The following is a 72,089-nucleotide window of genomic DNA, read 5'->3' as shown; positions in this document are numbered from 1 at the left end:
AGTTTCTGGCAACCTCAATGAGATAGAACGAAACGCTGAGGAATTTTAAAGCATCATCCCACCGGTTATAGGCACTGCAGCGTGTGCAGCGTTCATATGTGTCGAGCCAGTCATCGACGTCTTCGCCGCGACGATCAGCGAACAGCGGCGGGTCACGTTGACGTGGGGCCAGAGTCGGGGGCGTCGGTGCAGCCGAGGTAGAGGGTCTGGCCTGGTCGGGATTGCTCACGGTGGACATGATTATGGTGGAAGTTGCCAAATGGCGACCGGAACGTAGCTCCAGCTAGAGGCAGGGCCCAAGGCAACAAGGGGATCGAATTTGACCTCCACCACTTGTGAAAGAAGGCTAGGTTGAGACGGCAAGGTCGTAACGGTAAGGCCAGCGATGCCTTGTCTAGCGTTTTAATCCGATGACAAAAACCCAGGCGCGTGCCGGAGCCGGCGCCAAGGGACGATGATGATGGTATGTACAAATGAAAGAGGAAGATCATGGAATGAACAATTAAAGAATATCCACGGAGGCTCACAATATATACACTATGGTACAGTATACAGTAGTTTGCTTGAGGCCCACCCGCAAATGTCTTAGGTCACTGAGCACTCGGCACATCGGGCGGGCCTCCGCTATAGCTCTGCGTCCAGGCAACTGTTCACAACGCACGCACTGGCACACTGTACAAAACACAGACGGCTGTCGTCGGCGATCGGCCGTTATTGTCGGAAATAGCACACGTGGAGCGTTCAGTCACAACGCGCACTATCTGGAGAGGTGTGAAATAGGCGGGTCATCAAGCCCGCCTGTTCGATGTACTCACACAGGCTCACGTGAGCTCGCTCGCGGACGCGCGCACTGCCCGGCGGCCACAGGAGCACAGCTACGCTGTCCGGGATTACCCACTGCGCTCTGTAAGCCACCAACAACCCACGTCGTGGTTCGGCTGGAGCGGTGCAGCAGGTAGAAGATTTTCGAGAGTTTCTATCGCGCTACAGCCGTCACACACGTCACTAGTGGCAAGTCCGTGGCGCATCCGTCGTTTCCCAGGCCACACACATCCAATGCGTGCGCGGAGGATCATTGCGCGTTGCAGCCGAGTCAGCGAGCGGCCCCTGACGGTGTCAATGCGCTCACCTCTTGCGATGCGTGGGTCGGGGTGCTGCGCCCGGAGGTGATCGTCGATTACCGCACGCATATCCTCTAAGCGAGTTGCTCGTCGCTAGGAGGGAGTTCATATGCTGCGGTCGCGAGCTCTGCGGCACGTTCGTTGCCCTCTATGCCGCAGTGCCCAGGGATCCACTGTGCCTGTATAGCGCAGCCAAGCTCCACCAAGAGCCTGAGATGCGCGCGAATCTGACACAGCAGCGGAGTTCCCCGGCCGGTGGTTCGAAGGAGGCTGAGGGCAGCGCGGGAGTCCCATAGCACGGCACACCTGGGTGGCGGCGGAGTCAGTTCAAGCAGTAGATCCAGACCTAGGCTTAGGCCCAGCAGCTCCGCCGTGGTAGAAGAACCCAGGGATTACAGGTTCAGCTCTCTGTGCAGTTGCAGGGTGGGGATGGTAGCCGCCGCTGCTAATGAGCAAATATCTCTGGCCACGGAGCCGTCGGTGTAAACGAGGAGGTGGTGTTGGAGCTCCTCGTAGATGACGGCTCTGGTCAGCAGCTGCACTGCACAGGGCGGTGTGGTGCGTTTCCCCGCGATTCCGACAATCTCTCGCTGAACCTCCGTAGCAGCGGGCCAGGGCGAGAAGAGGTCGTAGGGGGGCGTTGCATTGGTGAGCTACTCGTACTCGGGCAGCGCCGCTCCCATGCGCGAGTGGCGATGACGTCGCTACCGATGTAATAAAATAATAGTAATAATTGGTTCACAGGAAGAGAAACTCGCAGTATCTGTCACACGTGTGTCTGTCGACACCGGAACCGCGACGTAAGGGAAGCGAGGAAGGTGGGAGTTAAAGTGGAAAGAGCGAAAGAGGAGCCGTAGTGGAGGGTTACGGCATAATTTCGACCACCTGGGGATCTTTAACGTGCGCTGACATCGCACAGCACACGGACGCCTCTGTGCGATGTCAGCGCACGTTAAAGATCCCCAGGTGGTCGAGGGCCGCCGTCCTTTGCGCGCTGTATGCGATCGATGTGTCGGAGCGCCCGCCACGTGGCCTGAAGTTGTAAATGCCACGCACCTGCCTCGGCCAAAGTAGCTGCGCTCTGAGAGTTCTGAGGAAGGCCGAGGCAAATGCGAGGCGCCTTGCGATGCTCGACCTCTAGCTTTTTCCAACATGGTTTGCGCAGTGTGAAGAGCGGTAGCGCGTAGAGTATTGCCCCCAGAGCCGCGGAGTTGTACAGCCGTAACGCTGCTTGCTGGAAGATGCCCTGGCCTTGAGCAGTGAGCCTGTGAACGGCGGCGGTGGTTCTCTTCATCTGCAGGCAGGCCTTGATCGCCACGGGTCGGAAGGAAATGCGCTGGTCTATATCCAACCACAGGTACCGCACCAAACGTCGCCACGGCAATAGGGTCCCGTGCAGTGTGAGCGGCGGTGGTCGCTTGCGCGAGCTCAGAACACAGGCCATTGCGACGGATTTTTCCGTGCGGAGCGAGAGACCTAGGCCGTGCAAACAGTTGCTCACCGCCGTGAGAGCTGCCTGCAGGCACGCGCGCACCCGTGCTGTCTCGCCCGGCGGTCCCAGGCACCACAGAGCAATGTACACATGATGCCGGCAGCCTGCAGGCAGGCAGCCCGGCACCACCGACATCGCCACATTGAACAGAAAAGGTGACAAAACAGAGCCCTGCGGCACGCCTAGCCTGACCGGGGAGGCGCGAGAGAGCACCCCCCAAGCCAACGCGCATGGAGCGCGCCTGGAAAAAGCTCCGAACGTATTGTAGCAAGCGTCCGCCCACGCCAGCCCTGTCAAGCGTCGCGAGAATGGGAGCGCGGCAGACGTTATCAAACGCGCCCGACACGTCCAGCAGTAGAAGCAACGCAACCTGCCTCACTGCCTTCGCGTGCTCGAGCGCGCTGACAACATCGGAGATGGAATCCGCAGTGCACCGCATTCCGCGAAAGCCCGTCTGCCGCTCATCAAGCAAATCCGCCGCCGCAGCCTGCTCGCTAAGGTGATGTAAAGCCATGTGTTCCATGAGCTTATCAGCCGCAGATAGCGCCACTGGACGGTATCCCGTGAGCTGGGTTGGTGGGCGTCCTGGCTTGAGGGTAGGGCAGACGACTGCCGTGCGCCAGCCCTCCGGCAGGGTCCCGCGTTCCCACACTAGGTTGATCTGCTGCAGTAGAACCAGCCGTTGATCTGCGTCCAGATTGCGCAGCATCTGGTAAGTCACCCCATCCGGCCCTGGCGCCGAGCGACGGTGGCAGCGCCGTAGCGCATTGTTGAGCTCCGTCACTGTAAAGAGGGCATCACAAGGGTCACCAGGGGTAGCAGCGCTGGCTCTGTCTTCGGGACTCACAGGTGAAGTTTGGCTGCCTGCGTTCGCGGGGCTTTGCGGCGCAAAGCGGTCTGCAAACCGCTCAGCTAGCTCCTCGTAGCTAAGGCCGCTAGAGATGGCGAGAGCGGCCAGCGGCTGCGGGTTCGCTTGTGGCGTTGTGATGCATCGCAAAATGGCAAAGAGCCACCGCGAGCTACAGTCCTACTCCTCTTCCTGCAAAGCGATGCCCACTGTCGGCGGTAAAGTTTGTTGGAATGCCGCCTCGCTGCTGCGTCCAGGTGATTGTATACTGTCGAGTCAGTTGGTCGGTCCGTCCGCCGCGCTCGTCGCTCAGCTTTGTCGCGTTTTTGTCTCAGGTCGAGCAGGTTGTTGTTGGGCGTTAGTTGCCCTGCCCGAACCTCTACGCGCCGAGTGGCTGCGAACGCGCTACGGACGAGACTGGAGAAGAAATCCGCGCCGGACGTAGCTGCGGCTTGTACTTCACTGCGGAAGCCGGTCCAGGTGACGATGGAGTAAGTACGCGTGGCGCGAGCTTCCTTGGCAGTGGGCTCAATGAGGATGGAGAAGTGATCAGAGCCCCAAAGTGATGGTACACGGTTCCAGGTTGCCTCGATGCCACTGGACGCGAACGCAACGTCTATGCAGGATCCCGGTGTGCAGCGGCGCCGGAAGGTGGGATCGCCGGAGTTCGGCGGTGTGAGTCCCAGCTGTGTTGCCATGGCGTGTAGGTCGTCTCCTCGCGCGGTGTTTCGGGCACTTCCCCACGCACAATGATGGGCATTGAAATCTCCGAGGATGATTTGTCGGGTGACACAACACTGAGAGACACCACTGAACCACTGGGCATTCCACTGCACAGGTGGGCGCACGTAAACACTTGCCGCAGACTTGTCCACACCACGTATGCGGACTGTAACAACCACACACTCCTGCACATCACTCGTCGCCGCCGCCGAGTCAACGAGGACATGTTGGACATCACGCCGAACATAAACCGCACACCGAGATTTCCCTGGTTTGTGCTGGGGATCACTGCACGGCACTGCAGAACATGTAACATCCTCACAGGTTGTCGGGGAGTGGTATCCGACGTAGCCGGGCAGCCGCATTTGAGGGTCCCCCTCTTGTGCACGAACGTACGTCTCCTGAAGCGCTAAAACCTCAGGAGACTCGTTAGACACTCGTAAGCGCAGCTCTGAATAGCACGCGGCAAGAGAACGTACGTTCGACTGCAGGATGGAAGGAATTCGGGGAGGTGTCCGGCTACTAGCCATGATGGTGGACATCCTTTAAGGAGGCGCCTGCTGCTTCTAAGCAGACGCGCCTGTCGGGAGAGTCCTCCGGGATATACCGGGCGAGGACGCGAACTGCAGCCATCAGCTGCACGATCTTTTTGTCTCGCTCGTCCAGAGAGGTGGTGTGGATGTTTGTAGTGGTTATTTATTGTATGTACAAAAGGAAAGAAAAGATGTTTGCCAGCCCCGGTATCTGCTATCTTATATCTGAAGCACCTGAACTGGGGCGGCGGAAATAAAGGGATAGCGAGGAGAAGGTAGAGGAAATCAAAGAGGTGAGCGATAGGGAGAAAGAAAAGGGTAGGTAAAAATAAAAGAAATATATACACTATGGTACAGTATACAGTAGTTTTCTTGAGGCCCACCCGCAAATGTCTTAAGTCACTGAGCACTCGGCATATTGGGCGGGCCTCCGCAATAGCTCTGCGTCCGGGCAACTGTTCACAGCGCGCGCACTGGCCAACTGTACAAAGCACCGACGGCTGTCGTCGCGATCGGCCGTTATTGGTGGAAATAGCACACTTGGAGCGTTCAGTCCCAGCGCGCACTATCTGGCGAGGTGAAATAGGCGGGTCATCAAGCCCGCCTGTTCGATGTACTCACACAGGCTCACGTGAGCTCGCTCGCGGACGCGCGCACAGGCCGGCGGCCACAGGAGCATAATGCAATGGTCTTAGCAGGCTGATTATGATATCATCCTCATATGTGAAAGGAGAGGCGCGAGGTGGCAGCACCTGCCAAACGATAGTACCCAGTGATTGGTCGAGACCTCCATGACGTCCTCTTCATATCAGCCAGTCAGAGCGCCCCAGAAGCATAACACTTTTGCTGACGACAACGATGATGGTTAGTTGGATGGTTGGTTGGTTGGTTCATAGGAAGGGAAAGGCGCAGTATCTGTCACACTTGCTCTGTGGACACCTGAACCGCGCCGTAAGGGAAGGGATGAAGGTGGGAGCGAAAGTGGATAGAGAGAAAGGGGGGCCGTAGTGGAGGGCTACGGAGTAATTTCGACTACCTGGGGATCTTTAACGTGCGCTGACATCGCACAGCACACGGACGCCATTTCGTTTCGCCTCCATCGAAACGCAGCCGGGAACTCCGGCACAGTAGTCGGGCGTCTTACCACTGCACCACCCCGGCGGGGCGACAACGATGAGCCATGAAAGGTTTTCGCCCTAAATATACTTCGCCAATAATGGAGTGCAATGTGAAATTCATGGTTGAGCGCGCGCCACAGTAGGGTGGCTTTTATGAACGACTTGTAGGCTTGACCAATCAAACCTTGAAAAAGGTACTCGGAAGAGGCTATCTCATTTTTGACCAGCTCGCCACGACGCTAGCTGAAGTGGAAGCCATCTTAATTCGCGTCCACCGGCGCACGTGCACACAGAAGGGAACGAAACTCAACCTTTTTGACTGGCCTCGTTTCTCATCAGCAGAAGGCTAACCGCATTGCCACATGTTCCGCATGTCGAAGTGAATGCCATTTCTGGCGCGACGCTGCGGCAAATGTTCACGAACAAAGCACGAATCCTGCGCAGATTCTGGCGGCAATGAAAGAACAAGTATTTGAAACAACAGTTGCAAACCGCCCACGCCGCTGCATTAAACTAATCTCCGCCAGGAGTAAAACAGAAATCTGGGCGAATTGATATGTATACATACTGCTTTTTTTCTGTATATTTCTCTTACACTCCTTCAATAAGCCCAGTTGATAGCGCTTATTTCGTATTTGTCCCGCTTTTATTGCGCTGTTTCCCAGTATGACCCCACCACGAGATCCAGGCAGGCGATGTTGGGCTATTCAGAGTTGCAGCCTAGAGAGCTCAAGATGACGATTGTCAAGACGAGCGATTGTCGCGGCCCTTTCCTGACCGCGACGGGTGAATTCGGTCCTGTACCTTGTCGCTTCACGGAGTAACAACTCTGCGTTGTTCACTAAAAGTGCTAAACCCAAAAAGCTTTTGCAGTGAATGCATTTGTCAGTGAAACGCCTGTGCCATTTCAGGCGAAATGTTGTGTGAACGTTGTTCGTAAAAAAAGGTTCTACGTGCGACGAATGCTTAGACTACAGCCACCGCTGTTTCGGCCACTCGGGTGGTCTAATTTACGACCTCCTGGCCCCTTCGAGGAGGACGCCTTTCGATCCCCTGGATCGCGCCAGAGCTCGAGGTTGCTGGAAAGCCTCGCTCAACACTGGATCCTCGAGTTGAAAGAAAAATGTGGTCTTCGGGGCGAGGACACGGGGTGCGGGGAGAACTGAGTGGCAAGGAGTCGCTACCTGAATTTTGTGTGAAATAGACATGGGAAAGCGCTCGTTTTTTCGAGCCAATAAATTGAGTTGTTGATTCGATTGCTTTTCTTCCTTAACGACAACGTATTAGCGACGTGATTAGACAAAACAGTAGAACGGTAGGCCTAAAGGTTAATATGCAGGAGAATAAGGTAATGTTCACGAGCCTGGGAAAAGAAAGGCAGCTTAAAAACAGGAAATATAATAATAATAATTGGTTCACAAGAAAAGGAAGGCGCAGTATCTGTCACCTTTGTTCTGTGGACACCTGAACCACAGAATGGTAACCGCAAATCCAGACCACGAAATGAAACTAACTAGGGCAATATGCTTTAGATTGAGCGCATTTGGAAAGTACTTGCATATTATGAATAGCAGCTTAATGTGATCGCTCGAGAGGAAAGCTTATATCGATTGAAACCTACCAGTACCCACCTATGGAGCTGAAATATGGAGGCTAACGAATAGGGTTCTACTTAGGTTAAGGACACTGCAGAGGGCCATATACGAATAAAAATTGTAGGTGAAACGTTCAGAGATGAAAAGCGTTCAATGGTGTTTAGGGAAAATGTTGATCCCGCCTCGGTGGCCGCAAGGGGTACCGTGTGCTGTGCGATGTAAGTGCACGTTAAAGAGCCCCAGGTGGTTAAACTTTCCAGAGTCCTCCACTACGGCGTCTCTCATAGCCCGAGTCGCTTTGGGACATTAAACCCCGGAAACCAAACCAGAGAAATTGTTGAAAAACCCATACTATATCACATCACATGAGCCTGTTAAATGTATAGACGTGGTTCCCAAAATTCCAAACCCGAGTGCGGAGCGACCTCTGCAAAGGCCAGCAAGGTCTGGTACAGCGAGCTAAACGGGCAGCAGTATCCAGCGAAGCCCTGGTCTGAGGGCAACCGACCATTGTGTAGAGGTGGACGAGGTCGACTGAGAAGACTCTTGAGGATGCAACAAGCAGACATCTCGGAAGACGTCCCGAAAATCGCCAAAATAATATAGGGCTAAATAAAGGTTTTCCTTCCTTCCTTCCTTCCTTCCTTCCTTCCTTCCTTCCTTCCTTCCTTCCTTCTCTCTTTGTGTTAACCATCCACCTTTTCAGTTTTGGTCATTCGTCATCCCACATGTCAATGTATAGCGTGTAACAAGCACTTTTCTAAATACTCGAGTTAATGACATTCTAGTAGGAATCAAGAAGGCGTGGGCAGCACATATTGTTTAAATAGGGGATAATCATTGGTTTATAATTGTAACTATGTGGACACCTGTAATTATGAGGATGCAATTTGAAGTACATATGTTATCGGTTGAAATCCCTGTCGTAAACTGGCCTAGAAATTCACAGCAGATGGATTGTAACTAACGACCGAAATGGTATGGCCGACAATTTACACTGCACAAAAAAAACGGCTAAGTTAATATTTTTGACACAAAATCACGTGGCACATTTTATACAAAGCATGTAAAATGACATTTTTTACAACACTGAAAAGAAGTATCTGTCACATGACAATTTCCATGTCTGGAAAGCGGCGTCAAAAGAGGAAGAAAACGAAAACGAAAAAAAAAGTATTGAAATGCTTCTTTTCCCACTCGAGAACAGAGATCGAATAATTTCCGCAACGTAATAATAATATTAATAATATTTATCATTGGTTCACGGGAAGGGAAGGGCGCAGTATCTGTCTCACTTGCTCTGTGGACACCTGAACCGCGCGGTTAGGGAAGGAGGAAGGTGGAACTGAAAGTGGAATGAGAGAAAGGGGAGCCGTAGTGGAGGGCTACGGGCAAATTTCGACCACCTGGGGATCATTAACGTGCGCTGACATCGCACAGCACACGGACGCCACTTTGTTTCGCCTCCATCGAAACACAGCCACCTAGGTGGGGTTCGAACCCGGGAACTCCGGCACGCTGCACCACCGCGGTGGGGCGTAATGATTGAGAAGTAGACATTTAGCGCTGCTATTCGCTGTGTCCTTGTTTTCATAAATTACCCCAGTTTGGCGCTCGCACACTCTACAGGACAGGAAGCTTTTAAAAGCGCGCTATATAGCTTGCCCTAACAACATTTATCAAATTCGCCGCTAGGCCACGCGGCTCTGTAGCACTAAGGGATTTCAAAAGCGGCGCGTTGGCATCCAGGCACCCAATACAGCACTGGCTGCGAGATAGCTTCCTTGGCACAGGCACCAGAGCCCTATTATGTCTCCGAAGCCATGTTACTAAGAAGCCTACAAACGAAGGCCATTTTAGCCCGTACCGCATATGTCTATTTACAAACGGCGGTACGACCCTGCATGCGGCCACTGCGTTGATGGGACGCACGCCACCGAAGACCTTATACTATGGGCATGGCTACTCGACAATGCAGTAAAACGGCTGCCTGATACGACTCGCCACCGGTGATGGCCTAACTTCTAGTATGCGCCGCCGCGTTGGTCCTGGTGCTGGCTATCACTAAAGGAGTAGAGGCGCTGACAGGGCGGTGAGCGCTTCTGTGCCAAAGTTGTTGCCTGAAGATTCTCCAGTTTCCACGTAGCACTGCGGCTGTCAAAATGAATGCAGTGAATGAAATATTTGGTTAAATCCTGCCAGATGAATTCTGTCAGATGTCATTTACACTCGCACGACCCTATAGAGCGCGAGCGTGCGTCCAGCAGTACTCATATTTTCAATTTAAACGGTATGTTTCTTGACTCAATTATGGTATAATAATCTAGAGCCCAAAACAGGGCGGCTTGCTAAGATTTGGTGTTTTTAGAAGTGCAGATAAAACGAACATGATTATGTATGTGGACGCTGAGAAGTTCTTTTTAACAGCACACGTGGAGTTCTGCAAAACCATAATTGAGATACCGCTGGCGGCTGCGTTTCGATGGAGGTGAAACAAACTGGCGTCCGTGTACTGTGCGATGTCAGTGCACCTTGGGTTAAATTAAATTGGTTCACAGGAAGGGAAAGGCGCAGTAACTGTCACACTTGCTCTGTGGACACCCGAACCGCGCCGTAAGGGAAGGGAGGAAGGTGGGAGTGAAAGTGGAAAGAGAGAAAGAGGAGCCGTAGTGGAGGGCTACGGAGTAATTTCGACCACCTGGGGATCTTTAACGTGCGCTGACATCGCACAGCACACGACGCCTCTTCGTTTCGCCTCCATCGAAACGCAGCCGCCGTGGTCGGGTTCGAACCCGGGAACTCCGGCACAGTAGTCGGGCGTCTTACCACTGCACCACCCCGGCGGGGCAACACCTTGGGTGAATGGTGGCAGTTTTTGGCCCTACGGTGCTGGGACGTACGTAGGTCAACGCCACTTGCGGCGGGGGCTAGCCAGCCACCGATTTTTATCTGTTGTAGGCTGTCATTGCACCCGCCACTGAAGCGGTGGCGGATGACGGCTGTTGTGGCCGCGTCTTTCTCTCCCTCCAAACGGAGTGGCTTCTGTGTGGTTTGCGATGTAAGTGCGCGTTATACCCCAAGTGATCGAAATTTCCGGAGTCCTCTACTTCGGCTTCCCTCATAGCCTTAGTCGCTTTGGGACGTTAAACCCCACAAACCTAACCAAACCCTCTTCTCTTCCTTCTTTATTTTTTCTTCTGTCCGCACGAGGCAGCGGAAGTGGCTCAGCTACAGACCTAGTAGCAGGCTCGTGCATTTTCTTTTCCTTCTTCCTACAGCCACAACAATAACAACATGACTGTGCACGTTAAAGATCCCCAGGTAGTTGAAACTCCTCCGGAGCCCTCCACTATGGTACCCCTCCTCTCATTTTGCTTTCAGTCCCACTTACTCCTTTTTCTTACGGTGCTGTTTAGGTGTTCACGAAACAAGTGTGACAGATACTAAGCCTTTCCTTTCCATTGAACAATTTAATAATTTTTTTAGCCTGGCCACATAATGTTCTCACAACGTATGCGCAATTGATGATGTAGGGATCCGAGAGTAATTGTTTGCATTTTTCTTCGACGAAGGCGCGCATTCTGATAACTGGTGAAATTACTTCCCGACAATTTTAGACGTACGAAAAAGCCGAGTAGTTCTAGGGCTCTGAAAATATATTAAATGCAATGCAAATTGCGTGGGATGCTCAGTCTGCCGTGTAGCTTACGCAGTCGACCAAAACGTTTTCGGGCTCGCATTTTAATGCGGTCGTCGCTTTCTTTAGCTTCGTTGAAAAACCACGGTAAATGTGTGCTGTGCGGTGTCAGTGCACGTTAAAAAACTCCAGGTGGTCGAAATTTCCGGAGTCCTCCACTACGGCGTCTCTCATTGCCATAGTCGCTTTGGGACGTTAAACCCCACTAACCAACCGACCAAATGAAATGGCATCTTACATTCATCTTCTTTTAACTCCTTAATGTGAAATATTTCAATACCTAAGCAGAGTAAGAAGCACGGCATTCCGCCGCAATCGTTTAGATTCTCATATACATTCGCATTCACAATACTTAGATCTGAGGCCAACGTTTTTCTCCGCATTCAGTCCTTTCGTTGTACCTTCTAAATTACCGGCTATCTATGCGTGAGTTGCGTCAGATTACGCAAACCAAAAAAAAATCGCTTCCCATACTTTGAAATGACTGACTACTTGCGTTTGGATAAAACCGAAACTACATTCAAAATCCCATCCGCTTGTTTAGCTTCCACTTCTTGCCATCCCTATAACATTCCTGATAAAAATATTAGGAGCACGCTTCATCTCTAGCCTGCTGAGACCCGGTTTTGGGGAGTTGTCCATTGTAATGGACACCAAGTATTGAGACGGTACTATGTTACCAAGGCATTCATCCTAATAAAACCCCACTGTTTAATATACCGCACACATACTGGCGCCATCTATGCAGCGTTGATGAAAATACATTGTTCACATTTCCTTGATACACATGGTACCTCCACATGGTACCTCGCGGAGAACTAAGTGCTGCTTGACCTATTACTACCTACCTTTAGAGGAAGGAAGAAAAGGTTCCTCCGGAGTGGCGCAGTAGCTGCGTAGCGCAACTACTGTTCCCATGGGCGCGGAATCGAATCCCAGTCTCGGCGGCCGCTTTTCGATGGAGGCGAAACGTAAGGCGCCCATGTGCTGTGCGAATTCAGTGCACGTTAAACCACCCCAGGTGGTCGCAATTTCTGAAGTCCTTCACTACAGCGTCACTCATACCCTGCGTCGCTTTGGGACGTTAAACCTCATGAACCAAACCAAGGAAGGAAGGAAAAACTTTATTTTGCCCTATATTATTTTTTTCTGTTTTTGGGGCGTCTTCAGAGGTGTCTCCGTGCATCCCCAGGAGTGGGAATGGAAGAGGGCCGCTTTTCGCCACGGATTCCCAGTGTAGTTTGCAAACTGCAGGTAATCTAGTAACGTTGGTGTGGAAGGTGTGAAGGGATGCTTTGCACCCTTTATACATACAAAAGCAGTCATAAGGGTTACAAATTGTGGGAACAGCAATGCTGCACATTTAAGGGTGTAAATGTTTACAGTTTACCCAGATGCATTCTACAAAACTTCAATCCGCGCGATAATTCATAAACTTGCAACTTGCTTTCAAAATTTACGGTTCTCTCGGCCTCAATTCAGACAATTTCTCCGGCTATCTCGCCGCATTCATTACAATTTGGATTGTATTATGTTGGGCACATGTGTGCTAATTTAGACGGGCTAAAGAAGGCTCGCGTCTGGCGGCCAACACCAGTTACGTCTCGCCTCTTGTTATGTCACTTGCCTGGCGGAGGATATATGTGCTCCCTTCTAGCTTAAAGTGATCAGTATAGTTGTGAAATGATATGATTGCATCTCTCGAGAAATTTGAAGAATAAACCTGGCTCACTGCTCGTCCGACAACCTCCAGGTATAGTGTGAGCCAACTCATTTCTTCCCGAGTGTTCCGGCACTCATATTGTTACCTCTTTTTGGGTCCAGTCTTGATATCTTAAAATTAGCTCTGTCTCCTTGAAGATCATGACCTTCGCAAAATAGTTTATAGCGGCTTTGTGATCGCTAATTATGGTAACAGCTTTGATGCTCACCATTGAACCAGCAGTTAATATTTTACCCGAATCGTTCATGCCCACTGCCGCAAAAGCATTGCTTCATTCCTATTCCGCGGCATCTACATAAACAGTGTATTCAGAGCCTTTTAACTTGACCTCCACAGCCTTTGCTCCTGCGTTCTCCTCCGTTGATGAAAAGGAGGGTGCATATTCTTTTTTTTTTTTTTTGCAGCGGCTTATTAGCCAGGCCGTTCCTTACATCGGTCGGCAGTTTTATTTGTGCATTTCTGTCCGAGATTTTATCAGTAGTCCTAGATGACCCAAGATCTTCCATCCCGTGGATGTGGTGACGATCATTCTTGATAGTGCTGCTACATGTGAGTCGCATAGTTCCGTGGTGTTATTGTAGACCCCCAGTTTAAGCAGCCCTTTGTATAGGGGCCCAGTGGTGTAGCCCCTGTGCTTCTCTATGTATGGCTTATGATTACATCTATTTTGCTCTTTTCTGCCATCCCCAGCCTGAGGCAGGGCGTGGCGTACACAACTCTGCTTATCACAAAAGCCTGTACAATTCTGCACAAAACCCTCCCGTCTTTTGTTCGCTACTCGCTTTATTAACTTGGTTATCATGTTGATTGTTCACGTCAGTCTATTTATTTGTTTCTGTGTTCTTTATAATCAGTCCCAGGAGCCTAATTTTTTCCACTCTGGTTATCGGTGTGCTATTTATTTCTAGCAGAATGTTTTCTGGGTTGATATTTCGCGTTTTTTTTTGTCCCCCGGATTACCGTAAGTTCGGATTTGCTTGGAGATGAGTTTATAATGCGCATTCCGCGTATTCAACAATGTCGAGTGCCTGTTGCAGATTTTCTTCTCTTACCTCATTGTTGCCTGTCTTTGTCCATATTGTGACATCAACAGGTGTGACAATACCAGGTTGAAGAAGAAAGGAGAGAGCATTGAGCTCTGTTTTGCGCCCTTGTCTCTTAGCCTAATTATTTCCTACCTGATGTCTCCAAGGATTATTTCTGCTGCCCTTCAAGTTAGAATATCCCTAACGTAATTGCCAATCCTCCTGACAGGGCAATCTCTTCCAGTATATTTAGTATGGCTTCTTGTTTGACATTGTCAAAGCCATTTTGTAGATCAAGAGCGAGTACAGTCTTTGTACCCCCTTTATTGGGCTAGTCAATGATATCAGCTTTGTGTTGAATCATTACGTCCTGCATGAAAAACTTGCCCCTGCAACCTAGCATTGTTTCGCCAAATACCTCTCTATCCTCTACATACTCCTAAAGTCTGTTTAACAATACATACGCTGTCAACTTCCCCAGGCACGACGGTTTAGAATAAACCAAACAAGCGGGTTTTGTCCGGCTCCTTCTGCATTGCTAATGCTGCTGAATGGGGCATTTTGTTTATATTCTTTATACGCTTTAACCATAAAATAGGCGTCCAAGGTGATATATTTGCTACCATGAATACCGTTTCTCAACTTGCCATTTTGCCTTTGAAGGTTTCAATTTCGTTTGTTTAAAATTCATATGATGGCTTCCTCCGATTGTAAAAGAACATTTTTACGGCATAGCAACCAATCCACACCTTCTTCGCTGCCTGAAAACAATAAAGGTCATTATCCTTGGAATAAGTTCAGTGTTCCCATCCTGCGTGCGTTATGATTTGTTCTTTTAATTTCGGTGTTACGTATTTTACTTTCCTTTTCTCAGCAGTCATTTTGTTTGTTTACTTTTTAGCGACGTAATTATGCATCTTAAAACCAAATATCTCTGCACCCCAATTCTTGGCCGATCCCCTTGTGTGGGTATTTGCAATAATTTAGAGAACAACAACAGCAATAATAATCTTTGTACGTGGTCCAACCCTGGAGTCTTTCGAAGGTAAGGTACTGTCCTGCGGTCACCCATGAGAAACTTCGCCTTGTCTTCCGACTCGACCTATAGAGGAAATTCTAACACAAAAATAAAAAAAGCTCGTGTATCATAAAGTGTGGCTCGATACTGCAATTCGTCCCTTTCATTCAGAATCTCACAATATCAACTTGAATTTGAATGTCACGGAGAGCCTGAAGCGCTGTACTGCCGTCTGTGACTTTCTTGGTTGTCTTCTCAAACACTGCGACTTCGCTTCCACATAAATTTGGTCGTCTGGACAGCTAGATTTCTCCGACAGTGAATCTTCATAATGGCGACGCGCACAGAGTCTCAGAAAATTGTTCTGACCTCAAACTCCGGCAGAGTTTCCTAACATGGCGAGGGAAAGTTTCGCAAACACAAAAAAAGCGAGGAGTTCAGAAGGCAACCATTCCTTCCTTTTTAAGAATCCGAGTACAAGAGCACGGCACGTGGTTAATTATATGTGCGCGATAATTACTGATGGATGTGAAAGAATTGCCTCCAAGAGCCAACTGTTGTGCAAAGGAATTCTGGTAATATGTTTTGGGGACTAGTTCGTTCATACAAGTACTTATAAAAGCGCAACAAGACTACACTACGGACAAAACGTCTTGTCTATTGTGTCGTATTTTTTTTTTCACTCACGTAATTACGAGGGTCAAGAAACGAGCAACTCAAAGCATATTAGAGGTGAGAGGCGGTTAAGAGTGGAGGCATTCACAGAAATCGTGTTGCAGTAGCAAGTATCATATGTACGTGTTCCTTGGTGCACACCAATCTGTCTGCAGCACATTTGTGAGTAGCTTGTTTATACCTTCTTGCTGTGGTTTTTGCACTCCGCAACTGTGACTTCGGCTGCCCATATTACTGCCGCGTTCAGAGAACGGCAACCTATGGCCGCTGTGCAGAGAGCGTTGGTTTCACAATTCTTAAAATGCCTGCGTTTGCTGTCCGCCAGAATACCGACACATTTAGAATCATGACTTATTTACATTACGCATTCTTTCACAAACCATGTATAGCAACCGCCTAGAACGCATATCGCGGCCATGGTGAAGAGACCCTATACTTGAGCGCAACTTGTTGTCCCATCCAACTCCCCATGTCTTTCCCAGCGGATGAGAAGAGTTATCGAAGGATACGCCATAGTTTTGGAAGACTACAACGTTTCTACGTTGTAAATTTTTGCTCATCGCTTGAGGATTTGTTTCATTGATAAGCAAGCAACGGATGCTCGCATTGCTCGTTACAATTATTTTCTACCATCCTTGCTGACGCCAACTTGCTCGCAAGTTACGCGCGAATTACGCGCTACGAATTACCAAGTTACGCTTATGTTACGCGCAAGTTCCGGAAGCCCACACACGTGAGTTACGCGTTAGTGGGCTTTCCAGCACCGCACGGTATACGATCTGAAAATTCGTGCTTCACTTCATCCAGGTTTTGCTAGGACTCCTCGAAACCACCAGTGCCTATCATTCATCAATCGAGTCCTATGCCTGCGCGGTGACATCGGCAATGCCACCGGAGCGCATGCCTGATCACCCAACAGTTGCGCTGCATATGACATATCTACCACACGTGGAGCGTTGCGCAGTGAGGTACATTCCTTCGGCACTACAGCGACCCCGACAACATCATCGGAGCCACATAAAGGTCCTGTCCATCCTTCAACGCCTTCCAGTGGGCTTGGCAGCACCACCCGGTATACGATGCTAAACTTCGTGCTTTACTTCGTCCAGATTGGTAAATAACGACCTTGTCCTGACACGCTAAGAAACAATTGTGTTTGTCTGGTTGTGCAGCCAAGCACTGGCCTTATTGTTCAATGCGTGAGAGATTTGTTGCGAGGTACTTGTTTGCTGTTAAAGCTCAGTGGGGATGTAGAGGAAAACCCTGGTACAAATACCGACAAAATAGAAGAAAGTTTCTAACATTTGACATTTATAAAATCTTCCAAGGCTATCTACGAAACCAGTCTCCAAAGTGTACAAACCCAGCTTTTGAAAATTACAACAAGCCTTGCCTCACACCAGCTGTAAAATGAGAAGGTACACAAATGCCTGGAAACCTTGAGTGCTATGCACAAGCAGTTAGAATAAATGAACAGCAAACTTGATTTTGAAAACACAAGTCGCAGAAACAACATTATCATCTACGGCATAGAAGACGAAGGCGAGAGCACTGCGGATCTTGGAAAACAGGTCAAGGATAAAATATTTACAGGCACACAAGGCATTGAAGTTAGGTCTATAGAGCGTATACATCGTCTTGAAAAAGTAACCAAAATCGTGGACGACCGGTCTCACGTCCACGTCTCGAAAAAAAAATGCTTCAAACCTGTTTCAAACTAAGAGATAGCAAATTGTCGCCCTCTGAGGATTATTCTCTACCGGTTCCTGAAGTACGCAAGAAGCTTTGGCAATCATCCAAGAGAAATCGCGGCAACGGTGATAAGGTGGCTTCCATATTTATTAAACTGAAGATAACCGAATACCTGTACATCTGGAACAAAAGCGAAAACAAACGAATGTTGCTTAAACGTCCCGAGTGGGAGTCTGCCAAATGTGCCGTGAGAGGTAATGACTGATAAAAGGCTCCAGTACCACTTACATTGTTGTACTTCAATGCTAGAAGTATTTGAACAAAACCGAAAAATTTGAGGACATGCTGCTAACGTACTCACCAGATTTAGTTGTAATAACTGAAACCTGGCTGAATTCGGGTATCCATAACTCAGAAATAGTTCCAAACTCTTACGCTTTGAGCCGCTTAGATCGTTATGGGCGAGGTGGTGGTGTAGTCATTGCAATAAAACAATACTTTTCCTTTCCAGAAATAATGTGGTGTACTAAATCATGAAAGTGTGTAGTGCACTAATAAAGTTCAAGGCAACTTAGTACTATTGGGCGCTATATATAGACCACCGATTGCACCACTTGATAATCTTCTTGAGATACACGACTACCTGCATAGCACAGTTAACGCTCGCACAAAACTCATCCTAACAGGCGATTTCGACTTACCACGTATGGAATAGACAAACTAACAATTGGAAGTAACGAAATTTCAAAATGTGAAAAGATTCTGGGTACATTGTTTAGATTTTCGCTAACTCAGGTAGTAAATGAGCCAACGCACCTCCAAAGACAAGCTATTTCTGCACTGGATCTAACCTTTCTATCTAGTTTTCTCTGTCCTGATGTTAGCATGGAAGTCGGAAGTTCTGATCACAAATTTCTTTTTTTTTTACTTTTTCTCACCGGCGCCACAACGCTGACTGTAATGAGAGCAGCTCTTCAATCACTATAAAAGACTACAGCGGGTAGACAGATTACCTATAAGCAATTCTCGATAGTTTTTCTTTTACAGATTCCTGCAGTCTAAACAACCTGCGGCTATAGGTAAAACGCGCGATAACGATTCAAAAGCAGTCCCGCAAGCCTTAAAAGTTGCTCTTCGCCGTAGAGCTCATGAGCAACTCGTCGAAAAAATAAGACTTTATCGCTATGCCATAAATGGAGGACCTGACATCATCTACAACATGTCTTCCAGGACACAGCGGCATAGCGGGCATTCTGCGGGCGGATGAGATCGCGCGAACAGCCCACCAAGACGGCGATTGTGAGGTTCATCCCCTTTTACAGGGCTGACGCAGCGGGCAGGCTTCGCGCACTTCCGCAGGAACACACGCTTTCCTTGTGGAATTCTGGTCTGTTTGAAAACTGCGGCCTAAACTCCCTCCACCCTGATCTGCAGCTCCAGCAGTCCACCTGGCCTACCCTGACGTGAAGAAACTTTGCTGCGCCGCATGTGGGTTAGTGTAGCATTCATAAGCTCATTATTTTTTGAAAGGTGTGGCAAATACCTGCATGTGCAACCTGCCGGTGCGACGGGATTATAAGCCACATTATTTGTGAGTGCCCATATAGAGTGCGGACAGATAGCGTCTCTGCCGTCCGCTGGAGCGTCTAGATGGATGACCACCGCCTGAAATCAAGATTCTATGTCACTAGCCAACGGCGATCGTCGTCGGTGATGGCCGCCCAGGCACTGCTCCGCATCATGAAACCCACGACCCTGATCGATAGGCTGGGATTTTGCTGTTAAGTGACTTGATATGACTGCGACGTGATGGGGCGTGATATGGCTTTGATGTGACTATACTGGATTCACGCATCCCTCTATTGCCCACCACTTTTGTATCCACTCACTCCTTTTTCCCAGTGTAGGGTAACAATCCGGTTTCTCATACCGGTTAACCTCCCTGCCTTTCCTCCCCCTCATCTTTCTTCCTTCGTATTAGAATTGATAAGTTCAAAAAAGTTGTGTGGCACTTTGGACTACTAAAATGTGATGAGGCGAAAGTCTTTCAAACTTCGCTGATTCGTGGTTTTACTGCATCTGCTTTTATAGGCTTTGTGGTGCGGCATTCGAGGAGGCGTCATACGGACGCCTGAATCAGTATGACTAGATAGCGTAAGCTACCAGCCAACATATAAAGCCCCGCTTTAACGAAGCATAGGAGCGTGTCTGCATGGCCTAGGAGTAACGTCAATGCAAGGGTCTTGGCAGGCTGATTATGATATCATCCTCCTATGTGAAAGGAGAGGCGCGGGTTGGCAGCGCCAGCCAAAAGATAGTGCCCAGTGAATGGTCGAGACCTCCATTACGTCCTCTCCACATCAGCCAATCAAAGCACCGCAGAAGCATGACACTTTTGCTGACAACAACGGTGAGCCGTTAAAGGTTTTCGCCCTAAATCATCATCATCATCATCATCAGCCTGATTATACCCACTGCAGGGCGAAGACCTCTTCCATATTTCTCCACTTAACCCGGTTCTGTGCTAGCTGCATCCACTTGACCCCTGCGAACTTCTTAATCTCATCCGCCCACCTAACTTTCTGCCGCCCCCTGCTACGCTTTCCTTCCCTTGGAATCCAGTTTGTTACCCTCAGCGACCATCGGTTATCCTCTCTTCGCACTACATGTCCTGCCCATGTCCATTTCTTCTTCTTAATTTCTACTAGAATGTCGGTAACTTGAGTTATTTCTCTGACCCACTCTGCACGCTTTCTATCTCTTAATGTTACCCCTACCATTTTTCGTTCCATAGCCCTCTGGGTTGTCCTCAACTTAAGTAGAACTCTCTTGGCTAGCCTCCACGTTTCAGCCCCATAGGCGAGTACAGGCAAGATGCAACTGTTGTATACTTTCCTCTTGAGCGATACCGGTAAGCTGCTAGTCATAATCTGCGAGTGCTTGCCAAATGCGCTCTATCCCAATCGTATTCTTCTCGTTATTTCCTTTTCGTGGTCCGGGTCTGCGGTTACTACCTGTCCTAAGTAGACATATTCGCCTACTACTTCCAGTATTTCGCTACCTAATGTAAACTGCTGTTCCTTCCCGTGGCTGTTGAACATTACTTTAGTCTTCTGCATATTGATTTTCATGCCTACCTTTCTACTTTTCCTGTCTAGGCCATCAATCATTATTTGCAGTTCATCCCCCGAGTTGCTTAGCAAGGCAATGTCATCAGCAAATCGCAGATTACTGAGGTATTCTCCATCTACCCTTATCCCTAACTGCTCCCATTCCAAGTCTCTGAATACTTCCTCTAAACAAGCTGTGAATAGTACTGGGGAGATTTTGTCTCCTTGCCTAACACCTCTCTTTATGGGAATTTTGTTACTTTCTTTATGCAGAACTACGGTTTCTGTGCAGCCGCTATATATATCTTCCAGCACTTTCACGTATGGCTCGTCTACCCCCTGATTTCGCAATGCCTGCATCACCGAAGAGGTTTCAACTGAGTCAAATGCTTTTTCGTAATGAATGAATGCTATGTATAAGGGCTGGTTATATTCCGAGCATTTTTCTAACACCTGATTGATTGTATGGATATGATCGATAGTAGAGTACCGTTTCCGAAACCCTGCTTGATCCTTTGCTGGATTGCAGTCTAAGGTTGTCCTGATTCTATTAGCGATTACCTTAGTAAATACCTTATACGTAACAGACAGTAAGCTGATTAGTCTGTAATTTTTAAGGTCCTTAGAGTACCCTTTCTTGTGAATGAGGATAATGTTTGCATTCTTCCATGGTTCTGGTACCGTCGATGACACCAGGCACTGCGTATACAGGGTGGCCAGGTTTTCTAGCACGATATCCCCCCCCCGTCCTTCAGCAAATCTGTAGTTATCTGATCCTCTCCAGCTGATTTCCCCCTTTTCATAGTTTCTAGGGCTTCCTCGTCCTTCGTCACTGGTGGAACGCCTGACTGTTTTTCCCTACCGCCAATCTCATCACGGTCCTGACTACTTTGGCTACTGTAGAGATCTGTATAGAACTCCTCGGCTACTTTGACTATCTTTTCCATATTATTGATGACGTTGCCCGCCTTGTCCCTTATCGCATACATCTGGTTTTTGCCTATGCCCAATTTCTTCTTTACCGCTTTAAGGCTTCCCCCGTTTTTTACAGCATGCTCAATTTTCTCCATGTTATACTTCCTAATATCAGCCACCTTGCGCTTATTGATTAGCTTTGATATCTCGGCCAATTCGATCTGGTCTGTTGGATTGGAAGCTTTCATACTCTGGCGTTTCTTAATCAAATCTTTCGTCTCCTTAGACAGCTTACCGGTTTCCTCTCTAACTATCCTACGGCCTACTTCTACCGCGCTCTCAGTAATGATATCTCTGAAATTATTGTTCCTTGCCTCTAGGGTAATGTCGCCATCCTCAGTTAGAGCTGAAAACCTATTCTGTAGCGAGATCCGGAACTCTTCTGCCCTCCCCCTCACCGCTAATTCGTTGATGGGTTTCTTTCTTACTAATCTGTTGCGTTCCTTCTTCAGATTTAGGCTAATTCGGGACCTCACCATCCTGTGGTCACTGCGTCGCACTTTCCCGATTACCTCTACATCTTGCATAATGGCGGGGGTTGAACACATTATGAAGTCGATTTCATTTTTAGTCTCTCCGTTAGGACTGTTCCATGTCCATTTCCGGTTCTTCCGTTTGCTGAAGAAGGTATTCATGATTCGTAAGTTATTGCGCTCTACAAACTCAACTAGTAACTCCCCCCTGCGATTCCTAGAACCAATGCCATAGTCACCTACTACCTTGTCTCCTGCCTGTTTTTTCCCTACCTTGGCATTGAAATCGCCCATTAGTACAGTATACCGCGTCTTTACTTTTCGCATTGCCGATTCTACATCTTCGTAGAACCTTTCAACTGCCTGGTCATCATAACTACATGTAGGTGCATAGGCCTGTACAACCTTCAGTTTATACCGCTTATTAAGCCGAATTACGATGCCTGCAACCCTCTCATTAATACTATGGAATTCATCTATATTACCCGCTATATACTTATTGACAAGGAAACCTACTCCTAGTTGTCGCCCCTCTGGTAAGCCTCGATAACACAGTACATGCCCATCTTTCAGTACAGTATATGCCTCATTCGGCCTCCTAACCTCACTAAGCCCTATGACATCCCATTTCATGCCCTCTAGTTCCTCTAGTTCCTCTAACATCACTGCTAGGCTAGCTTCACTAGCTAGGGTTCTAGCATTAAGCGTTGCCAGGGTCAGTTTCCAATGGCGGCCTGTCCAGCGGAGCCAGACTTTCTTAGCACCCCCTGCTGCGTCACAGGTCTGACCGCCGCCGTGGTCAGTTGTTCCGCAGCCGCTGGTGACTGAGGGCCGGGGTTTTATGGAGCTTATCAGAGGAGGTTGCGGCCAATTACTGCACAAGGGTGACCAACTCCTGTTCTGGTGAGGGAGTGCGTTGCCGGAGGTGTTCACCGGCATCAGGTCGCACCCCAAACCTGTTTATGCAATTCCATCAACACACGGATTTTTTTTTCTTTCATCTGGTGGAGAATTGCGCGGCACCGGGATTTGAACCCCGGTCCTCTTGCATGCGAGGCGGATGTTCTACCGCTACGCTACCGCTGCACCTAAATATACGCCATAAATATACTTCGCCAATAATCGAGTGCAATGTGACATTCATAGGGGAGCGTGCCCCGCAGTAGGGTGGCTTTTACGAACGACTTGTCGGCTTGACCAAGCAAACCTTGAAAAAGGTGATGGAGGTGGTTGTAAACTTTATTTAAAGAAGAGGTCGTAGGCACGGGGTGGGTTGACGTTCCCGTCCCCGCGGTGGGCTCCTCTTCTAGGGCGGACGCCAGGTGGGCGACCGACGATGTCGTTCGGCGACCTCTTCAGCCCGCTCCGTGACTCGGAGTTGAACCTCCGGGTCGGAGCTGAGCAGCGTGGCCTCCCACTGGGATTGGGTAGAGAGCTGCAGACTCTGTGCTTGTCTTGATTACATGAGTATAGGATGTGTGGTGTGTCTGCCTTTTGATGTCCACAGAGAGAACAGACAGGGCTGAACTGCTCTGGGAACCATATGGAGCACATGTACGGATTAAAGAAAGTGTCTGTTTGAAGCTGCCGCGAGGTGACTTGTTGTGTTTTACTTAGAGATCGATGTGGTTCTGGGAAGATTTGTCTTTCTTTCTTGAAGTGGGTAGTAATTTCTTTGTAGGTTGTCATCCGCTCCCTGGCCGACCTGAGCTCAGGGCAGCGCACCTCCCGGTTAACTACGAATCCTCGGGCAAATTGGTGCGCTGCCTCGTTCCCAGGATGGTCCGAATGGGCAGGGACCCAGATCAATGTGATAAGGCGGGTATGGGAGATTTTTTGTAAGATTTTGATGGCTGCGGAGTGGGCCCTTCCTTTTGCAAAATTTCGAATTGCGGTTTTAGAGTCGCTAAGGATGTATTTGGCAGTGGTGGAGGTAATGGCTAAAGCTATGGCAGCCTCTTCGGCCTCCTCCGGAAATTTTGTTTTATTGATTGTCGCCGATGCGAGGGGAGAACCTCGATGATCGACAACTGCCAGGGAAAAGGCATCTCTGTCCGCATGTTCTGCCACGTCCAGGTGCGCCGTGTCTTTCTGTACTGAAAATCCTTCGTGTAATTTTTGTGCCCTAGCCCTTCTTCTGTCCGTATCGTATTCTGTATGCATGTTTTTAGGCAGAGGACGGACTATTAATTGCTCGCGCACATGTCTTGGAATCCGCAAAGTGTTGGCCCGGGTGCCTTCATATTGTATTCCTGCTTTTTTGAGGATGAAACGTCCCGTTTCAGTGCTTGATAATCGTTCGTATTGTGCGGTGAGGTGTGCTTCCATCATTTCCGCTAAGGTGTTATGAATTCCTAACTTTAGTAGTGTTTCATTTAGGGTAGGACGAGGGAGGTTAAGCGCAATTTTATAGGACTGCCTAATTAGTGAATCCAGGTCGTCTCTTTCTCTAACTGTGAGGGTGACGTAAGGTGTAGAGTAGATAACTCTGCTAAGAACGAAGGCTTCTACTAGTTTCCTGGTCTCAGCTTCTTTAACTGCTCCACGCCTATTCGCGATTCGTCTGAGGAGGAGGGAAATTAGGTTGACAGTGTTTTTCAGTTTCTTAAATAGTGTCGTTTTTTTGGTTTGACTGTATCAGCATTCCCAATATTCTTAGTGTTTCCACTTCTTGGATGGCTGCACCTTCCGCGTAGATTTTGATCGCAGGCGCTTTATTCTTTTTTTGACGCTTTGGGTGTAGAATGAGTAATTCAGATTTCTGCGGGGAACACGCGAGTCCCGCGGCTTGCGCCTCCTCTACGACTACGTCTACCGCTTGTTGTAGCGTATCTTGTATCGTGCCAATACTCCCCTTGGTAGTCCAAAGGGTGATATCATCCGCGTACAAAGAGTGTTCTAGGTATCGGATTCTTGTGAGTTGGTGTGCCATTTTGATTAGGGTTATATTGAATAAAAAGGGGGAGAGGGCCGATCCTTGCGAAGTTCCTCTATCTCCTAAAGTGAAGGTGTCGGATTTGATCGTGCCAATTTGAATTTTAGCCGTCCTATCGGAGAGGAAGTCCTTGATGTAGTTAAACGTTCTTGCGCCTACATTCAGCAGTGAAAGAGATTCTAGGATTGCTTTGTGTCTAACATTATCAAAGGCTTTGGTTAAATCTAGGGCTAGGATTGCCCTGGTACTTCTTTCTTGCTCATGAGATAGGACTTCGTTTGCTAGTCTTAGCATCGTATCTTGTGTTGATAAATGTGGTCTAAAGCCGACCATAGTGTTTGGATATAGATTATCTTTTTGCATGTGGGACTGGAGTCTGTCTAGTATGACGTGCTCTATCAGTTTTCCTATGCAAGAAGTAAGCGAAATAGGTCTGAGGTTTTCGAGCGCGAGCTTTTTGCCAGGTTTTGGGATGAATTTAACGATGGCATGTTTCCAAGACGCTGGGAGTTTTCCCTCCTTCCAACACTCGTTCGCAAAGTCCGCGAGGGCTGTGATAGAAGCGTCGTCTAGATTTCTGAGTGTCTTATTGTTAATGCCGTCCTCTCTTGGGGCGGATGTCCTACGTACCTTAAAGAGGGCTGCTCTTATTTCCGCCATTGGTATGTCAGCATCCAGGATGGAGTTAGGCTCTCCTTTAAAATCGGGCAGGGACTTCCTCTCACGGGTTGTGCAGAAGTATTTCTGCTGTAGCGTGTCTATAATATCTTGATCCGTGCCTGGGTCTATGTTTAAAATTTTTGTGATTTCCTTTTGAGTGGTAGCTTTGTTGGATTCCGGATCAAGGAGATGCCGCAGAAGATTCCACGTCTCCCTCGTGCCTTGATTGCCATTCACATTTTCACAGATATGGTTCCACTGCTGTCTCGCTAGTTCTGCGGTGTGGTGTTGAATTTCTTTCGTGAGTGTGACGATCCTTTTTCTAAGCTTTTTGTTATATTTTTGGTTAAGCCATCTTTTTTCTAGGCTCTGCCTTGCCTCCCACATGTGCGTAAGTTGGCTGTCAACCGTATTTACGCCTAAGTCATGTACTAGTTCCTTAGTGGCCTTTTCCACATCCGATAGGAGGGTCTGTGTCCAGTGTTCTAAGTCGATGATTGGTTCGTTATTTTGGTCGCGGATAGTCCTAAGTTTGTCCCAGTCGGTGATTTTGTTTTTTTTGGGTTGGGGTTTGAAATTGGCAAAGGTGATTTTAGACATTATGATATAATGGTCCCTTCCCAGATTTTGTCTGGTGTTGCTCCAGCTTAAGTCTGGGAGATTTTTGCCCATCGTTAGGTCCGGGCACGTGTCTCTGGTCACGCTGTTGCCTATCCCAGTAGGTTGCATGGGGTCAGTGTATTGGGTGAGCCCTCTTTGCTGGATAAAATCCATTAGGGCCGTTCCTTTCCTGGATATGGTTGCGTGTCCCCATTGCACGTGTTGAGCGTTGAAGTCGCCCACAATTAGGGTTGGGTTTTGGCCTGCGATTAGGAGGGTTTTGAGTATAGCGGCTTTCGCTGGTCCGGCCAGTGCCCTGTGGTGGCTGTATGCGTTTAGTACGAACAGAGAAGAGGAGTTTCTTCTGCTAGGCAGAATTTCAATTAATATACAATCGAGCTCTACGTTTTCAATCTCGTGGTTAACCACGGTAAGATTTCTATGTACCACCGTAGTGGTTAAAGGCTGTTCTTTGATGTGACATGGCAGAACCGCCCGGTACCCGGGCAGTTTTAGTCGAGACATTATGGGTTCTTGAATCGCTATAACGTCAGGTTTTTCGGATTGCGATTGACCGTGTAACTGCAGATTTGTTTTTTTTTGTTGCGGATAGACCTGCAGTTCCACTGCCAAATTGTTACAGTTTTAGGATTGGCCATTTTGCTGGGATAGATCGATTGGCGCCCCTTGAGCTGAAGGGGGAAGCCGGTGTAGAATTTCCTGTAAAACGGTGTCAATTACTCCGAACTTGTGATTTACATCCTGTATGTGTTGTTCGAGTCTTTGTGTTAAATTTTCAACTCTTTGGGTTAGACTATGGAGTTTCTGGGCTAGCTCATCCACTTTTTGTTCTAGTTTTGGGACTCTATCCTCCACTAAGGTATTTCTTACGTCAGCTGCTACTGCTCGTTTTTTGCGAGGTGTTTGTTTCTTGCTAACTACGCTTACTGGGGTTTCGACTGAGGCGGTCACAGCAGTTTCCATTTCTGTGACTTCCGGCAATGGGAGTGGTTTCGGAGGTGGGTCCTTAGATATGGCGGGTGCTTTTAGTTTACTATTTTGCTCCTCCAAGTGTCTGATTCGATCCGTGAGAATTTGAATGTGGTGGAGTGCCTGATCTAGTTTAGACTTTAATGTCTGCAGCTCCATCCCCTTCCCATGAGAGGCCACTCCTGCCCAGCTCACCTGTTTCGACCCGGGGCTCTGAGTCCGGCTGCTGGTGCTGGCGCCTCCTCCATTGCTGCTGCTTCCGTTGCGTCCGCCGCTGCTGCTCCGTCCGCTACGGCTGCTGCTGCGTCCACTGTCCAAGGACGGCAAGGAGCTTGAGCGGTCCTTCCTTTCGGTAGACGTTGGGTCGTCACATGTCCGTGATTTGGGTCTTGATTGGTGCTCCGACGTTTTGGTGTCGTTGAAATTGCTTCTTGCAGCTGTTATCGCCTGTGCGGTGCCCTCCTCCGCAGATAATGCAGACCGGGTCGCAGACTTCTTTCAAGTGTTGGTTGCCGCAGTACGGGCACCGTTGTTGCGGTGGCTCCGGACATACGTCTCTTCTGTGGCCGACTCTTCTGCAGTTTGTGCACGCCTATACTTTAGGAATGAAGGGGTCAACTGGGTACAGGACTCCGAAGTAGACGATGCTATCTGGGAGTTCGTCCGCATCGAAGTGAAGCAGGAGGGACTTTGATGTTCTTCCCATGGTGCGTGCTTGAACGATGGCAGGGTTTCTTTTTCGGAATTCGGTCATCATTTCTTGGTGCGTTTCGCCATCGTAAGCCCTATAGATAATGCCCTGCAGGACCCTGTCCGGGGTGGGGCGATGTACGACGTCTTAACAATGTCTTTGCCTTCAATTTTGATTTGCTTGACTGCGATGTAGCGTAGTGCGTTTGCCTGCACCGGCGTCGATATGGTGATCACATTTTTCGCAGAGTTGGTTCTAGATTGGTCGTTTTCGGCCTCGGACGCGGTGACGCCGCTCGCTGTTGCGATCGCTTGTCTGATAGATTTTTTGGTGTAGCGCGTGATGTCTACGCCCCCCGTTGGTCTGTAGATGATTTTATAGTCCTTCCCTACTGAAAAATCTGTAAGGGGCAATAACCTCACATTTTCTCACACAATCTCACTCAATTCACATAAGAAATCACGTACAAGTCGCATATAATTGCATAAGTTGTCATAGTTTCTTGTACATTATCATAAATTATGTACGATATTTTATGATAATGATATGCCCTTTATGAGACTCTATATGCGAGTAAATGAGATTTTATGAGGTTATTGCCCCGTAGAACTTTTGGTTTTTCAGTAGGGTTCTCCGGGAGTCGGGGTAGCGGTTTCTTGGGATGTAGCGGAGGGAGAGGTTTCGCCTTCGGTTTCTCGGACTGCTCATTTTTCTTCTGAGGTGTTAATGACTCAGCTTTGGGGTTCTTGGTACGGTAAGAAACAATTGTCTTCCAATCTGGTGTTTCGAATTCGGCTGGGGAGGCGTTCGTCCCAACTACGGCGTAATCCATTACTGCCGCCGTGGCGTTCGCGCCGCACTAAGCCTGGCGTTCGGGTAAGCAAGGGCTCCGGAGCGACGCTGGATTTAAAAAGTCGGAGCTCGGTCTCCCGAGCTCCGATTTCCGTACATAAGGTCTTGAAAGATGCCTCGTACACTCGCGATTCTTGTCCGTGTGTCGCAGTCGACGTATCCGGGTGTTTTCCCTTGTAGCAGGTGCTCGAAACGCGGAGCCCACACGAAGCACATGCACTTCCGTTGGCCCCCTAGCGGATAAATCCCGAAAAAGGTGATCGGAAGAAGCTGTCTCAATTTTGAACAGCTCGTCACGACCCTAGCTTAAGTGGAAGCCATCTTAGTTCGCGTCCACTGACGCACGTGCACACCGAAGTGAACGAACCTCATCCTCTTTGCCTGGCCTCGTTTCTCATCGGCAGAAGGCTAACCGCACTGCGACATGTTCCGCTTGTCGAAGTGAATGCCATTTCTGGCGCGACGCTGCGGCAAATGTTCACGAACAAAGCACGAATCCGGCGCATATTCTGGCGGCAATGGATGAACGAGTATTTGAAACAGTTGCAACTACCCACGCCGCTGCATTAAACTAAACTCCACCAAGAGTAAAGCAGAAATCTGGGCGAATTCATATGTATACATAGTGCTTTCTTTTTCTGTATATTTCGCTTACACTCCTTTTGTAAGCCCAGTTGTTAGCGCTTATTTCGTATTTGTCCCGCTTTTGTTACGCTGCTTCCCAGTGTGACCCCCCCCCCCCCCCCAGGAGATCTAGGCAGGCGATGTTGGGCTATTCAAAGAGATACAGCCAAGACAGCTCTAGAAGATGATTGTCAAGACGACCTTACCTGGCCACGATGGGTTAATTCGGTCGTGTACATTGTGCCTTCACGGAGTAACAACTTTGCGTCGTTCACTAAAAGTGCTAAACCCAAAAAAGCTTTTGCAGTGAATGCGTGTCAGTGAAACGCTTGTGCTTTTACAGGCGAAATGTGGTGTGAACGTTGTTCGTAAAAAAAAGGTTCTACGTGAGGGGAATGCTTTTACTACAGCCTCCGCTATTTCGGACACTCGGGTGGTCTAATTTATGACTGCCTGGCCCCTTCCGGGAGAACGCCGTCAGATCCCCTGGACCACGACAGCCCCTCGAGGTTGCTGGAAAGCCTCGTTCAACACCGGAGCCTCGAGTTGAGAGAAAAAAGGGGTCTTCGGGGCGAGGACACGGGGTGCGTGGAGAACGAAGAAGGCGTCAGTGGGACTGAGTGACAAGGAGTCGCTACCTGAATTTTGGATGAAATATAGGTAGGAAAGCGCTCCTTTTTTCAAAACCAATAAATTCAGTTGTTAATTCGGTTGCTTTTCTTCCTTAACGACAACGTATTGACGACAAGATTAGACATAACAGAAGAACGGTAGGCCTAAAGGTTAGTTAATATGCAGGAGATTAAGATAATGTTCAAGAGCCTGGGAAAAGAAAAGCAGCTTAAAAATAGGAAATATATTTATAACAATTTGTTCACAAGAAAGGGAAGGCGCAGTATCTATCACCCTTGTTCTGTGGACACCTGACCCAGAATGATAACCGCAAATCCGGGCCACGAAAGGAAAATACCTCGGACAATAAGCTTGGGATTGAGCGCATTTCGAAAGCACTTGCATGTTATGACTAGCAGCTTAATGGAATCGCTCGAGAGGAAAGCGTATATCGATTGAAACCTACCAGTAGCCACCTACAGAGCTGAAATATGGAGGCTAACGAAAAGGGTTCTACTTAGGTAAAGGACACCGCAGAAAGCTATATGCGAAAACAAAAACGTTGAGGGTTGAAAACCGTTCGTTGTTCAGCGAAATTGGCGGTCGCTTTTCGATGCAGACGATAAGCAAGGCGCCGGTTAAAGAACCCCAGGTGGTAGAAATTTCCGGAGTCCTCTACTACGGCGCCTCATAGCCACAGTCGCTCTGATACGTTAAACCCTACAAACCAAACCAAACCCGAGAAAGTGTTGAAAAACCCACACTATATCACATCACATGGGCCTGTTAAATGAATACACGTGGTTCCCAAAATTCGAAACTCGAGTGCGGAGTAATGGGAGACCTGCCCAGCGACATCTGCGAAGGCCAGCAAGGTCTGGTACAGCGAGCCAAACGGGCGGCAGTATCCAGCGAAGCCCTGGACTATGGTCAACCGACCATTGTGTAGAGCTGAACGAGGTCGGCTCAGAAGACACTTGGGGGTGCAACAAGCAGACATCTCGGAAGACGTCCCAAAAATCGCCAAAATATTATAGGGGTAAATAAAGTTTTTCCTTCCTTCCATCCTTCCTTCCTTCCTTCCATCTCTTCCTGTGTTAACCGTCTACCTTTTCAGTTTTGGTCATTCGTCATCCCACATGTCAATGTATAGTGTCTAATAAAATATTTTCTAAATACTCGTGTTAATGACATTCTAGTAGGAATCAAGAAGGCATGAATGGGCAGCCCATATTGTGCAAATAGAGGATAATCATTGCTTTTTAATTGTAACTACTTGGACACCTGAAGTTACGAGGATGCAATTTGAAGTACATATTTTATCGGTTGAAATCCCTGTCGTAAACTGGCCTCGAAATTCACAGCAGAGGGATTGTAAATAAAAATGAAATGGTATGGCCGACTATTTACGCTCCACAAAAAAAAAAGCGGCTTCATTAATATTTTTGACACAAAATCACGGGCACGTTTTGTACAAATCATGTAAAATTACATTTTTTACAACACTGAAAAGATGAAGTACCTGTCACATGACTCTTTCTGTGTCTGGAAGGCGGCGTAAAAAAAAACAAAGAAACCGAAAAAGAAAAAAACGTATTCAAATGCTTCTTTTCCCACTAGAGAACAGAGATCAATAATTTCCGCAACGTAATAATAATAACACGGGAAGGGAAAGGCACAGTATCTGTCACACTTGCTCTGTGGACACTTGAACCGCGCCGTAAGGGAACGGAGGAAGGTGGGAGTGAAAGTGGAGAGAGGGAAAGGGAGCCGTAGTGGAGAGCTACCTGGAAATTTCGACCATCTGGGGATCTTTAACGTGCGCTGACTTCGCACAGCACACGGCCGCCACTTCGTTTCGCCTCCATGGAAACGCAGCCGCCGAGGTCAGGTTCCAACCCGGGAACTGAGGCAAAGTAGTCAGGCGTCTTACCGCTGCACCCCCTCGGCGGGGCGTAACGATTGAGTAGACAAGTAGCGCTGCTATTTGTTGTGTCCTTGTTTTCATAAATTACACCAATTTGGCGCTGGCACTCTCTACAGAACAGGCAGGTTTTAAAAGCGTGCTATATAGCTTGCCCTGGCAACATTTATTCAGTTCGCAGCAAGGTCACGCTGCTATGTAGCACTAAGGGGTTTCTAAAGCGGCGCGCTGGTATCAAGGCACCCAATACAGCACTGGCTACGAGACAGCTTCCTTGGCACAGGCAAGAGCTCTATAATGTCGGCGAAGCCATGTTACTAAGAAGCCTACAAACGAAGGCCATTTTAGCCCGTACCGCATATGTCTATTTACAAACGGCGGTACGACCCTGCATGCGGCCACAGCACTCATATTTTCAATTTAAACGGTATATTTCTTGACTCAATTATGGTATGATAATCTAGCGCCTAAAACAGGGCGGTTGTAGTGGTTATTTATTGTATGTACAAAGGAAAGAAAAGATGATTGCCAGCCTCGGTATATGCTACCTATTATCTGAAGCACCTGAACTGGGGCGGCGGAAATAAAGTGATAGCGAGGAGAAGGTAGAGGAAATCAAAGAGGTGAGTGATAGGGAGAAACAAAAGGGTAAGTAAAGTAAAAGAAATATTGTGAAAGAAGGCTAGGTTGAGACGGCAAGGTCGTGATGGCAAGGCCAGCGATGCCTTGTCTAGCGTTTTAATCCGGTGACAAAACCCAGGCGCGTGCCGGAGCCGCGCCACGGGACGATGATGATGGTATGTACAAAAGAAAGAGGAAGATCATTGAATGAACAAATTAAAGAACATCGACGGAAGGCTCACACAATCAGCCCGGGGGTGTGCGCCTTCCTGCCAGATGAATTCTGTCAGATGTCATTTACACTCGCACGACCCTATAGAGCGCGAGCGTGCGTCCAGCAGTACTCACATTTTCAATTTAAACGGTATGTTTCTTGACTCAATTATGGTATAATAATCTAGAGCCCAAAACAGGGCGTCTTGCTAATATTTGGTGTTTTTGAAGATAAAACGAACATGATTATGTACGTGGACGCAGGGAAGTTCTTTTTCACAGCACACGTGGAGTTCTGCAAAAATATAATTGAGATACCGCTGGTGGCTCCGTTTCAATGGAGGTGAAACAAAATAGCGTCCGTGTACTGTGCGATGTCAGTGCACCATGGGTGAAGGGTGGCAATTTCTGGAACTACGGGGCTGGGGCGTACGTGTGTCAACGCCACTTGAGGCGGGGGCCAGCCAGCCACCGATGTTTATCTGTTGTAGGCTGTCACTGCACCCGCCACTGAAGCGGTGGTGGACGACGGCTGTTGTTGCGGCGCGCGTCTCTCTCTCCCTCGAAACGGAGTGGCTTCCGTGTGCTGTGCGATGTAAGTGCACGTTAAAGGACCCCAGGTGGTCGAACTTTCCGGAGTCCTCTACTACGGCGTCTGTCATAGCCTTTGTTGCTTTGGGACGTTAAACCCCACAAACCAAGCCAAACCAAACCCTCTTCTCTTCCTTCTTTATTTTTTCTTTTGTCCGCACGAGGTAGCGGAGGAGGCTCAGCTACAGAGCCAGTAGAAGGCCCGTGCATTTTCGTTTCCTTCTTCCTACAGCCACAACAACAACAACATATCAGTGCACGTTAAAGATTCCCAGGTAGTTGAAATTCCTCCGGAGCCCTCCACTATGGTACCCCTTTCTCTCATTTTGCTTTCAGTCCCACTTACTCCTTTTTCTTACGGTGCGGCTCAGGTGTTCACGAAACAAGTGTGACAGATACTGAGCCTTTCCTTTCCTGTGAACAATTTAATAATTTTTTTAAGCCTGGCCACATAATGTTCTCACAATCTATGCGCAACTGATGATGTAGGGATCCGAGAGTAATTGTTTGCATTTTTCTTCGACGAAGGCGCGCGTTCTGATAACTGGTGAAATTGCTTACCGGCCTTTTTAGACGTACGAAAAAGCCGGGTATTTGTAAGGCTCTGAAAATATACTAAATACAATACAAATTACGTGGGATGCTCAGTCTGCATGTAGCTTACGCAGTCGACCAACAAGTTTTCGGGCTCGCATTTTAAAGCGGTCGTCGCTTTCTTTAGCTTCGTCGAAAAACCACGTTAAATGTGTGCTGTGCGATGTCAGTGCACGATAAAGAACCCCACGTGGTCGAAATTTCCGGAGTCCTCAACTACGGCGTCTCTAATTGCCTTAGTCGCTTTGGGACGTTAAACCCCACAAACCAACCAACCAAATGGAATGGCATCTTACATTCATCTTCTTTAAACTCGTTAATGTGAAATATTTCTATACCTAAGAAGCACGGCATTCCGCCGCATTCGTTTGGATTCTCATATACTTTCGCATTCACAATACTTAGGTCTGAGGCCAACGTTTTTCTTCGTATTCAGTCCTTTCGTTGTACCTACTAAATTACCGGCTATCTATGCGGGAGATGCGTCGAGATCACACAAAAAAAAATCGTTTCCCCTACTTTGAAATGACTGACTACTTGTGTTTGGATAAAACCGAAACTACGTTCGAAATCCCATCCGCTTGAGTAGCTTCCACTTCTTGGACGGGAGCGGACGCACTTCGATTGGGCTCGGCTAACAAGAAAGGAAATTGTCTGCAAAATCCAAGAAATCCTGGAAAGTTTGTTTCGAGGACCTTCCTGAAGTCATTCGGAATTCACCGAGGCCTTTCTCAAACCCGTGAGTGTTTTATTGGACATCAAAATGGGCTTTTGAAGCTCGTCGGCGGCGGCCATGCTAGGCGATGCGAGGCCTAGTAATGCCGATCCAGAGCGCATGGATACCTTAGACCAAGGCGAAGCGGGATCTAGTGGTCTGTGTTCAACAACCGCTAACCCAGCTCACTCTGCTAAACACCAGGGAATGGAATTAGACGTCCAAATCCAAACTTCTAATGACTTGGAAGAGGGTCATGCCTGGACGCCGGATGACCTTTACTCCAACTGGCACGTAAACATATGCAAGAAGAATCGTCAAAGATTAGCAAGAGGCGAACAAGTCGGGATCGCAGGAAAGATCTATGCTCCCCCGACACACTTGCTGCAGACCGTCGTGAAACCGAAGAAGACGATAGCATCGCCAGTACAGCCGGCTATGGATCAAACAACGTCTCAGAAGGGGAGGAAATTACCACCCCTTCCTAAAACGGACTATAAGGTGATAATAAGACCCAAGAAGGGCATGGAAGTCAGAAAATTTGTTCCTACCCAGTTCTCAAGAGCCATCGTGGCTGCCTGCAACAACCCGGAATTGTGCGACTTCTCCAAATTTATTGTGAGACCCCGCACAGGATCGAACATCATCATAGTCAGCACTCCTTACGACGAGACTGCGGACGCCATACGGCACATCAAGAGTCTGACCTTGGAAAACAAGGCTCACGAAGTCAACGTCTACCTGGCGGCGCCTGAGAACGTCATCAGAGGAGTTATTCATGGAGTAGATCCAAACACACCATCAGAGGAGCTTCTATCAAACATCCGACTACGCACACAAGGGGTCGAGCTCGTTCAAGCACGAATGTTGGGAAAGTCTCGCACGGCAGTGCTAACATTCATAGGCCCCATTCTCCCCCGCTACGTCATCTATTACGGGGGAGAGACGGCATGTTACCCATATCGACCAACCCAACAGATCTGCCAAGACTGTCTCAAGGCAGGCCACAGAGCGGATGTCTGCCCAACACCCAACGCCAACGTATGTCGGAACTGCGGCCTTCATGAACCAGAGGAAAACCACACCTGTGAAGCCAAGTGCGTGGCCTGCCAGGGAAACCACCCAACGGGAGACAAGGCCTGCAAGCAGCGCCTCAGGGCACATATCGGACGTTACAACAACAAAGCTAAACAAAACAATAACAATCAGCAACAGAAGCCCCCCAAGCAGCACGTCAGCCGGAGAGATCAGCAGATCAAGCCGATGGAGCGCCGCTGGTTTTCATCGGAGGAGGAGGAACAGCAGCTGACAGAGAAACAGAGACCCCAATCCCGATCGATATCCAAGGGACGGGACTTGACAGCCTACTATTCCCAACAGAAGACACAACAGATCAGGCCCAACCAGCAGGGACCACCAGAAGCGATAGGGGCGACGCCAGACAAGCTAGAGCACGACAGCAAAAGGGTAAGCTGGGCTCAGGTTGCCTCTCCCACTGCTCTAAATGGGTATGGTCCATGCCAGGATTGCACTAGGCTCGAGGAGCAAAATAGACAACTGAAAATAAAACTATCAGAACAACAGAAACGCCTTAATAAGGTGGAACAACAACTACAACAACTGCTACAAATGGGTCAGAAGCAAACTGCCCCCCAACCCTCATCAATAGTATCGATACAGCCACAACCGGTACAAAATGCTGTAAACACCTCCGCATCTCAACCTCAACAGGCGAGTGTACTCCAAACGCAACGGCAGAAAACGCTTACGCAAACTCTCGGACTTCACACTCAAGAAAACGCACCAAGCATTCTTACTCAAATGCAACAAATGATTATTCAAATGCAGCAGACCATGACACAACTAACCAAACAACTCCAAGACCAACAAATTGCCACTCAAACTCAATTTGCGGCAGTTCAAGTAGAATTCAATTCGAAAATCCAAATAATAACTCAGGGGGTGCGAAAACGCACGGGAATCCCCGATGACCCTCGACTAAAAACCCACCGAAGGTCCGCTGGCATGACAGATCTCAGCGACTGCGAGTCAGTGGCGAGTAACGCTGATGGCTGCCTCCCCTAACCGGCAACCAAACCACCTAGAGCTCTGGCAGTGGAACTGTCGCTCCTTCAAGAGGAAACGCCGCTCCCTGCAGATTATTATTCAAAATCAACCGATACCTCCGGACGTCATCTGTCTCCAAGAAACAGGATGCACAACATACCTCAAAGGATACCTCACATACACCCATGACACGGCACCTAAAATAGCTACACTAGTGGCCCCCACACTAACAGTCATACCGCACGACCTTCCCTTCAGTGAAATTAATCAAGTTCTCATCGAGATCATTTCTCAAAAAAGAAGAAAGCAGAGTGTGTTTGTTCTAAACCTTTACAGTCCTCCAAGCAACACGCACGAAGATTTCAAGCCACTTTTACTGGAATGCACACGCATAGCGGGAACGAACCCCCTTATTATTATGGGGGACGTAAACGCTGTACATACGGCATGGGGCCACCACAAGGACACCCAGAAGGGAACCAAGTTGTTGGAAGCGGCTGAGCAGCTGGACCTCTGTCTTATGACGGACACCATGTCCCCCACTAGAATAGGAAACAGTGTAAGCAGAGACACCTGCCCAGACCTAGCTTTCACCAAAAACATAAGACATTGCACCTGGACCAATCTAGAAGAAACACTTGGCAGCGATCACAAAATCCTTAGCTTATCCCTAATGACAACCCGTATGAAAAGGAACATTGGCTCTACTAAAATAACAGACTGGGATAAGTTCAGACAAATTAGACGGCCACACGACGGCATCACAACAATTGAAGATTGGGTTCAAAGTCTGAAGGATGCTCATGCAAAAACGACCAAGACTATCAACACAACGACAAAAACCCCAGAAGTAGACAGACATCTCCTACATTTATGGGAAGCCCGAAAAAGTCTATTAAAACGCTGGAAATTGCAAAAATTAAATAGAAAACTTAAAATGAAGATAGCACAGGTTACGGCTGAAGCACAAGAGTATGCTATAAAGCTCGCCAAGCAAAACTGGGCAGATCTCTGCAATTCACTGAAAGGTACCCTAAGCACGGCTAAAGCAGGGTCAATATTAAGAAGCATGATAGACACATCAAAAACCAAAACGGCCACAAGAAGAACCCTCCACACCATAGCCCATAAATACCCGGGCACAGATGCAGAGTTGATCACCGCCATGCACAAGAAATACATAGGAGACCCTACTCCGGCTTGCCAAACTTCATATGCGGGTCAACCAAACCCCTCCCTTGACTCCCCCATAACACTGGCGGAGGTCTACTCAACCGCCCGTACATTTACAAGAAACACTGCCCCTGGAGGAGACAAAGTCACCTACGCTATGATTAGGAACTTAAGCACCGAACATCTGCAAGACCTAACGAAGTACATCAACGAAGAACTGTGGGAGAAGGGACAGGTCCCATCAGCTTGGAGACACGCGGATATCATCACCATACCAAAGGCTGGAAAGCCACCGGCTCTGGAGAGTCTCCGTCCTATCTCTCTCACTTCTTGCCTGGGAAAACTCTATGAAAAAGTAGTCCACCTAAGGCTCCAAAATTACATCGACGAAAACAACATCTTTCCTTCCTGCATGCTGGGCTTTCGCAAGGGACTCTGCACGCAAGATGCTTTCCTCCGGATTAGGGAAGAGGTAATCAACACCATACCCCGAAAAGGCGAAAATTTCATTCTGGCACTAGATCTCAAAGGAGCATTCGACAACATTGGCCACCAAAGCATATTGCAAGAATTAAACAATATCAACTGCGGAGAGAAAATTTTCAAATACGTGAAGGCTTTCCTTTCAGATCGCACAGCCACCATAGGAATTGGAGAGATCCGATCACCAAAAGTACCCATGCCGAACAAAGGTACACCGCAGGGTTCAATAATCTCTCCAATGCTATTTAATATAGCAATGATAAATTTAGCAAAAAAACTGTTGACCCGCACTGATATTGGCTTCACTTTATACGCGGACGACATCACCATCTGGGCTACTCAGGGATCCTTGGCGCAAAAAGAAGCTCTGCAAGCCGCTATAGACCTAGTCGAGGAATTTGCCGGGGAGAGTGGTCTTCAATGCTCCCCAGAAAAATCCGAACTTATCAGGCTACACAGAAGAAATTACAAGTCCCCAGGAGAAATTCAGCTCTCTCTAGGAGACCAGATAATTCAAGAGAAGGACAAGATCAGAGTTTTGGGGCTGTGGTTGCAAAGCAATTTGAGAGTGGATTATACAATCAAAACACTCAAAACTACAGTCAACCAAATTTCCAGAATGATTAGAAGGGTGACCTGCCACCGGAAAGGGATGAGGGAGGAGGACACCCTACGCCTTGTACAGGCCCTAGTCTTTAGCAGAATTACCTACGGGCTCCCATATCACGAAATTAGATTCACTGATAAAAGGGTCATTGACACTATCATAAGAGGAGCCTATAAAACGGCCCTAAACCTCCCGCCAACATCAACGGAACGTCTTTGGGCACTCGGAGTGCACAACAACTTCGAGGAGCTCAAGGAGGCGGTTCTAGAGAGTCAGAAACAACGCCTAACAACAACGCAGGCGGGTAGGGAAATCCTGTCAAAACTAGGGCTATGGCAGGCACTAAGAACTTCTCAGATCAAATCACAAATTCCGACATCCACAAGAAACAGCATCTATGTGAACCCGATACCCAGGCCCATGCACCATGAGTTACAGAAGGGTCGAAGGAAAGCCAAAGTCAAATCATTGGAAAAACAATTGTCTAAAGACGCGGAAGTTGTCTACGTGGACATAGGGGCTTACGGCGAACCTGGCAAGTTCACAATAGCTGCAGTTGACCACAAGAAGAGGCCAATTACTCAGGCTTCGATCTATGCCAAGGATCCTGCGGAAGCGGAATCACTGGCAATAGCCATCACCATAAAAACACAAGACAACCAAAATAAGTCATCACACGTAGTGACGGACTCCCAACCAGCCTGCAGGGACTATCTGGCCGGAAAACCTCACAAAAGAGCGTGTGCAATATTACGTTCCATATCCCAGACGCACACAATTACATGCACACCTGGACACGAAGGCCTACAAGGAAATGAGGTAGCGAATGATCTAGCCCGAGCTCTTACAAACCGGGCGGATCCCCATCCCTACCTCACCCCTCTCCTAGGACCCTACGGCGACAGGCTGGAACACCTACGGTTAGAAAGAAGAATTTTCTCACCACCACACAAACACCTTCCTTCCTCGGACGCTATAGACTGGAGAAAAATACAAACAAACACATTCCCTAATCTTCAAATTTTAAATAAGCCCAACAAAATACACGAGTTACTGTCCTTGGTGCGGTGCAAGCCCCACACTCTTTCACATCTCTTGGGAATGCCAGGACAAACCTGACCCAACGTTAATAGTGCCATGCCCGACACACGAGCAGTGGGAGGCGGCCCTGACCAGCGACAACCTGGACCAGCAAGCCTGGATTATCCAGCTAGTCCGCAAGTCAGCTGCTGCCAGCGGAGCCCTGGACTAGGGGCACCGACCACCCAGCTCCTGCGAATATTTACTGATTATATGCTCATTAAAAGTTTTCTCTCTCTCTCTCTCTCTCCACTTCTTGCCATCACTATAACATTCCTGATAGAAATATTGGGAGCACGCATCATCTCTAGCCTGCTGAGACCCTGCTTTGGGGATTTGTTCATTATAATGGACCCCAAGTAATGAGACGGTACTATGTTAGCAAGGCATTCATCCTAATAAAACCCCACTGTCTAATATACTGCACACCTACTGGCGCCATCTATGCAGCATTGATTAAAATACATTGTTCACATTCCCTAGGTACACATGGTACCTCCACATGGTACCTCGCGGAGAACTAAGTACTGCTTGTCCTATTGCTACCTACCTTTAGAGGAAGGAAGAAAGGATTCCGCCGGAGTGGCGCAGTAGTTGCGAAGCTTGACTACTGTTCCCATTGGCGCGGAATCGAATCCCGGTCTCGGCGGCCACTTTTCGATGGAGGCGAAACCTAAGGCGCCCGTTTGCTGTGTGGTTTCAGTGCACGTTAAAGAGCCCTAGGTGGTCGAAATTTCCGAAGTCCTTCACTACAGCGTCTCTCACAGCCTGGGTGGCTTTGGGAAGTTAAAACTTACGAACCAAACCAAGGCAGGAAGTAAAAATTTTGTTTTGCCCTATGTCATTTTGGCTGTTTTAGGGGCGTCTTCAGAGGTGTCTGCTTGCATCCGCAGGCGTCTTCTCCATAGACCCCGTCCACTTCCACGGCCGCTCGATGGAAGCGCACTGGCTGTGACCTGCTGCGTCGCGCCGTCAATGGGCAAGCGCGTCCTTGGGGAGTTTACATTTGCGCCCGCTATTTCTGGAGAGGGCGCCACTGATCGGGGACACGTCGCCGCCGGGATCGCTCGCTCTGAGCGCGCGGTTTGCTTCCTTTCTGGACGCGTTCGGCTTGCATATGCGGGGTCAACGCAAACCTTTTTGCGTGCACGTGTGCAAGCACGTTAACATTGAGACGGGACGTGTTTGTTTTTTAAAGCTAAAGCCGTTCGAGGCTCATGGAGTGAAATCTGAATTTCTGTGCGCAGACGCTGTGCCTGTAATGTGTGTGCCGCATCTGTGCGCTGGTGTGTCAGCCGCAAAAAGCGGACATGCAAGGAGGAAAATTAGGAATGAAAATGATTGATGGTGATAGGTAATCAATAAAAGTTATAACAGACATTGACAGAGGTAATGACTAATGCTATGAGTAATAAGGATTAATAATGACTAAAATGATTTGTAATGACCAGTATGTTAAACTACGACATGTAATTACCGCAACTGATTAAAAATGAGTAAAAATGGTTAGTAAAAATGATTATAATACCTAGGCATGACTCATCATTACTGCTAATGACTACGAAATGAACAATATGTCAAACGACGACTTGTAATGACCACTACTTATTCTAAATGAGTAACCTGCTTAGTTATGAGTGGTAAGGACTACAATGACTAAGCAGACACACTCATCATGACTGGAAAACGACCAATATATTAAATGGCGAGTTGAAATGACTGCAACTGTGGCAACCGATGAGAGGCAAACGATAGGAGAAGGGTAGGCTTTCGCCGTTCACCGCTTAAGAGACATCTAAGACACTCTAATTTTATCTTTAGAGCTCGCTTCAGGCAAAGGCAGCAGTGAGGAGTGGAAATGCACTCGCTTCCTCTGGAATAAAAGCGGCGCAGTGCAGATGCTGAAGCATAATCCCCTACCAGCTGCCGTTAAATTTGCTCCAAAGGGCAGCAGATTGGACTCGTTGGTGATTAATTACAGGTTAAGAGCGCAAACAACGTAACGGGAAGACATGAGACGACGACACAACTGCACTTGTTGTGTGGTTCTCTTTTCCTGTGTTCCCGTCATTTCGCTTAACCTATTTAGTTACCAGGGAGCTGGCCAGTGAACTAGGACTTTTAACGATATGTGAAGTAGATGAACACGATGAGGTAGCGCCAGAAGCTTTTCTCGCCGGTTATGTTACGAGGACATATCAAAAAAACGTGCGATGGATTTTTTTCATATAAGCATACAATTTTTTCTAAATTTTGCCACTAGTCTGAGTGCCTTTGCAAGCAAAGTAGCCTGTGCATACAACATTTGTTTACACTCTTGAGACTGTTTGAGCCGATGCGATAAACTGAAAAGCCCCGTTCCACAGGTAATACGACGCGCGCTCTGTCGGCGGAAAGTCGGAAAAATACCTCTCTGGCAAGAGGCACATTTGCTGGTGATATGGCCAGACACTTTTGGCTCAATGAGAACACATGACATGTTCAATGTGGCAGGAGCTGCCAATCCAGAGAAAGTCAAATACGTAAGGGTGAAATGGCAATTGAAAGTGGGACCCATAGGTCCCAAGTCAGGCACACTATACTCCTATAGGGCACGTTCGTACAGCTTTGGTAAAGAGGTGCTTTATATACTTATGTGTAGGGTGCTATTTCATATAATGCGGTGGCTTAAGGCTGTATAGTATAATGAAATGCGACAGAGGGAGTAATTAAGGGATACGGTGAATAAGCAGATATGAAAGTGCGGGTGCGCTAACGAGGCTCCGCAAGGAGACTTAAGAACCCCAAGTTTTGTTTATCACTACCAAGTTGTTGCTTAATCTATGCGATATTTGGTAATGGTTTTGAGGCGGCATGTCAGTCGTGCAAGCGCCTGTTGTAGGAAATATGAGTCAAATGAACCAGTTACAAGTTAATGAAAACCAAAGATAATGGAGACGAAGTACCCCGCAAAGGAAGAAATCAAGCTTTGTCAGCTTACGAGCACCATCATTAACAGGATAATGAAGTTTGAGAAGGTCCGGCGAAGTAGCAAGCTGAGTAAACTTTTGATTTCAGCATTGTTTTCTCACTGTACACAGTGCCTGCAGCTAATCTATGAAAACAATGATCGTGCCCATGCTGAGGAGCTGTGCAAGATATCGTTAAGTTCCTGCATCCACTGATAGCGAGCTGGGCTGGAAATGTCAACTCAACAGTGGAGCGACGTTTATGGCTATAGCATAAACCTCTCTCTATAAAGGTTTTCCGTCTGCTAATGGTAATTTTCTTCCTTTTTTGTGTGTGGCCATTTAATAAGCGTACTCGGCTGCTCACTGAATTTCCTGCAGTTGCGCTCTGAAGTGTGAACATTCTTGTGATCGCAGGTAAGAATTAGTTTGACTACAGGAACACTCGATGCGCGTTCTTCCATTGAAAATTACAAACCATCAAAATTATATGGGTTTGCGAGCAGCCAATAAAGATAGTAATAAAAACTTTCTGCGCATATACGTAGCACCTTGAGACAGACCGGCACTATGAAGCGCGCCTACTTTGACCGGTCATGCAAAATGCGGTACGCCATGACGGATAGCGTTCTGGTGTACAAAGTTTAAAGTCTCCAACTATGTCGAATATACCAGGTTATCATCTAAATTTCACCTAATAAACACCTTCCTATTTTCACCGTAACATTTGTCAGAATGAGATAGAAAGGTTGGGTACCTGTCGCATTTCCACAGAGGTTTCTCACAGCAGGAATTTTTTTATTGGATAGCGCTAGCAGTTTTGAGCAGGTTGACATCAATTTGTTTATAAAAGCTGTATGCAGGAATGAGTAAACGGTATGTAAATGGCATACGAAATTCGCGACATAGGGATTTATGTGGTTATGAATTAGGCTACCGTGGCAGCAGAACAGCTTCGAATTGTTCACAGCCGGGTGACATTTTCATTAGACAAACAACTTGATCCGAATGCAGCATCATGGTAATGCGAGCACTCCAATCGAGTGGCCTTGAACCACCATCACATTAAGTTTTTCGGGGTACACTCTAGTATACATCCTTGCCGAGCAAGCGCTAAGTGCTGACATGCTCACACTATGACATGACAGTGCATACGAATTCGTGTTGCCAAATTATATGAAGCAAAGCTCTTATATCCTTAAAATAATAGGCTCCTACACACGCTGACGCCTCACTCAAAGCGCAGCCAGGCGCAGCTCTCCGCGCGCGGCAGCGCGCGGCTGTCCCCGAGCGGTGGCGCCGCGGAGGCGGCGACGGGAAGTAGGCGCCTCCCGCTGGTTTCGGGTGACGCAGCAGGCCGCACCAAGTGCGCTTCCATCGAGCGGCCGTGGCACTGTTGATACCGGGAATTATGTCCAATCGCACCCTAGAAACGAAAACGTGTTAGATCATCTGTGTGTTTGTGAGCTATTACACGACACTGTTCAGTGACGCTTCTGCTACTATTAATTCGGACCTGCTAGCTAACGTCACAGCTCCTATAGCGCCTTTATCAAATGATGAATGTGCCCTTCTCAATGGTCATTTCACGTTGGAAGAAATAAAACTGGCAATTGACCAATTACCCCTCTCCAAAACCCCTGGCCCTGATGGCGTATCATTCGAGATTTACAAAACTTTTAAACCTTTGCTGAGCCCTGTCTTGCTGCAGATTTTTGCTTTAAAGTTTTGATGTGGGGGTTCTTCCTCAGTCCTTTACTAGGAATCGCACAGTATTAATTCCAAAGAGTACAGATAAAGAAAAATTACACTCATTGGATGGCTACAGGCCAATCACGTTGGCAAATGTGACTACAAACTTTTTGCGAATGTACTATAAAATTGTTTCCAATATGCGATGACGGTTCTCATTGGCCTACATCAGACGTGTGGCTTGAGGGGGATGCTCCATACAACATACCATACATATTGCATGTAAAATTCTCGAATCTTGCTCTGGCTCCTATGAGCAGCTTGCTCTACTTCAGATTGACCTTTCGAAAGCATTTGATCGTGTCCGGCATTCGTTTCTGTTTTCTTTTCTTGAGCGTGCAAATGTTGGGTCAACTGTACTTAAAATGATGCAAGTTTATTACAACTGTTCACTCGCTTGATGGTTAATGCTCACATCTTAGAGCCTGTGCCAATTCGATCATCGTGAAGCAAGGCTGTCCTATGTCACCGCTACTATTTGCCATCTACCTATAGCCACTTTGTTTGAGTGCACTGCGAACCAACAATATCCGTGGTTATGTTGCCTTTAGTAACGAAGTAATGAATGCGTGCTCGCATACGCCGATGATTTGGCATTTTTCAACAGTCAAAAACCCAGCATTGACAAAGGTATAATCACAATTGTGCAACTTGGCATTGTATCTGGCGCTCAAATGAATAGATCTAAACGTTCGTGTCTGTAGTTCGGTTCATGGCGAGCAATGACGAATCATTATGCTGGAATTCAGAGGTCTCGTGTTCCCCATAAATATCTTGGAGTTGCCCTTCATGCATTCAAGTCTAGTGGGCGCTACTGGAAAGAGCAGTTCCCGGCCCTCCAAAGCTATGCTCAGACGTTTGTTCCGCACCACCTATCAAATTTTGGTCGACCACAGGCCTGTAACAAGTTTCTGGCTGCAAAACTTTATTATGTTTTACATTTACTTCATTGCGCGAGGCACATATCCAAAGCTTTCACCGAACGTTTGCGACGTTCATATGGTCCTCCAGTTTTGAGCCTATGCAGCGTGATAACCTATTCAGGCCTGCTTTTGCTGCCGAATTAGGTTTGACACATCCCTATGTCAGGCAGTCAGTTGCTCGTTTCTTCTTTTTCCATAATAGCTCCCATTCAATTACCAGAGCATCCCTGCAAACTAACTTCGTGAACCTTCTTCCCAACTTAGTGGTGTCTTCCAATATTACAGATCGGTCCTTACTGTTTGGTTTTATGAAAGACATTTACGATTCAGTGTGTTTTCTGGCAGTTCCCTTTTCTTATGGGTACTTATTCTCAGTTTCAGAAAACAAAATGTGCACAAAAATCGATATCTATGCTGTTCCCGCCTCCCTTATATCGTACACTCTGTCCTAATTGTATGGGGAAGAACGTGTTAAAAGGGTGCGCAAAATGCCGACCTCGCCTTACACTAAACCGTTTTTCTTTAAACTTATGCTAAATTTCGGCTTGTTAAAATGTGGCTTTACAAAATAGAAATATTTTCGTTTCTTCTGTTAATTGTCGGCTGTGTAATAAACCTGAAACCATCGAACACAGTTTTATTGCCTGCCAAGATCCGATATTATTTTAAAATGTTCTGCAAAGAACACTGAAGAGAGATTATAATTTTGAATTCTCACAGTGTGCGTTACTTAATGGCCACCGAACATGACCATGAACCTTTTGACATGATATTCCTCCCTGGACTGCACAGCCATTGGAAACCGCGTATGTTGGATCGGAATGCTGAGCCTCTCGTTTCCCCCAGTACTCGTTTCGACCAGATGGTGCACCAGCTTAGAGACACGAATATAGTCGCTATCAACCGGACTGGCTGCCATTGTTGATGTCTTCTCTTTCCTTGCCACCGTTTTAGCGAAGTTCTGCTAGGTCGTGTTCTAGTTGTGTGGTGTTGCGTTGTGTGTTTCAATTGAACTTTTCGCCTACAGGCTGATTACTTTGTGAATAAGGTATATAGCTGTTTCCTTCATTTAAAGGCGTGCAATAAATATCATGCTAAAAACAATTCCGGGGTATCGTGCAGCGGTAAAGCGCTGGGCTGGGGATCCACGGTTTGGAGGTTCAATTCCCCGGTGGCAGACAAGGTTTTTTAATTTATTTTTTTAGTATCGATTCAATGGTGACTGGGTATAAGACTTCTGGTTGGTCGCTTCGAATTTGGCGGCTCGCGCATGCGCATAACGGGTGGTCAAGACAGCTCGGCTCTGACCCGCGTAGTGTAGCTTTATGCTACAACACTAGACTGTTGGCAGTAGAATAGTACAGGATAAAAGCAGACAAAACAACAGGGTTACATCAGAGTGCATAAATATTTACAGTCGAATGGTACGCTGTTTGGGTTGCGCTCGAGAAAATATTGCACGAGAACGTCAAAACAGCTTCATTCTCATAGATTATTTAAGCTTCATCATTGCAATAAACTCCAAAAATTATCTTGAACTTATAGAAGATATTATACATAACATAGTAAAGATCACAACACGAAAACATACCATAAAATTTGCCTGGGTTCCCTGTCACATCGAATTAGGGGCAAATGAAAGAGCAGATGTATGTGCCGCACGTGCGAAAAATGTGCAGATAAAACAAGTCAACATGGCACACAAAAATTGCATGAAGTGAGAGCTAAGGGGAAGGCTGTTTTGGAAAATGAAGCAAGCAAGCTACATTTCGTAAAGCTATTCTTTCGAAACTGGCAGCCGCATCAACATCAGAAATGATCCATCGAGTTAATTTTGTCGTCTACGCATAGGTCACAGACACATCACTCTTAACTATAACTATTACTATAACTATAAGCTCACAGTTAATCACATTGTATTCTCATGCTAACAACTCAAGCAACGCAGAAAAAGTTATTTTACTGTATTTTACAAAGAACACGTTCCATTTCAACCAGCATTGCTTTTAGGCGAAAAAGTAGTAGTCAATTTTTCTTTTGCTTTCTTAAAAACTTAAAAAAAAACGTTTTCAGATCCAACCAAATGAACTTTATTCAGCATTTTGTTTGTTCTAATGCCTAATGAACACAAAAGAAAAGCTAGGGTAGGAGCAAAAAGCTACAAACGCAGTAGCGTGACAAGGCTCCTTCCCCTGATTGATATCGCCCACAGACTCACGTTATTACGTATATATGTGTGTATATATGTGTATGTATATGTATGTATGTATGTATGTATGTATGTATGTATGTATGTATGTATGTATGTATGTATGTATGTATGTATGTATGTATGTATGTATGTATGAATGTATGTATGTATGTATGTATGTATGTATGTATGTATGTATGTATGTATGTATGTATGTATGTATGTATGTATGTATGTATGTATGTATGTATGTATGTATGTGTATTTGTGTGTGTATGCGTGTGCGCGTGTATATGTGCGTGTTTGTACGTGCGTGTGCATGCGTGTGCGTGTGTATGTGTATATGTGTGTGTGTGTGTGTATGTATATATATATATATATATATATATATATATATATATATATATATATATATATATGTGCGTGTATGTACCATTTTTGCCAATGGTAATCAGGCAGCGGGTTCCGCTTCTCAGTCGGCTAATATTACTACCATTCTGTGAAGCTGTAAATTTGTGCAAAGTAAATCTCAGCTCCAATCCTTACTTCTTAACGAGCTCTGGTCCTGTGTATATTCATGTTTGCTTCAGAATGCAAGCGAGAAGCAAAACATGCATCCTGGTTGCTTTTGGCAAAGGCAGTACATATGTATGTATGTATGTATGTATGTATGTATGTATGTATGTATGTATGTATGTATGTATGTATGTATGTATGTATGTATGTATGTATGCATGCATGCATGTATGTATGTATGTATGTATGTATGTATGTATGTATGTATGTATGTATGTATGTATGTATGTATGTATGTATGTATGTATGTATGTATGTATGTATGTATGTATGTATGTATGTATGTATGTACGTACGTACGTACGTACGTACGTACGTACGTACGTACGTACGTACGTATGTATGTATGTATGTATGTATGTATGTATGTATGTATGTATGTATGTATGTATGTATGTATGTATGTATGTATGTACGCGTGCGTATGTATGTATATACGCGCGTATGTATGTTCTGCGCGTATGTACGTGCAGAACAAACGAAAAAAGTATGTACAAAATAGACAGGTGCTATGTCTCAAATGATTTCGATGTATAAATGCACTTGTATCTGTGATAACCTGTGATAACTCGTCATAGACTATGATATACAATTTTCGAATGCAACTCCACTATCAGAAAACGAAGGAAACATTTTTACAGGCCAACACAAAACTCAAATATGAGTATCCTAACTCTAGGTATTTCATATAACAAATCGCTCAACCTTGTGTTTCGCGCATCACAGCCGCAGTTCCTTTTTCGCCTTAAAATCCCATTAGCTAACTAATTATTGGCAGCCCCTTTCGCCTGGCTTTGACGAAAACTTAGCTAATAAGTGCCCAGTGCATGGAGACTGGGGTGAGGTATTTATTCACTATTAAACGAGAAACTTTAGGATAACTACCGTGACCATATAATATCGAACCCTCCGTGGTGGTTCAGTGATTAGTGCGCTCGACTACTGTGGCTAAGATTGCGCGATCGAAACCCGGCCACTGCAGCCGCTTCTCGATTTCGGAAAAAGCAAGGAGTTGGTGTGCTGTGCGACGTCAGTGCACGTTAAAGAACCCCGGGTAGTCGGCATTTCCGGAGCCCTCCATTACGGCGTCTGTAATAACCTGAATCGCTTTGAGACGTTAGACATAAAGACCGAACCAAAACCATATAATCACGCTGATTCTTAATGGGTCCTAAATAATGAAGAGGAAATGTATACTGCTATTTCTATGGCGCAAATATTGGATAATTAGCTGAAATAATTTGTGAAAATCAGCGCAATCACGAACGAAAACGCAATGAGCTAATGTCGGTCATGTTGCTTTTCAACTGTTGAGTATTAGCACGCCCATGCCTGAATCATTTGTAATATTTCCTGCCTATTGCCACGAATTTTGGAGACATGCAGTCAACTGGTGATCGTAGCGCAGGAATTGTTGCCAAGGTTTATGCTGAACCACATCATTAGGAAAACCGTTTAAAGCTAAATACATAAAAAAGCACCCGTAAAGACTCACACAAGTGTAAATCATTGCCAAGAATGAATATAATTTCATTATTAGACTTTGTATAAGGCTTATGCAAATAGTGTTTGAACGCCTCATCATTCCGCTGGCAAACAACAATGCAGATTTCAGTAGGTCTCTCGTGATTCTGCAATGTAAATGTAAAAAACCATTAAAGCTATGTGTAGATGCCTTTCTGAAGAAGTAATGAACAAGGCGCAGTTATGGTATGTCATCGCGTTATTTCATTCAAACATGGATCCCAGATCGGGTACCATCAACTTAAGTCCGGCTCAAAATCGACTCCCACCTTTCATACTCCCTTGTCTTCTGCTCTCTCGGATGCTTGCTAGGATATGATTCACTATTAAATATTCCTGGAGCCAATATTCATGTGCAGTGCTAAAGGTGTCAAAGGTCGTGTCGTAATACTGAATATGCGTGGTCTAACACATTGATAACCACCAAGAGATTTTTATGCTGATAATTTTCTTCTAGAAGCAACTTGTATTTCATTAGAATGGCAGCTAACATGCAAAGTGCAACGAGAGCGAGACAAAATATACTTTACAATGGCGCGACTGCATTTCCTTAGATGTTTAGCGAATTACAACCTGAGCAAAACATTTTGGTGATATGGGCGTTGCTCCTTGATAGTCGTTTAATATTGGTCACGTTGAACAAAGTCACTGTTACATTAGTAGTCATTAGTAGTACATTAGTACATTAGTACATTAGTAGTACATTAGTAGTCAAAATGTGCCACAGTAGTATTTCCGCATAAATATCCTACTGCAAATTCTGTCTGAAATGTCTCATTCCCATATCTGCCTGCATTTCTCCTACAAGTAATGCTGACCAGCTTTCAGAACGGCTTGGAAATTACGATTTCGGTCTACCCTTAGTCGCTCTTTATAGCTGTTGCCAAAACTCTCCTGACACAATTAAACGAACGCACAACGAACCTGAAAAGGACGAAATGTGACTGATCTTTGCAACTGGATCTTCCTCCCAACTGCACACAGCTTCTCAGAACACAAAGAACGTTTCGAACGAGTTAAGGCCACCTATCGTTATTACGAGGATCTAGTTCGTAAGGCATTAAACTGAAGACATAAAACTACGCAGGAGACAGGACACAAAAAACAGGCAAACAGGACGACCGGACACAGATAGTTAGGAGCCTTCCTAACTTTGCCCTCGTATCTCCTGTAAGCTGGCAGGTGAGAGAGGGCGTAGGAAAAACACGCCATTCTTTGTCAGCACCTCCTCTGGCTGTGTCCTGTGAACGCTGTGCATAACAAACGGTTCTGTGAAAGCTGTGCATAAAATGTTCTATGTTGCGCGATTGTTTTATTGCTTGATTGATAAAATTATTCAACACTGTAGTTTGAAGCCTATATGAAAGCACTGCTAAAATACTGCATTCTATTTGTCATATTGTAATACCGATCTCCATAGTAAATGCCCAATTTGTAACAGTCAATATGCTCTTCTATGTGCTAACATATGAGTCATTGGGATTCTTCTTTATAGACAAAGATGATTTTAGCATGTCTGTAACATTTCAGTATGAGCTAGGTGGAGGGGCAAGACGATTATAGAATCAGTTTCTCTAGTCTAATCCACGTTCCATACTTAAACAACTCTGCAGTATCTGCCCATGTTACGACCGAGTTAACACCTTAACGCATAGTGTATCATATATGTACAGTTTTTTGTGCTAAAGTGTTCTGAACAGCAACAAAAGAAATGATGACTATTTAATACCACACAGGTGTAATGGCTGCAATCCATGTGTTCAGTAAGTGAGTCTTCCCAATGAATCGTTTACACGCTTTAACTACAAAAGTGCAAGGAGTTAGCATTTTTTTATGTATTGCAGATTTAGATACATAGTCAGAACATTTTCTTCTTTCTGACTGGAAGCAGCGCTTTTAGTAAATTATTAGGATAACATTAGGTTTTACATTGCCTTTATACAGCATAATCAGTGCACTAATCATTAAAAAGGAATTTTGGTAAGGGTATTTGCTGGCGTATCACATATGATACAGTATGCGTTTAGGGGTAATTTTTGTCCCTTTATGGTTTTTCATAATTTTTTAAGCAGGAAATCTATTCCCTGCACCTAAATGATTTTACATACTTTAGAGATTGAGACATATTTCCCCTTCATTTTAAGTTACTGATTCTGGTCACATTTGTGGTATTCATTGCATGGCAGTCCCGAAAGTAGGATCATCGCTCACTCATCACCCTGTGGTAGCCGCAGAGAAACTACACTAGAGATCACTATAAAGTGCACTCATTACCAAGGAAGAACACAACAATTTCTAGTTAGTAGAAGGAATAAACACGTCGCTAAGGTCTTCCTTTGAAAAAGCTTTGCAGGAAATGCCACAATTGTAGATGGCCGCCATCTGCTAGAGTCATAATTTTCTTAGATACGGCCTGTTTGGAACTCTAAAAATGTTTTTGTCATGAAATTGCCGTTTGGTAATCAATAATGTTCAGTTCGATACTCGTTCAGTTCGATCCGCCTATGAGCAATTTGATATTTTCACCAACAATACCCCTTATCTATGGTGTATCATATATGATACACGACAAAAGTTTTGCAAACGCAAAGTTTTTGTCAAAACAAAGGTTGATATAGGCATTTGCATTATGAATGTAGCACACTGTAATTTTGGCGGCAGAAAAAAAAAATTCATGCAGAGAGGGGTTAACGGTTTATTCCTGATCTCTTAAGTCTACATTCCGAAGTAGGTTTTTATTCCAAACAATTATTTAAAACCCAATTGGTATCGGTTATTGAAGCTTTATGAGGACCTGACACTGTCAAGAGATCTTTGTAGCAAATATGTACGCGCATTTCGTTTCGATTGCTCAGTGGTAAGCACGCTGGACTCTTGAGCCGGGGGAACACTCATTGATTCGTGTCGCGGCAGCTGTAATTTCGTGAAGGGTCACGCAAGACGCCAATGTATGTCAGTGCGTGTTAAAGAACGCCAGGTAGCCCAAAGAATGCACGGCCTGCGCTACAGCGACCTTTATGATTCGCCAAGGCATGTTAAAACAAATAATCATGCAAAGCAAGCAATGTATGCAAAGAACTGTGAGATGATTGGTGTGTAATGTTTTGAAGTTACTGATTTTGTATGTCTAAAGGATTACAATTTGTTTTATGCTTCTGCCAAGATCCGATTCTGACCTTACCATCAGTTTAATACTTTCGCATATAGGATAAACACGCAAACCACATAAGATATCTAATAAAATTGTCACATATAGCACCCGGCATGCGGCATGTAACGCAATACGCTGACCTCTCTAAAGGCGTGCTAGCGAGAACTATCTGAGCTCGTTATAATGTTATTCGTATGTTGTTTTCCTGTGGGTGCAACAGACGCTTGGACATATGATTGCTTATATAGTGTCATTTTTTCTTCTGGTCACATAGTTTTGTAGTCTGGATGGCATTGTACGCAAGCAACTTGTCTGCAATCCTTCACCCCAACCTGAAGACAGTAGCGTGTGTTCTGGGCAGCCTCCTAAGCTGGACGAACTTGGCCCCTACATGCTGGCCCACATCCGTTTCTTCCTCAAGATCAGCGAGATCTTGGATGGCGAAGACAAGGATGATGAAGGCGAATAAATGTATTAAGAGGGGAACGGCATCGCACGTCACTTGCGGAAAAATCCACGCAGGACTGAATAGGAAAGCACCCATTACCACCCATATTCACGCAGAAATTGGCGTGTTGACACAATGTTCAACTAGCTTTTTTAACCGCGGAAGAAAATTACGGACATTAAACATATGGCTTCCTTTTTAGCTTCTTACAACAGCCCCGTACGGACTTCGCTAAGCAAAAATTGAAGGCAAATAAACTGGCATCCATCAACATGACAACGTGTCTTCTGGTCTTTCTTGCGAAAGCATTCACCCGGCCGATTCCAAGCGGATCCCGGACCGAAATCTGCAGACCTAAATGAAATTGTTGTGGCAAGCCTTCCTTAGATTTACCTCGACACACAGATAATTTATGCCCTCACAGTCTATAATATTCTTACAAAATGAAGACTGAGGCAATAGAGCGCTTTTTTCAGTATCTTCCCGTGAGTTGAAAAAAGCCTATCTACTGGTTCGCGGACAATTTTAATTGTAGCTTCTCCGTCTACAACAGTATCGTCTGGCTCAGCCGGAGGAATTGTTATTGCGGGGAAGCATCTCGCTATTTGGAGCGGTTCTTCCCTGAGTGCTTGCTTTTTAGACAGTCTACTAATCTGGACGTTTGTGGCGGCTGTGCAACCTCGTTTCTGGTCCTGCCATAGAACTCCCCGAGTACATATAGTCCATTCCAAACATACATTTGTAAAGTACCCTGTGTATAATGTAATAATACATTCGCCCACATCTAAACTAAAGAATCGCCTGACTGTGCATTAACATACAACTGCCTTTCCTTTTTGGAAACGTCCGTAATTACATTACTTTTATAACCCTGTCATGGTGGTGCTGAGGTTAGGGCGCTAACTGCTGCATTCAAGAATGAGGGATCGAAACTCGGCCGTTCCTCCAATCTTATATACAGGCGAAAAGCAGCCGGCCATGTTCTGTGTGATGTCAGTGCACTTAAAAAAAAAAAAAAAAACGTGTGGTTGACCTTTTAGGACCTGTAACCTAAGGTGCCTCTCAGAGATCCAGTTTCTTAGGGGTGCTGAGTTCTATATACTGAACCAAGCCATTACTTGTAGGGGCGGACATAAAACCATGTTCGAGCATGTTGGCGAACACCACGCACAGAATCAGTGGCTTCCCTTCATCCTGTGTCCTGAACATTGCATTACAGTTCAGATAGAATACCTCACAAGCAAGTATAGCAAGCTATCGCAGATCACATATGCGGGTGAGCAAAATGAAAGTGAGCAAACACGAATATATGTGACAAATAGGGTATTTTATTTAAAAGTAGTCGCCTAGACCATTTAGACGTTTGTCCCTTTTTCACACTGACTAAAAAGTTGCGTGATTTCTGTCCTATAATACTCCTTGGGTTCCGCTTCAAAAATACTAACTTTTTCCGACTTCATCGGACACTCTGGTTTCCTCGACCTGTTTCTTCAATTGCATGAAAATGTGGAAGTCGCAAGGCAACAGGTCTGGCCTCTATGGCGTATCTTGCAGCTTTTCTTGCTTGAACATTTCTAGTTTTGGGTTGACAACATCAGCGATGTGGCGACGGGCATTGTCGTGGAGCAAGACGACCCCATTCGTCAAATTTCCACGTCGTTTGTTCTTGATTGCGACACGCAGCCGATCCAGCGTTTTACAATATCGGAAACGATTGATAGTCTATTCAGGCTTAGCAAATTCGTTCAGTAATGGCCCCTGACGATCGAAAACAAAAGTCAACAGCCGCTTTCCGGCGGAAACAACTGCCTTCGCTCTCTTTGGGGGCGGTGAATTCGTATGGTTTTACTGTAAGCTTTGCCGCCGAGTTGCTTAACAATTGCGTGTCCCATTCGTAAATGAGATAGGCTTCTGTGCTAAGCGCATGCCTCGCAGAAAATGAACCGAACCAATATTGAGCGGGGTTTTTTGGCTAATTTTCATCTGACTTCCGCTCGCATATAAGTGAAATTATCTGGATATAACCTACATGTTGCAATGCATTGTCCCAGGTTTTCTTCAACATTTGCAACCTTTTCTACTTCAAATATGAATACGTACAAATTATGACTTCACAGTAGTACATAAGTAACTACATAGATTTGCGCCTAATATGCTGAGTGCAATAAACTCGGTACGCAAAATCATATGAAGGCCAAGACTGCAGAGTTGTGTATATTTGGCTTCATTATATGTCGTTACAGAGATATTGTAATGGTAATCTTGTCTACGTTCATGTTCAAAGACATGGATTAGATCATCTAGTAACGGAATATTGGCTGATAATTTCCAAGTTACATTATCAGACCCCCTTCAGAAATAAGAAATTAAATTAGGACACTTTGCATAAAACCAAATTGGACGCATTTTTGTGCATTTCCTTTAAATGAAATATTTCGTTATTTATAGTGGGCTTTTTGGCGCAAAAGCAATAAAGGCTCTGCTGCGCCAAACAAGGCTAAGGAAAGGGCATACAAAGCAAGAATGCTGCAAAGGCTCAAGCTTTGGATTTTGTGGACAATAGGATATGTACTTAAATCTTAATGCTATATTACTGGCAAAAACAACTTTTGCGCTTAATATTCTGGCCACATGCCTGCATTCATGTAAGTGAACAATTCAGATTGCTTGTTGCGTCAGCTTCGCTTCAGAGAGAAGCTAGTGCACTTACCAATGCTACTACTGTGTTTATAATTAGCTCAATCCTTTTCACTGACAATGTCATGAATATTTTCTGAGCAATTACACATAGCCAAGCCTCTTGTTTGGCAAGACGGACGCAGCCTTCATCGAGTACGTCAACATACTCATTGAAATCTTTGTTCGGTCCCCGTAGACACCACAAGCTCTTCTCACTGCACTATCTAATGGATTACTCTAAAAAATATATCTCAAAATACGCTGCCGGTGTTGCTTGTAAATTCCCGAACCCAAAACTATATAATTGACGGTGTTAAAGCGAATATGCAGTCCTCAAAAGATTTTGCATGCTCATTATGAGGTTCTCACAAATGTGCGGGAGGCATATGTTCCTTACATTCGAAACTGTCACCAGAAAAAATATTGCCGCGAAACCTTCAAAACTGTATTTGTTGTTTTTTAACAGCCGCCCGCATGCGGCCATATCACTCTGATTCTGGATCGCGTATCAGTTTTGTATCCCGTGTTTGTTCATGCTCGTTGTCGCGATACGACGCGTTATCATTTTCTTTTTCGCGAACGATGCGCCGAGATCTGTATCGAAGATTCCGATCACTTGCGTATGTTTCTACAATGTTCCAGGTTGTACTAGTAGCAGTTTGCAACATTATCTAGATTGTATTCAGCAGCCTTTAAATTGAGCGTGGACGAGTGTGACGGGCATTCTTTGTTCGACGATCGACGAGCACAATTGCTGCTATCGCCGTCACTGAGTTGCTTAGTTCTTTTGCGGGCTCAAGTCATCCCAATAAAGAGTTTCTTCAGTGCAATCATCGACTCTTCATTTGTGCCACCACCACAGTATGCACCGTTACAAGTCGCCAAATTACTCCACGCCATGAGTTTGATCCTCATGTTATGTTCATTGCACAGTGCACGTGTAATCTGTTTGTGCTTGTCCGACCTTCTCCCTCGTTTTGCCATCAGTGTTAGCCTAAAGCATAAAAAAGTGCGCTTATTAGAAGGTAGTAACCAACTGGCCAAGCTGCTAAGCGCAATGTAGGAACTTTTTTAGAACGTTGCGAATTAAAAGTCTGTAGTACGGCACTGCTGCGAGCACGTGTCAAACGCTTCTAATGATAGAGGCACTCGTAATGGTTTTTGCAACACGTGCACACAAGTGCCAACGTTTGTGCAGTATTGGCGTCTCGGCTGCGGGAGGTGGTCAGTTCGAAACCCGCCGCCGGACACCCACCGGTAAAATTGGGTACAAGCGTCCCCCGGCCCGGCGCCCGGCTCTTTTAGGGGTGTGCGTTTGGAAGAGGCTCTGCTAACCCTGCTGTGCCCCCTCGGGGGCTTAGTTTCGAACAACCATGGCCTGCAAAGCTAGTCGTCGTTGTCCCCAAACGATAAATGGCACAAACGCACAGTAACTGAGGTCTTTGATTAACTGACAATAAAGTCGTATTTTGCTTGCACGTTTAGTATTACCTCAAAGTGTTCCACGTCAAAGTTAAGCTGTGAAGACAAAGGATTCCAAGGGGCAGCAGAGGGTGGCAGAGGGTTTTAGGTCTCGAAAGTTCTGCTCTTCAAGCTTCAGATGTTTGCGTAATCGGTTTTTTCCGACGTTTTAACGACACGACATTTATCCAATGGTTGCAAGTACATCAAGTCAAGCAGTCTGCCGACACGTCCCCTGACCCCGACTCCCAGTTCGCTCGCACATGATGCACTCCATCGTACAAGGTCACACGCTCAGGTCTCACACAGCCGCCGCTACAATCGAAGTCTCTAAAGACACGAAACAAACCACGGCTCTCAGACGGCACCGGAAAGCTAGAGAGGTAGCGAGGCTTGCCCGGAACGCATAGGCTCAAAGGCTAACTGAGGGTACGTCTCGAATGAAAACAGCGGCACAGGCATTTTGCGCGCGCGAGCCCAAGAGGGGATTGCCGCTTTATTACGCGGGCGCCAAAGCGCAGCTCTTTGGCACCCGTTCCTGCGTGTCGCGTCGCGTCGCCGTCGCCTTCGCAGTCGGCATTGTGCCTCGTAACCAGCTCAGCAGCCAGGGCAGCGCGCGCTCCTGCGGCCAAGCCACCACCTTTCATCACTGCGTCTCCCCCCCACCCCGCTCCCCCCCGCTCGAGTTCTACGGTTGCTGCGGTCCCTCCTGCCGCCACCGTTTGCTGCTGCGTGTACACCACCCCTTCTTCCTGCGCGGCGGCGACGGTGTTCTCCGGTTGCCGAAGCGCATCTCGGCATCAGCGGATCACGGTGCATGCATCCCAAGCTGAAACGCAGAGCCACGTTAACTTGTCTCGCTAACGTTATCAGCAGCATGAGTGAGTCGCTGCTATCGCTTCGCCGTGCAACGTTGTACACGCGCTGCCTCCCGTGACCTCCCGATAACTTATATGCTCTCTTTATTTCTCCGACCACAAATCTTCCTTCATGACACTCAGGAACTGTTATTGGAGTGTTTATTGAAGGAACATGTGTGAAAAATAAAAACGTTGTCTGTAATTCTATATGTCTTGTAGAAATATTTTCCTTAATCTATCGAAAAGATGAAACATCTAATGAGCTGCGCTCAAATTTCGCATTAGGAAGTAACGTAGTCGTCGCCAATTTTTTTTTTAAATAGTGTTTGTCACCAAGAGCTGTTATTAACATCTTGAAATGAACATACAAGTTGAACTTGTGTGGACGCCCCTGCCATGCTCCTTCTTTTACAGCGTCTCTTTTCAGCCCCTTGAATCTAGGAGGAATCAATGATTTTCAATTTCAACACTACGATTACAAGGTTTTGGGAAACCTTTTTCAGCCAGAATGAATGCAATGTGTGTTGCTGACTTTTTACCGAATGCAGCAACTGTATTTTACCCTAATAAATGGCTACCAACTGTGCGCGACGACATAGGTGGAAATGCGAACATTGCTAGGCAAGGTGGTCGCGTTCGTAACCACCGCGAGATATAATACACGCCGCCTCTGTGCGGGAACGACGGCATGTCTTTGGAGGCCAGTATCCTCTTCCGTCCTCCACCGCACCCGTGCTCCCGCCACTAGCGAACGAGAAAAAAGATACGTGAGAAGTCGGATGAGAGGGCAAGGAAAGGGCATATACCATGAACATTACGCAAAAATCTTAGCGACGTATCTCCTGGATACTTGAGCAGTCCAAGCGCCGGCGCGTCGACCGCATCGCAGAACACGCTGGCGATGAGAAGAATCGGCCTGCCGCCGCTGCCTCTAACAATCTAACAGCGTTGAGTAGAAAACTGAAAATTAAAACGAACAAACGCAACTCTTCAGAAAGACGCCTTCTTGCCCTCGATAGCGCGACCACAGCAAGGCACATCGAATGTATTTACAGGAATAATCATATTCGCGCGTCACAACCAGGGCAGCTGTAAGGCTAGAGCTTCTCCTGATCGTTTCATTTGTGCATACCCGCAGTTCACGCAAAGCTGCAAAACCTCCACGCACGAATTTTCTAAGCCAAAGTAATGTATTTAACTATATTGAAAGTACATGCTCATTTTGACGATAGAATATTTAAGAAAATACCCAAAGGCAGACTAGGTGTGTAAAAAACAAGTAATTATTCATTGATATCCACCCAAACGCTGTCATACGGCTACAAAAGAAAGCTGCAGAGCTTTCTTGAAAATTTTGCAGCTGAGTAAAAATTTACCTGACGTTGAATAAAATAGACACTTTTGTGCAACACATTCCTGAAAAGTGTCTTTTCAGTATAAGCGTCTGTTTCGTGATATTGTGATGCAGTATATGCACCACACAACATGCAGCACTGAACAGGTGCAATTATATACCTAGTGGAGCACATTCTTTTCGCAGGGATAGTTTCTCTCAGGAACCATTAATGCTGCCCGTATGCACCCTATCGAAAAAGAACATTACCACGTAATCAAATTTTCAGAAAGCCAAACGCAGGAAAACACCTAGTAAAAGTTCCTAACCAAGATGTGTTCTTGCAACTAGGTTTTTTTGCGGTGCTGGGAGTGCTGGGAGCTAGAGGCTTCTCTGTTAGTTCACATCTTTGAATTACAATGCATTACTCAAAAAGACTTTTTCTACCCACACTTAGTACGAACCTATGTACAGAGTATCGCGAAAGCAGTTTCTAGCTTTTCTTAATAGTCGTTACGGTGTATTTTCATGGTATAATGCATATATGTGAATCGTGACCAGAGTCCAATGGATTTATATGTAGAGACTACTCGGCTTGTGAAAGGAATTTTAGAGCGGCAAAGTATCCCGCACAACAAAAATGACTTGCTTCTGCTGAAAATTTTAAACTATAAAACAAATACAGCATGATAGCAGAGTTTCGTCTATTTTATGCATATCATTCTTTAGGTTTACAAAACTTAGAAAGGTATTTATAGCTAAATGAGTTGTTTTGAATGGCTATTTGCAAATTTATTAGCATTACGTTTTGTGAATTGTAAGTATAAGTTTGGTTTAACAACTGTTTCTCTTCTGTGTAGTCAGTGCTGTAATATTTTGTTTCACTATTTTGCCATGACTATCGTCCTTATATCCTGTGGAGCCAGAACACACTTTTACCTTCGCACCCTTAAAGGGTGCAATGAAGTGTTGAACGACGTTACTAGATTACTTTTCAGTTTGCGAACTCTGGCGCTGTGGGTGTCACCATTCCATGTCCCACCGAGCGGGGCGCGCTTGTCGCTGTTTGACCGGACTGACAGCTTCCGGCATCCGTACCAACGCTGCCCGCGCCAGTAGTCTACGTATTACGCGATCTTTTGCAGAAAGTTTTTTTTTCCTTCATCCCTGTTGCATGTTTATCGCTGATCTTGTCAGTCCTCGAAAGAATTATCTAAACGTGTAAAGCGACGCAGCTCGTGCCGATTGTGCGGCGAGTATTTCCGCGGCAACCCGACGCAGCGGTGTCTGCGCGCCCTAACTGCGCATCTTCGTGAGACGCAGCTCTTATGAGACTTCGTCCAGCATGAGTTCTCCACCCCGAAATCAAGGTACAGCATTTATGCAGTGTTACCAGAATCCCAGACTCAGTTGTTGGCTCCAATGTATATCTTACTACTTATCAAAGCTTCAAAGGAGGGCGCATGATGTATCCAACCTATATAGTAATCAGGTTTGTTAAACATGTAGTGTCTGCTACATTACATGAAGCACGTACTAACATTTTCTGGGACTAAGACATGAAATTGGGCTAGTCGGTTCATAGTTGTAGGAAATTCAAAGCTGAGCAAGAGTGCAGGGCGTTGAAATATAAGGAAGGTATACGTATTTGCCAAAAGTAACCAGGCTGCATGTTTTTTCTAATGCAAGAAGAGATTTCAATTCATACAGGAAGAACGTTCCATCAGAACAAGCTGGGCCACCAAATGCACTTCGGATGTTGTTTATGAGTCTCTCCGGTCGTGAAGTCGTTTCTACAAAGGAGAAACTGGATGGTGGGCGCTATTTTAATGAGTGAGCTCTGAAACACGGCACGATTCATGCATGCGCACCGGTGCAGGCAGCAATCTCCATCAGTGCTGCAAAAGCTGCGAGAGAAAAGGCTGCTTATTTTATCTTGAAAACCAAAATAAAAATCATATTGAAGGCAAAAGCAAAAACGGAAAAAGAAGTTGCCGAGGCATTTCACATCTCCACATGAAGGATGGTTTGGGGAGGGGCATCACTATCAAGAAAAGAGATTGAATTCTTAGATGGACATATCAGAACTCTTAAACATTATTAGGCACACGCGTCCTGTTGTTATCCTTGACTCGTGTACATTCATAACTTTCCTGCTTGTGCCTATTTCTATCGTTATACCCCTGCTTTCACGAAAAGTTGGAAGCTTGCGCACTCTGTGTGCATGTTCTTCTCTCGTTTGTCCCATCCTCTTCGTTCACCTTTGAATTTTCTAAAACAAAATTGGGAAGGGGGGGGGGGGGGGGGAGCGGGGGAGTTCTTAAAGAGCTAGAAAAGTACAGCATTGTAACATTTTTGCGCTAACAAACATGTTATTCACCTTCAAGATACTGAACTCTGTTATTGTTGCCTTATTGCACACTTTGCACCGAAATGTGAACCACAAGCTATCCAGCAAAGGGAAGGTGGCTGTGGGAAACAAAAAACGCGCCTGTTGTAAATACAGCTTATAATTATATCTTAATTAATTATTTAGATTGGTTAAATTTTTATTAAAGATATTAAATTTTTGTTTTCACATTACTAACATTATGTCACTTCTCTGGTTTAAAGCCACCAATCTTCCAGTCATTTTCTGCTAGTTTCCACCGGCGGTTTATTCACCCGGCCACTGGTATTTCTAAACCCCAGAGCTTCAGGTACAGTGACTGTGCCTGCATCAACGTCCGGATAGATACCATTACATTCGAGTATAATATGGTCAATTGTTTCACTGGAGTTACCACATACAGCATATGCATCATCTTCATTCTTAAAGCTAAATTGATCTAGCTTCAAAAAGTAGGGCACTGCCTCTTGAGTTATTAAAGAAAGCTTCCTTCCTGATCTGCCTTTTTCACTTTCGGTATAATTCTTTTCCATCGAATTGATCCAATTTTTACCTTCTGTGTCTTTCACCTGTTTCTCAATGCTCTTTATTTATCCGTCCTTGTGACTAGCATACTTACTAGTTTGTTCCCTAGTTCTTTTCCTCCATTGTGAGTCAACGCTTTTTAAGTACAGATATTTAAATACTTTAGCTGCCCATCTGTCACTGTCCAGTTGCCTCAATTTCCATTTGTCCAATTTCCATCCATCCATCCATCCATCCATCCATCCATCCATCCATCCATCCATCAAACCGGGGAGGCACTGCTCTACCGCCTTTTCACCTCATCTATATGATAGGTTAAAACATAGGTTACGGACTTGTATCCTCCGTTCCAGGTTTGTCATATAAGGCATGAACAGCAGCGGTGACAGAGGACAGCCTTGTCTTAATTCTTTGCATACTTTGACATTTTCCGTACTTCTTATCCCTTCCCATGTAATTTCTACTTTGTTATCCTGCTATATTTTCTGTAGGAACTCTATTATCTCATAACCGATACCTTCTTCTTTTAATATGTTTCATAGGAGTTCCCTGTTTGCGTTATCGTACACCCTTTTTATGTCCAGGAACTCCAAATACAAAGGTCTATTTTCCACTCTAGATATTTCGATGCATTGGGTAAGCACGAACAGGCTATCAACTAAGCGCCTGTCATTTCTAAAGCCGTTCTGAAGTTTTCCGAGTATTTTGTTACTTTCTACCCATGCTTGCACCTTTAATTTCACCGCCTGCATGGCCAACCTGTACATAACAGATGTTATGGTAATCGGCCTATAGGATTTTATCTGCATCCTTTACCCTTTCTCTTTATAAATGAAATTCATTTTACTCTGCCGCCAACTGTCCAGAATTTGCTTATTCGTTATGACTGTCTCTAGAGCTTTTAACAACGTTCCTTACTTTTTGGACCAAGTTCAAAATTAAGCTTGATCAGAATTCCATCTATTCTATTCCTGTAGATGTGTTTTTAGGAATATTTTTTGTGCCTTTTTCCAGTTTAGATCTGTCAGTTCTAAGCTGCTTTGTATTCTTCTATCTTGTGCTGCTTCCTGATTTGCGGAGATTACCCTTTCGTCGCTCCTAAATGACTCGGCTATAACTACTAAAAGCGCAAAAAGCGCCACCTCGCGAGCAGGAGTGGAAGGGGGTCGCGTTTCGCCGCGGATTCCCAGAGGAGTTTGCAAACTGCAGGTAATCTAGTAAGGTTGGTGTTGAAAATGTGAAAAGATGCTTTGCACCCTTTATAGATACAAAAGCAGTCATAAGGGTGTAAAATTTCTGGGAGCAACAATGCTGCACCTTTAAGGGTGTAAATGTTTTTTACAGTTGACCCTGATCCATTCTACAAAACTTCGGCTCCGCGGGATAATTCATAAGCTTGCAACTTGCTTTCAAAATCTACGGTTCTCTTGGCCTCAGTTCAGGCGATTTTTGCGGGCAGCACTATGTGTCTGAGGTTACAAACGTTATATGCGTGTTACTACTGCCCGCTCCAAAGGTGATTATAAAATTTTAAGATATGCATTAGTCTAGCTCAGGCATTTTATGTACTGCGTCATGATTTTCAGACAATTTGCACCATCTAGTGCACCTGTGGGACTTTTTTTCAATATTGTATGTGACGTCATCGTTTCGTCAACAAGAATGTAGCTTCTGGCTATGAAACCAGTTCAGGTTCGTCTTTGCTGTTCTTACATATTAATACATTGTTCTTGGAATTTCTAAAAACGGCTTTTTTGGGGTCGGAGGGCCGGAGTTACACATCGAGGAGTGTAATGCAGTCCGTAACTAAAATAATGAAGAAATTCCCGTGGTTGCCCCTTAAGCTCCTTTATTATATTGAATAGAAAAACATTTATTGTCAGCATTGAACGATATGGGGGTACTACACTTGGACAGCCTCGAGTCCGTCGCTTACAGCGACCTTTTGAGAGCACTCTGTAGCCCGACATTGCGTCAACGGGTCTGTGCTGGCCTGTATAACGCTCTAGAGAAGTGACTGGTAGTAGGCTCGCCGGTGGCGGCGCTTTTTTGCAGCTCCATAATATAGGAGTGTATCCGGCTAGCTCGCCGCATTCTTTACAATTTGGATTGTATTGTGTTGGGTACATGTGTGCTAATTTAGACGGGCTAAAGAAGGCTCATCTTGCCTGTACTCACCTATGGGGCTGAAACGTGTAGGCTAACCAAGTGAGTTCTACTTAAGTTGAGGACAACCCAGAGGGCTATGAAACAGAAAATGGTAGGGGTAGCATTAAGAGGTAGAAAGCGTGCAGAGTGGGTCAGAGAAATAACTCAAGTTACCGACATTCTAGTGGAAATTAAGAAGAAGAAATGGACATGGGCAGGACATGTAGTGCGAAGAGAGGATAACCGATGGTCGCTGAGGGTAACAAACTGGATTCCAAGGGAAGGAAAGCGTAGCAGGGGGCGGCAGAAAGTGAGGTGGGCGGATGAGATTAAGAAGTTCGCAGGGGTCAAGTGGATGCAGTTTGTACTGAACCGGGTTAAGTGGAGAAATATGGGAGAGGCCTTCGCCCTGCAGTGGGTATAACCCGGCTGATGATGATGATGATGAAAGAAGGCTCGCGTCAGGGACCAACACCAGTTACGTCTTGTCTTTTCTTATGTCACTTGTCTGGCATAGGATATATCCTCCCTTCTAGCTGAAAGGGATCAATATAGTTGTGAAATAGTATGATTGCATCTCTCGAGAAATTTGAAGAATCAACCTGGCTCACTGCTCGGCTGACAAACTCCAGGTATGCTGTGAGCCAGCTCGTTTCTTCCCGAGTGTTCCGGCACTCATACTTTTACCTCTTTTTAGTTCCCGTCTTGATATCTTAAAATTCGCTCTGTCTCCTTGAACATAATGACCTTCGCTAATTACGGTAACAGTTTGATGCTCACCATTGAGCCAGCCATTAATATTTTAGCCTAGTCGCTCACGCCCACGACCGCAGAAGCGTTGCTTCATTCGTATTCCGCGGCGTCTACATAAACAGTGTATTCAGAGCCTTCTAACTTGGCCTCCGCAGCCTTTGATCCTGCTTTCTCCTGCGTTGATGAAAGGGAGGGTGCAAATTGTTTTGGCAGTGGCTTATTAGTGAGTGCGTTCCTTACATCGGCCGGCAGTTTACTTGCACATTTCTGTATGAGATTTTATCTAGTAGTCCTAGTTTACCGAAGATCTTCCATCCCGCGGATGTGGTGACGATCATATTTAATGGTGCTGCTATATGCGAGTCGCATAGTTCTGTGGTGTTATTGTAGACCCCCCCCCCCCCCCCTTTTTTTTAGAAGCTCTATGTATAGGGGCACAGTGGGGTAGCCCCAGTGCTTCTCTATATCCCCGGCTTACGATTACATCTATTTTGCTCTTTTCTGCCACCCCTATAGCCTGAGGTAGGGGATGGCATACATTACTCTGCTTATCACAAAAGCCTTTACAATTCGGCACAAATCTTTCTCTTTGACCCTCCTGTCTTTTGTTGGCTATTCGCTTTATTAGCCTGGTTATCATGTTGATTGTTCACTCCAGTCTATTTGTTGTTTCTGTGTTCTTTCTATTGTTCTAAATTATCAGTCCCAGGACCCTAATTTTTTCCACTTTGGGTACCGATGTGGTATTTATTTCTAGCAGAATGTTTCCTGTGTTGATATTCCGCGTTTTCTCAGTTGTCCCCCAGACTGCCAGAAGTTCGGATTAGCTTGGAGATCTGTTTAGACCTGCGCATTCCGCGTATTCAACAATGTCGAGTGCCTGTTAAAGATTTTTCTCTCTTTTCTCAATGTTGCATGTCTTTGTTCCTATTGTGACATCATCAGCGTGTAGCGCATGTCTAACCCTTTTACGAGTCTTCAATAATGGTGGAAGGTTCTTTAATACCAGGTTCAAGAAGAAAGGAGAGAGCACGGGTTTTGCGCCCTTGTCTCTTAGCCTAATTATTTCCTACCTGATGTCTCCAAGGTTTATTTCTGCTTCCCTTCAAGTTAGAATATCCCTAACGTAATTGCCAATCCTCCTGACAGGGCAATCTCCTCCAGTATATTTAGTATGGCTTCTTGTTTGACATTGTCACAGCCATTTTGTAGATCAAGGCCGAGTACATTTCTGCACCCCCTTTATTGGGCTAGGCAGTGATATCTGCTTTGAGTTGAATCATTACGTCCTGTATGAACAACTTGCCACTGAAACCTAGCACTGTTTCGGCAAATACATACTCCTAAAGTCTGTTTAACATTACATTTTCTATCAACTTCTCCAGGCACGATGGCTTAGAGTAAACCGTACAAGCGGGTTCTGTCAGGTTTCTTCTGCATTGAAAATGCTGCTAAATGGGACATTTTCTTTATATTCTCTATACGCTTTAACCATGAAAAAGGCATGCAAGGTGATATATTTGCTACCATGAATACAGTTTCTCAACTTGCCATTCTGCCTTCACCGGTTTCAATTTCGTTTCTTTAAAATTCATATGATGGCTTCCTCAGATTTCACAGAAAATGTTTTACAGCATGGCGACGAATCCTCACCTTCTTCGCTGCTTGAAAACCATGAAGGTCATTATCCTTGCAATAAGTGCAGAGTGTTCCCATCCAGCGTGCGTTATGATTTGTTCTTTTAATTTCGGTGTTACGTATTTTACTTTCCCTTTCTCAGCAATCATTTTGTTTATTTACTTTTTAGCGATGTAATTATGCATCTAAAAAACAAATATCTCTGCATCCCAATTCTTGGCCGATCCCCTTGTGTGGATATTTGCAATAATTTAGAGAACAACAACAGCAATAATAATCTTTGTACGGGGCCCAACCATGGATCCTTTCGAAGGTACTGTCCTCAGGTCATCTATAAGAAACTTCTCCTTGTCTTCCGACTCGACCTATAGTGGAAATTCTAACACAAAAGAACGAAGCTCGTGTCTCATAAAGTGTGGCTCGACACTGCAATTCGTCCCTTTCATTCAGAATTTCAGAATATCACCGTGAATAAGAATGTCTCCGAGAGCCTGAGGCACTGGACGGCCGTCTGTGACTTTCTTGGTTGTCTTCTCGAGCACTGCGACCACGCTTCCATATAAATTTCGTCATCTGGACCGCTAGATTTCTCAGAAAGCGAATCTTCATAATGGCGACGCGCACAGAGTCTCAGAAAATTGATCTGACCTCAAACTCCGGCACAGTTTCCTAAATGCCGAGAGAAAGTTTCGCAAGCAAAAAAAAAGCCAAGTGTTCAGAAGGCAACAGTTCCTTCCGTTTTAAGAATCCGAGTACATGAGCACCGCACGTGGTCAATTATATGTGTGCGATAATCACTGATGGATGTGAAAACATTGCCTCCAAGAGCCCACTGTTATGGAAAGGAATTCTGGTAAAATGTTTTGGGGGGCTAGTTCGTTCATAATTGTAATTATACAAGCGCAAAGAAGGCTACACAACGGACAAAACGTCCTGTCGTGTCGTTTTTTTTTCACTCACATAATTACGAGCGTCAACAAACGAGCAACTCAAAGCATATTACAGGTGAGAGGCAGCTAAGGGTGGATCCATTCACAGAACTTGTGCTGCAATAGTAAGCATCTTATGTAAGTTTTCCTTGGTGCACAACAACCTGTCTGCAGCACATTTGTGAGTAGCCTGTTTATACCTTCTTGCTGTGGCTTTTACATTGCGCACCTGTGACTCTGGCTTCCCATATGACTGCAGCGTTCAGAGAAAGACAACCTACGGCCACTGTGCAGAGAGCGTTGTTTTCAGAATTCTTAAAACGCCTGCGTTTAATGTTCCCCAGAGTACAGATACATTTTAAACCATGACATATTTAGATTACGCATTCTTTCTCAAACCCTGTATAGCTACCGCCTAGAACGCATATCGCTGCCATGGTGAGGAGACCCCATACTTGAGCGCAACTTGTCCCATCCAACTTCCCATATCTTTTCCAGCGGATGAGAAGAGTATTCGTGGGATGCGCCATACGTTCGGAAGGCTACAACGTTTCCACGGGGTCAATTTTTGCTCGTCGCTTGAGGATTTGTTTCATTGATGAGCAAGCAATGGATGCTCGCATTGCTCGTTACAATAATTTGCTACCCTACTTCTTGGCGCCAACTTGCTCGCAAGTTACTCGCGAATTGCCCTCAACAAATTACCAAGGTACTCGTAAGTTACGCGTAAATTACGCAAGCCCATTAACGTGAGTTACGCGTCAGTGGGCTTACCAGCACCACCCGGTACACAATGGGAAACTTCGTGCTTAACTTCATCTAGGTTTTACAAGGACTCCTCGGAAACACCAGTGGCTATCATTCATCAATCGAGGCCTGCGGGGTGACATCGCAATGCCGCCGCACCGCATGCCTGATCACCCAACAGTTGCGCTGCATATGACATAACTACCGCACGTGGAGCGTTGCGCAGTGACGTAGAACTTGGAACATTCCTTCGGCACTACAGCGACCCCGACGACATCATCAGAGCCTCATAAATGTCCTGTTCATCCCTCAACGCCCTCCAGTGGGTTTGGCAGCACCGCCGGTATACGATGATAAACTTCGTGCATTATTTCGGCCCTATTGGTAAAAAACGACCTTGTCCTGACACTCTAAGAAATAATTGTTTTCTGGTTGTGCTGCCGAGCACTGCCCTTATTGTTCAATGCGTTAGAGATTTGTTGCGAGGTACTTCTTTGCTGTTAAAGCTCAGTGGTGATGTAGAGGAAAACCCTGGTCCAAATACCAACAAAATAGAAGAAAGTTTCTAAACTTTGACATCTATAAAATCTTCCCAGGCTCTCTTAGATTCCAGTCTGCAAATTGTAAACCCCGGATTTTGAAAATTACAACAAGCTTTGCCTCACTTCAGCTGTAAAATGAGAAAGTACAAAAATGCCAGGAACTCTTGAGTGTTAGGCACAAGCAGTTCGAACAAATCAACAGCAAACTTGATGATTTTGAAAACAGAAGTCGCAGAAGCAACATAGAAGACGAAGGCGGAGGCACTGCGGATCTTGGAAAGCTGGTCAAGGATGAAATATTTAACGGCACACAAGGCACTGAAGTTAGGTCTATCGAGCGTATTCACCGGCTTGAGAAAGTAACCAAAATCGTGGACGACCCGTCTCACGTCCACTTCTCGAAAAATAATAAAAATGCTTCAAAACTGTTTGAAACTAAAATATAGCAAATTGTCACTCTCTGAGGATTATTCTGTACCGGTTCTTGAAGTACGCAAGAAGCTATGGCAATCATCTTAGATAAATCGCGACTACGGTGATAAGGTGGCTTCCATATTTATTAAATTGAAGATAAACAAATACCTGTACATCTGGGACAAAAACGAAAACAAACAAATGTTGCTGAAGCGTCCCGAGTGGGAGTCTGCCAAATGTGCCGTGAGAGGTAATGACTGATAACAGGCTCCAGTACCACTTAAATTGTTGTACTTCAATGCTGAAAGTATTTTAACAAAACCGAAAAATTTGAAGATCTGCTGTTAGTGTACTCACCAGATTTAGTTGTAAGCACTGAAACCTGGCTGAACTCGGATGCCCATGAATCAGAAATAGTTCCAACCTCTTACGCTTTGATCCGCTCAGATCGTTATGGGTGAGGAGGTGGTGTAGTCATTGCAATAAAACAAGACTTCTCCTTTCTAGAAAGAATGTCGTGTACTAAATCATAAAAGTGTGTGGTACACTATTAACGTTCAAGGCAACTTGGTACTACTGGGCGGTATTAGAGACCACCGAATGCACCACTTATCTTCTTAAGATACACGACTTCCTGCATAGCAAAGTTAACGCTCGCACAAAACTCATCCTAACAGGCGATTTCAACTTACCACGTATGGAATGGACAAACTTAACAAATGGAAGTTACGGATTTCAAACTGCGGAAAGCTTCTGGGTATATTGTTTAGATTTTCGCTATCTCAGGTAGTAAATGAGCCAACGCAACTCCGAAGAGAAGCTATTTCTGCAGTGGATCTAACAATTGTATCAAGCTTTCTCTGTCCTGAAGTTAGCGTGGAAGTCAGAAGTTCTGATCATAAATTCCTTTTTCTTACTTTTTCTCACCGGCGCCACAACGCTGAACGTAATGAGAGGAGCTCTTCAATCACTATAAAAGAATACAGCGTGGTAGATAGATTACCTATAAACAATTCGCGATTGTTTTTCTTTTACAGATTCCTGCAGTCTAAACAACCTGCGGCTACAGGTAAAAAGCGCGATAACGATTCAAAAGCAGTCCTGCAAGCCTTAAAAGTTGCCTTCGCCGTAGAGCTCATGAGCAACTCGTCGCAAAAATATGAAAACTTCATCGCTATGCCATAAATGGAGGCTCTGACATCATCTACAACATGTCTTCCAGGACATAGCGGCATAGCGGGCATTCTGCGGGCGGGTGAGATCGCGCGAACAGCCCACCAAAACGGCGATTGTGAGGTTCATCCCCTTTTACAGGGCTGACGCAGCGGGCAGGCTTCGCGCACCTGCGCAGGAACACACGCTTTCCTTGTGAAATTCTGGTCTGTTTGCGAACTGCCGCTTAAAATCCCTCGACCCTGACCTGCAGCTACAGCTTCCACCTGGCCTACCCTGACGCGACGAAACTTTGCTGCGCCGCATGTGGGTTGGAGTAGCATTCATAAACTGTTATTCTTTTGTGATAGGTGTGGCAAATACCTGCATGTGCAACCTGCGGGTGCGACGAGATTATAAGCCACATTATTTGTGAGTACCATATAGAGTGCGGACAGACAGCGTCTCTGCCGTGCGCTGGAGCGTCTAGATGGACGACCAATGACTGAAATCAAGATTTTATGTCACTAGCCACGGCGATCGTCGTCGGTGATGGCCTCAGAGGCCCTGCTGCGCTTCATGAAACTTACGACCCTGATCGATAGGCTGTGACTTTGCTTTAAGTGACTTGATATGACTGCGACTTGATGGGGCGTGATATGGCTTTGATGTGACTATACTGGATTCACCCATCCCTCTCTTACCCACCACTTTTATATCCACCCACTCCTTTTTGCCAGTTTAGGGTAGCAAACTGGCTTCTTGTACCGGTTAACATCCCTGCCTTTCCTCCTCCTCATCTTTCCTCCTTTTTATTAGAAGTGATAAGTTCAAAAAACGTATGTAGCACTTTGGACTACAAGTGTGATGAGGCGAAAGTTTTTGAAACTTCGCTGATTCGTGGTTTTACTGCATCTGCTTTTATAGGCTTTGTGGTGCGGCGTTCGAGGAGGTGCTATACGAACGCCTGAATCGGTATGATTAGATAGCGTAAGCTACCAGCCAACATATAAAGCCCCGCTTTAACCAAGCGTATGAGCTTGTCTGCGTGGCCTAGGGATAACGTCAATGCAAGGGTCTTGGCAGGCTGATTATGATATCATCCTCCTATGTGAAAGGAAAGGCGCGAGTTGGCAGCGCCTGCCAAAAAATAGTGC

This window comes from Amblyomma maculatum, chromosome 4, assembly GCF_055883805.1.
Source record: "Amblyomma maculatum isolate TAMU_Amacu chromosome 4, ASM5588380v1, whole genome shotgun sequence".
NCBI classification, from domain to species: domain Eukaryota; kingdom Metazoa; phylum Arthropoda; class Arachnida; order Ixodida; family Ixodidae; genus Amblyomma; species Amblyomma maculatum.
The sequence above is the reverse complement of the archived record's forward strand: the minus strand, read 5'-3'. Positions refer to the sequence as shown.